At 38.4% G+C, this 72089-nt stretch overlaps 1 protein-coding gene and 2 pseudogenes across 3 annotated transcripts; 1 reads left to right on the top strand and 2 right to left on the bottom strand.

The window, feature by feature from the left end:
• Positions 1–16690: 16690 nt before the first annotated feature.
• Positions 16691–60386, bottom strand: EIF4E (eukaryotic translation initiation factor 4E; the record flags this gene model as incomplete). The annotated part of the gene is made up of 7 exons (XM_080697543.1): positions 16691–16805; positions 20262–20401; positions 22315–22428; positions 23077–23140; positions 26183–26278; positions 32430–32536; positions 60330–60386. The coding sequence occupies 7 exons, from the start codon at positions 60384–60386 to the stop codon at positions 16691–16693; spliced, it is 693 nt and encodes a 230-aa protein (XP_080553669.1).
• Positions 27892–30425, top strand: LOC308264491 (large ribosomal subunit protein eL6-like; annotated as a pseudogene). Its single transcript has 2 exons — positions 27892–27971; positions 29714–30425. The product of its transcript is annotated as a large ribosomal subunit protein eL6-like (transcript).
• LOC308264206 (small ribosomal subunit protein uS15-like) lies at positions 52693–53273 on the bottom strand (annotated as a pseudogene). Its single transcript has one exon. The product of its transcript is annotated as a small ribosomal subunit protein uS15-like (transcript).
• Positions 60387–72089: the final 11703 nt, after the last annotated feature.

The following is a 72089-nucleotide window of genomic DNA, read 5'->3' as shown; positions in this document are numbered from 1 at the left end:
TCAGTGAGACCCTGTTTCCAAATAAAATATAAAATGGATCTGGGAGTATAGCCCAGAGGTGGAAAACCTCTGGGTTCCACCCCCAATACCACCAAAAACAAACAAACAAACAAATAAATAATTTAAAAAATAGCACTAGTGGTGTAGCTTGAAGGTAGAATGCCCCTGGGTTCCACTCCCAGTACTAAAAAAAAAAAAAAAAAAAAAAAAAAAAGAGTATGGCTAAGTAGAATGTGGAACATCCACAGGATGGATTATGCAGGCTTAAAGAACTGAAGTTAGACCCCTGCCTGTTGGCTTAGAAGGATCCCCCCTGTATTTTAAACAAGATAAAATCCAGATACATGATGAGCATTTAGTTTTATCTTTTTGAGATACGTTTATAATGTGAGACCATGTCATAAAACAGTGACAAACTCTATACAAACTTTATACATAGTAGCCCAGTGAAAGGTGAGGTACCAGTGGGCTAGGGGCATGGTAAGGAAAAATTGTTTTTTAAAATGCCCACATCAAAAGTAGCACAAAAGATATCAAAAGATATTGACCTCATTGTGTATAATTGTACACGTGTGGCAGATCCTGTGGGATGTCCATCCAGTAGCCATTGCCCACCCTTCTCCCTGCTCTCAAAGTCCACCACTCAGTTTAAAAGCAGGAAATGCCAGAAGCACCCCTTCCCACTTCCCTGGCAGGGCAGCATGACTGTCACCCAATCAGTGGAGGCAAAATTCCTCCAGGGTCTCTGGGAAATTTGCTTTTCTCCTTGGGAGGAGAAACACAGAAGCAGCAGCTCATTCCCTTGCTTTTGGTTTGAACAAAGTTACCGGAGGAGGTCATGGCTGGAGCTGTGACTCTAACAGGAGACCCAAGAAAAGCAAGAGGAGCTAAGGTAAAGCCTGACTGTCCCAAGTTACTGTGAATCCTACAACTGTGCTCTCAGCCGTATTATATCTGTATCTGCTTAAGACATTTCTGTTGTTAAAATTACTTCAGTCAAGTATGGGGGTTAGTTGCAACCAAATACCTCAACTTTGTGTTTATGTTTTATAAATGTGTAGAAATTTAATCACCAAAAAAAAATTTTTTTTTTTTTGGTGGTACTGGGGTTCCAGGAAGCCCTTCTACCTCCGGGCTACACTCCCAGACCTATTTTTACATTTTTATTTGGAAACAGGGTCTCCTAAAGCTTCGAACCTGCGCGATCCTCCTGTCTCTGTCTCCCAAGCGCGGGGATTACAAGCATGCGCCACCATGCCCGGCTAACCACCAAAATTTAGCAGTTTGTTTTGGGTTAGGAAGGTGTGAGAAAATTCTAGATAACTTTTCACCAATCCGCATACTTTTATAGATTATCGGGATGCTTAATGAGCAAGTATTCTTTATATAGTGAAATCAAAATAATAACGTTGAGAGCCGGATGCAGTGGCCCACACCTGTAATTCCAGTATTTGGGAGGCTGAGACAGAAGGATCACAGGTTCCAAGCCTGCCTCAGCAATTTAGTGAGGTTCTCAGCAACTTGGTGAGACCCTGTCTCCAAATAAATAAAATGGGTTGGTAGTATAGCTTTGAGATAGAATGTCCCCGGACTCAATCCTCATCACTACAAAAGTAAATAAATAAATAAATAAATAATAAAACTTATTTTATTATTTTTTAAAAATGTGACATCAAGGTCAGGCAGCAAATATAAAAAATAGAGGTAAATTTAAATGCTGTGAATGTGATTATAAACATGGTAAAATCCTTAAGAGTAACTATCCAATGAGGAAACAAATGATGTAAAAAATGTTTTAAACTGGGTATGGTGGTATACACTTGTAATCCCAGTACTTGGGAGATAGGAGCTCATAGGTTCAAGGCCAGCCTTAGCAATTTAGCAAGGCCCTCAGCAATATAGTAAATCCCTGTTTCAAAACAAAATAGGGCTGGGGGGTGTAGCTCAGAAGTAGAATGTCCCTGGACTCAATCCCTAGTACCATATGAGTGTACACACACACACACACACACACACACACACACACACACACACACTTAAAAAACAATGCCATTTAGCCGGGCGTTATTGGCACACGATTGCAATCCCTGTGCTTGAGAGGCTGAGACAGGAGGATCACGCAGGTTCGAAGCCAGTCTCAGCTGGCTTAAGACCCTGTTTCCAAATAAAAAGTGTATATATAATAGGTCTGGAAATAGAAGGCCCCAGGGTTCCATCCCCATTACCAAAAAAAAAAAAAAAAAAAAAAAAAAAAGGAATTTAAAAAGACCATAGAGTGTGAAGGTTGAAGCATTTGCTTAAATAAAGGCTAAATAAAAATATTACATATCATGTCATGGTCGACACAAAAAATACAGGTTAAATAATACTTTTAAAGACTTAAAATATCCACTAAAATAATAAAAACAAAATACATCTTTTAGAAAGACAAAAGCAAATGAAATAGCCTCAAGCAAAAACTGAGAAAAGAAGGAGCAATAAAGCATTTAAAATGTTAGTACTTGGCAGGCTGAGACAGGAGGTTCATAGTTTGCATCCAGCCTTAGCAACAACTTAGCAAAACCCTCCACAACTTAGGGAGATCCCATTTCACAAAAAAAAAAAATTAAATAGGGCTGGGGTTGCAATGCCCCTGGGTTTCAATCCCCAATATCTCCCTCTTTCACACACACACACACACACACACACACACACACACACACACACACTCCTAAAATGCTGGCACCTGAGAATATAGCTTGGAGGTAAAGAACTTGCCTAGCATGACTGAGGACTTAGGTTCAATCCCCAGTACTGCTGAAGAAAATAAACTGAACAAGATAAATGGATTGCAAAATAATGGGATTTATACACAATAGAATTCTACTCAGTAATAAAGAACAAAATTATGTCATTTGCAGGAAAAGAGATGGACCTGGAGAACATTGTGTTAAGTGATGTCAATAAAGTATTTTTTAAAATAATGAAAGTATATATTTTTTTTAAAAAGCTGGGTTAGGAATATAGCTCTGGGGCAGAGTACATGCTTAATTATGCCAAAGGCCTGAGTTACAAAGAATTACTTTATAATGGAGAGACTGTAGAAAGCATTTTCTCAAGTGATCAAATTAGCATCAGCGATAAATGATATGTGTTCCCAAGTATGATGCCCTGGGAAAAACACCGGGATTCTGCTGCATCCCGGATTAAGTGCATAACCTGACCTGATTCACAAAGAAACATTGTTTAAATTCCACTTGAGGAATGCTGCACAAATTAACTGAGGTACTCTTCAAAATGTTGACATCATTAAACTCAAAGAACTGATGGCCTGTTTCAGATTAAAGGAGGTTAAAGAAGCTGGGCATGTGGCATACACCAGTAATGATAGCTACCTAGGAGCCCAAGGCAGGATTGCAAGTTCCAAGCCAGCTTCAGCCAACTTAGCAAGAATTTGTCTCAAAATAAAAGTAAAATACAAAAATGCCACCAGGCATGGTGGCGCACGCTTGTAATCCCAGGATTCAGGAGGCTGAGACCAGAGGATCATGGTTCATGGACAGCCTCAGCTACTTAGTGAAGCCCTCTACAACTCAGTGAGACCCGGTTTCAAAATAAATAATAAAAGGGCAGGGAGTGTCGCTCAGAGGTAGAATACCCTTGGGTTCCATCTCCAGACCGGCAAAAAAAAAAAAAAAAAAAGGCATGTGGCTCAGTAATAAAGTGTCAATGGGTTCAATCACCAGTACCACTCAGAGCTGGGAGAAGAGACCAAAGGAATGCAATATATGAGAGAATATATGAGAAGTGAATGCAATATATAAACTAGTTATTTCCTATCAAGGTTTTCATTTGCTATCAAGGAAAGTTATGTATGGAACAGGTGGTAAAGTCTGAGTAAGGCTTATAAATCATGCTAGCAGATTAATACTAATTCTATGATTTTGACATTGTCCTATAGTTGTGTTAGAAAAGTCCTTGCTTTTAAAAATGTACAGATTAGCTGGGCGTGGTGGCGCACTCTTGTAATCCCAGCATTTGGGAGATTTGGGAGGCTAAAAACAGAGGATCATGGTTTGCGGACAGCCTCAGCTACTTAGGTTCTTTGCAACTTAATGAGACCCTGTTTCAAAATAAAGAAAAAATAGGGCTGGGGATATAGCTTGGAGGTATAATGCCCCTGGGTTCCATCCCTAGTACTGCTAAATAACTAAATAAATGTAAAATAAAAAAGTAAAGATTTTTAGGCCTGGCGTGGTGGCACACATTTGCAATCCCAGCATTTGGGAGGTTGAGATAGGAGGATCGCAGTTTGCAAAGAGCACCCGCTACTTAGTGAGGCCCTTTGCAACTCAGTGAGATCCCATTTCAAAAATACAATAAGCCTGGCACAGTGAAGCACACTTGTAATCCTAGTACTTGGGAGGCTGAGACAGGAGGATTGTACTCCAAGCCAGCCCCAGCTATTTAGTGAGGCTCTCAAAGACTTAGTGAGACCCTGTTCCCAAATAAAATATAAAATAGGTCTGAGAGTATACCCTGGAGGTAGAAAGGCCCTGGGTTCCATCCCCAGTACAACAAAAAATAAAAGAAAATAAAAAATAAAAAATAGGGCTAGGGGTATAGCTTGGAGGTAAAATGCCCCTGGGTTCCACCCCTAATACTGCAAAATAAATAAATAAATATTTTAAAATGTAAAGATTTTAGGAAACATACTGAAATATTTAGGGCTAAGAAATATTATGTCAGCTTAACTCTCAACAGTTCAGAAAATAATTCAGAATAAGAAATTGAACATGGTAAAATGCTAACATATGATCAGTGTAGGTGAAGTATGTAAGAAAATTTCTTGTATTATTATTATAATTATTCTTAAACTGAAATTATGTCAAAATGAAAAGTTAAAATATTTATCTATATCAGAAATGTTGGCAAATGCCTGTAATTCCAGTACCTGGGAGTGGGAGGTGAGACAGGAGGACCACAGTTCAAGATCAGCCTCAGAAACTTAGCAAGACTCTCTGCAACCTAGTGAGACCCTGTTTCAAAATAAAAATATTTTAAAAAGGCCAGGAGTAAAGCTCAGAGGTAGAATACCTTTGGGATCAATACGATTGTCACGTGTGTGTGTGTGTGTGTGTGTGTGTATGTGTGTGTGTGTGTGTGTGTGTGTGAGTGTATGTGTGTCTGGATTTTACACATAAAGCATTCTACTTACTGGTCTGAAGTAAAAGCTGCACTAAGCCATATGGACTTAACGGGGTTAAGTGGAGCAATAGTTTCAAGCAGGAAGGAATTCAGGACAGATAATACTAGTTCGATCTACTGCAATGGAGAAATATTAAAACATTTCTCTGTACAATAAAACATGTAATTTATAATGAAAATTATCTTTAAGCACCAAATAACTTTACATTGAATTGTATAAGAAAAAAAACTCATGGAAATACTAGGAGAAAATGAGCACACCTACAAATCCAACAGGATTAACACTTGATATTTTTGTTTTGTTATTGTTCACCAGTACATAAGAGTGCTGGCATGTAGAAATCACTTAATAAATTAATGACATTTTGACCCATTACATAAATATGGCTTAATCCCCAGTTTAAAAAAAAAAAAAAACACCTCTCTTTCTCCTTTAGGTAATTATTTTTCCTTTAAAAAAAAAAAGTACGTGAGCAAGCTGTATTATCCCTGAATTTTTCTTTAAGATAATAACTTGCTGTATTTGTTTTTACATATGAGGTGCCAGATCTGCCAGATTTAAAATTCACTATTTTAAGTCAGGTGTGGTGGCACATGTCTATGTTTGTAATCCCAGTACTTGAAAGACTGAAACAGGAGAATCTCAGGATTGAAGTGAGACTGAGCAATTTAGCAAAACCCTGTTTCAAAAAAATGGGGAAGCCGGGAGTGGTGGCACACGCTTGTAATCCCCACACTTGGGAGGCTGAGACAGGAGGATCACACAGGTTCAAAGCCAGCCTCAGCTACTTAGTGAGGCTCTCAGCAACTCACTGAGACCCTGTTTCCAAATAAAATATAAAATAGGTCTGGGAGTATAGCCTGGAGGTAGAAAGCCCCTGGGTTCCACCCTCAGTACCACCAAAAACAAACAAAATAAATGGGGGGGGGCTCTGGGGGGTATAGCTCAGAGGTAGAAAGCCCATGGATTCAACTTCCAATACCAAAAAATTAAATAAACCCAAGCATGATGGCCACTCCTGTAATCCCAGTGTTTGGAAGGCTGAGACAGGAGGATTTCAAGTTCAAGGACAGCCTCAGCAATTTGTGAGACTCTCAAAAACTTAGTGAGATCCTATCTCAAAATAAAATATAAAAAGGGCTGGGGATGTAGCTCAGAGGTAGAATGCCCCTGGGTTCAATCCTCAGTACCACAAATAAATAATAGTCGAGTAGTGTCTCACACCCTGTAGCCCTGTATTTGAGAGGCTAAGACAAGCTGATCATAGGCTTGAGGCCAGCTTCAGCAATTTTGCAAGATCCCTCAGCAACTTGACAAGGCTGTTGCAAGAATAAAAAGCCAGGCGTGGTGGCACATGCCAGTAATCACAGTATTGAGGAGGCTAAAACAGATTTGAAGACAGCCTCAGTAATTTAGTGAGCCCCCCCCCCTTTTTTGTGGTACTGGGGTTCCTGGAAGCCCTTCTACCTCCGGGCTACACTCCCAGACCTATATATATATATATATATATATATATATATATATATATATATATATATATATATATATATATATATATATGGGAATTCCGCCTCCCAAGCACAGGGATTACAATGAAAGCCAGCCTCAGCTACTTAGTGAGGCCCTTTGCAACTTAGTGAGACCCTATTTCAAAATAAAGTATAAAAACTAGGCCTGGGGATGTAGCTTGGAGATAGAATGCCCCTGGGTTCCATCCCCAGTACCGCAAAGTAAATAAACCAACTAATAAAAATAAAACAGGGCTGGAGGTGTAATCTGAGGTTGAACTCCCCTGGGTTCAATCCCCAGTACCAATAAATGAATGAATGAATGAATGAATGAGCAAACAAATAAATACTACAAATCACTGTTTTAAAGATTTATGCTCCCAATGCTATCCCTGTCTATCAGTAAGCCTTAACTTGAGAATATAAAGTCTCTCAGCTTTAGTAACCCATTCATGGAATGCCTTCAGATCTATAGTACTAAATAAAATACATAATTTGATTCACATGTTGAATTATCAATCATCAAACAGGGTGTAGTCATCTTTGAAGGAATATTACTTCATAAAAAAAAATTAGATTAAGACCTACATACCACCAAACTGTATAAATCGGGCTACAGGATTATAAACTTGAACCTCAAAATGTGGTCAATTCCCCATCCTATTGCATTCTAATTTTGTATCATTTAAGCCTACACAGACCACTTTTAAGAAAACAATCGCAAAAAAGTTAATGTTGTTACTTACATAAGTGTTCTCTTATAGAAATTTAAACTCATTAAACACACTTGCTATAAACATTGTTATGCTCTGCACACACACAGGAAACTGGTTTGAGTCTCACAATTGCACCCAATACAGACATCATTCCTTGTTTTGTAGATGAGGAAACTGGCAGAAAGCTCATCTATCTTTATTAAGTTTGTACAGCTAACAGATAACAACTAGATTGGGGGTGGTACTCTGGGTTGAATTGAAGAGAATTCAACCTCCAAACTACACCCTCAGCTCCCTCCTAAATTATTTTTTGAAACAGGGTCTAAGTTGCTGAAGCTGACCTTGAACCTCCGAATTCTCCTGTCTCAGCCTCCCAAGTAACGGGGTTACAGGCCTATACCACTACGCCTGGCTTTAGAACTAGTACTTAAGCTTTTGGCTATCTGCCTCCAAAGCATATGGACAAATTTCTGGAGCAAAGAGGCTGCTTTTTCTTTAATTTTACTGTGAATTACCTGCTGGGTCCTGAGTTTCTCAGGCAGAGCCTGCAAGCTTAAGGCAAAAATGTGTCCTACAAATAGCAGTTGCCCAAGTATGACATTAGCGTCTTTTAATTACTTCACTATAGTGGCTTTATGGAACACAATTTGGACGCTAACCTCAATTTTGTCATAAACCCAATTCATTTCAGTTTCTGCAAAAAGGCATTTCTAGAGTAGCACCATGTGCTACTCTAGAAAATGCATCAAAAAGGTCTACAAAGTGAATACAGCTTTTCTATATTTAGAAACCACGTGGAATTCCTATTAAAAATATCAACTACAGCTGGGTGTGGTAGCGCATGCTTATAATCCCCATGCTTGGGAGGCAGAGACAGGAGGACCGCACAGGTTCGAAGCCAGCCTCGCTTGCTTAAGAGACCGTTTCCAAATAAAAATATAAAATAGGTCTGGGAGTGTAGCCTGGAGAAGGGTTCCATCCCCAGTACGACCAAAAAAAAAAAAAAAAAAAAAAAAAAACTGCAGCTGAGCATGCTGGCATATGCCTGTAATCTCAGTACTTGGGAACCTGAGACAGGAGGATTGCAAATTCAAAACCAGCCTCAGCAATTTAGTAAGACCCTGTACCAAAATTAAAAACTTAAGCTGGGTGTGATGGCCTGCTTGTAAGCCCACCATTTGGAAGGCGTGGTTCGAGGACAACCTCAGCTACTACTTAGTGAGGCCCTTTGCAACTCAGTTAGACTCTGTTTCAATATAAAGAATAAAAACTAAGGCTGGGGGGTGTAACTCAGAGGTAGGATAACCCTGGGTTCCATCCCCAGTACTGCCAAATATATATATATATATATTAAAAACTTAAAAATGGCTGGGAGTGTAGCATGGAGTTAGAATGCCCTTGAGTTCCAGCCCCAGTACCAAAACAAAACAAAATCCCACCAATTATTACCTCTAATTATAAGTGTTAATATTTTCTTCTTTGAGAGAATTCTTAGAAACCTTGGCTGCTACTTTCTAAGGGCAGAAAAAGAACACCTAACAGGCAGATAAATGATGAAAATATTTGAAAGCATAGGTTAAAAAAAAAGAGAGATCAGGTGGGATACCAGTTAGGATAAGCCAGAGACAACAGCAGGATCATCTGATAAACCATCTTCAAGTGTACTTGGAGCCAAGATGTGAAGAAGCAGATAAGGATACAACTCAAACTCAGCTGACAGTTCTGATAATGCTTTTATAAGGTTGGAATGGGATTACGAGTTTGCTAGAAAAATAGAGGGTAGGATATTTTTAGGGCTCCCCACTGAGCTATACCCCAGCCCTGAAAATCTGTTTTGCCAAGAACACAATCATTAGTAAATATAAGTATTAACACACTTTTTCTATAAAGAGCTATGATAGTAAATGTCTTAGGCTTGATGGCCAGTTTTTCACCAATTAGCTCATTCTGCCACTCTGTCAAAAAAAAAAAAAAAAACAGCTATGGCAAATGGGTAGTCACATTTCGATAAAACTTTATTTACAAAACAGACATGGGCACTGGCTGTAGTTGGTAGACTCCTGAAACAGAGACCCAAAAGGCAAGAAGAATCAGACCTTTGGACAGGAGGAAAGTGAAGATTAAGGACAGAGTTTGAAAATCCCTGGCACACATAAAGTGTCAGGATGGATAAACAAAGGAAGGTAGAGAAAGAAAATATAAACATTTGAAGAACCTTTATAAAAGCAACACATTAAAAATCACAGAGAGCCGGGCGTGGTGGCGCACGCTTGTAATCCCCGCGCTTGGCAGGCAGAGACAGGAGGATCGCGCAGGTTCGAAGCCAGCCGCGAGCGCTGGCTTAGGAGACCCTGTTTCCAAATAAAAATGTAAAAATAGGTTTGGGAGTGTAGCCCGGAGGTAGACGGGCTTCCAGGAACCCCAGTACCACCAAAAAAAAAAAATAAATAAATAATAAATAAATAACAGAGAGCCAGGCATGGTGGTACACGCTTGTAATCCCAGCATTCAGGAGGCTAAGACTGGAGGATCGCGGCTCGCAGACAGCCTCAGCTACTTAGGCCCTCTGCAACTCGGTGAGACCTGGTTTCAAAATAAAGAATAAAAAATAGGGCAGGGGGTGTAACTCGGAGGTTGAATGCCCCTGGGTTCCATCCCCAGACCCGCATAAATAAATAAATAAATGAATAAATAAAAAATAAAAATCATAAAGAGGTAAATAATCAATGGTTTTCTGAAAGAAAAGGTATATGAAATAACTTATGACTCCCCTAAATATTATTTTGGCTCAATTACAAAACTCTTTTGATTGGAGAAGTATAGAACACTGCAATATTTAACTACAGTTATTATCTCAAAGGTGCAAAACACAGAAAGAGGCCCACAAATGTAAGTAATATGCTTAATTCTAACACTGTCATAAAAAGAATGCAAAGAACAGTCATGTTAGGACAGATAATCTGACTCCCATTTCCTATGGAGTATCCTACACCCAAAATACAGTTATCAGGCATCATGCATAAATAAATCACCCAAAACTGAGTCAAAAGGTAAAGAAGAAAAATAAAGCAAAAAAACCAATATTCTCAAAAAACAAAGCAAGCCGGGCATGGTGGCGCATGCTTGTAATCCCCGCGCTTGGGAGGCGGAGACAGGAGAATCACACAGGTTCAAAGCCAGCCTCAGCTACTTAGTGACTTAGTGAGACCCTGTTTCCAAATAGAATATAAAATAGGTCTGGGAGTATGGTCTAGAGGTAGAAAGCCTCTGGGTTCCACCCATAGTACCCCCCCATACACACACAACCAAGCCCCCCCCAACAAACAAAAAAAAAGCAAACTGGTTACAATAAGGTGTGTTTGAGAAATGCTCTCATTTCCTAAATTGTGAAGGGTTAATTCATTATAAGGGTAAAAAAAAATGAAACTAGGTCTATCTAATATCACTGTATTTGGTTCAAGCTTTTCCACATTTACAGATATAAAAAAGCAGATATTAGCTCATTGCCTGTCTTTGAGAAAAAGTAGAATCTAGCAAAAACAAAAACTCTTACTTGTACTCATAACAATGTTGGCTCATTAGAAGAAATTAAAAACCAACCAGAAAAATATCACAAAAGTACAAAATTTACAAAGCTGCTTTGTAGAACACAATGACAAAACAGATGACTGTCTGTGTATGTGGACCAGATTGTCTGGGTGTCAAATGTACAGAGAATAAGTGATAGTGCATCTGAAGAGAAACAAATTGTCTTCCTTACACTTGGATACAAAGATATAACTACAACCTAAGGGGGTCCTTGAAGGCAAAATAGTTGAAAGAAAGGAAGGCAGGCCTGGCTTGGTGTCCCACACAAGCTTGTAATCCCAGCACTTGGGAGGCTGAGACAGGATACAAAGCCAGCTTCAGCTACTGAGAGAGGCTCTCAGCAACTTAGTGAGACCCTGTTTCCAAATAAAGTATGAAATAGGTCTGGGAATACATAGCCCGGAAGTAGAAAAGCTCCTGGGTTCCACCCCCAGCACCACACACACACACACACACACACACACACACACACACACACACACACACAGCAGGCAAGAAGGCCGCCAGTGTAAGGTATATCCATATAATGGAAAATGAGAACAAGTAATAAAATGCATTCCACATGCACTATAAATGTACAAAGCTATTAAATGACAAAACAATGCTACTAAAATGACTGTGTCCAAAAAATAATAAAACCTACACATTTGCATATACATCTGATGTATGCAGAGAAAATTCTAGACATTTACAAAAAATTTATGTTGTACCTTGAAAAAGAGTGGGATTGAAGGAGACAAGAATTTTTCACCTTCTACCCTTCTATAGGAAAGAAAATTAAATCAAACCTGTTACACTTAGTTAAAACATTAAAGAAGGCCGAGCATGGTGGCGCACGCTTGTAATCCCCGCGTTTGGGAGGCGGAGACAGGAGGATTGCACAGGTTCCAAGCCAGTTTTGCTGGCTTAAGAGAGCCTGTTTCCAAATTAAAAAAATTTTTTTTTAATTTATATATATATCTGGGAGTGTAGCCTGGAGGTAGAAGGGCTTCCAGGAACCCCAGAACCACCAAGAAAGAAAGAAAGAAAGAAAGAAAGAAAGAAAGAAAGAAAGAAAGAAAGAAAGAAAGGAGGGAGGGAGGGAGGGAGGGAGGGAGGGAGGGAGGGAGGGAGGGAGGGAGGGAGGGAGGGAGGGAAAATTCACATCAGTATTTTGGGAAGTGGCTGGAGAAATGATTGCTCTCTAAAACTACACCAATGCAGACACAATTACACTAAAAGATACTGCAATATACTAAAAAATAATCAAATAGCAAAATTCTAAACTGCTATCACAGATAATCTAAATAAAACCAGAAAGATTTACTATCAAGAGCTCAATGCCAAATAGAAACTGGATCCTAAAGAAGCTGTAATTTGCACGTACAGGTCTGCTGGGGTCCTATAGTAGGAATAGAAATTCTAGTTCTACTTTAGTAACAAAAGCTTTCTGTAGAACTTTATGGAGACTTAAGGTTTTTTTTTATCTTCGGTACTGGGGATTAAACCTATGGGCATTCTACCTCTGGGCTACACCCCTAGCCCTATTGTTTTAAATTGTGAAACAGTATAAGTTGTGGAGGACATCATTAAGTTGCTGAGACTGGCCTTGAACCTGCAATCCTTCTGTCTCAGCCTCCCAAGTACTGGGATTACAAGCATGTACCACAATTGGCAACGTCAGCTTTTGAAATTTCTTTGGAATAGGGGCCCGTCTATTTTATTCTATCCATATGTTCAGTATCAAGATCATAGTAAAGTACAAAGACCACTCTCCTTAGCCAGAAAGAAGGCAGGGAAATAAATGACTTCTGTGCAGAACTATGAGGAATTACAAAGTCTGAGTAAAAGGGGATAAAATATCCATTAAAGTATCTCCTCCTAATTTAATGTGATTACATGCCTACAGTTTCAGTTTTGCTTCTAATAGTAGAAGAAATAAACTCAGGAATACAGAAGTCTAAAACTTCCTAAAGTCACAGGTAGGTTGTCGTATGTCTACTTTGTATGTAACTCACAGTAAGCAGGACATGACAGTGTTAAGATGATATAGAATATGACCCAAATCCAGATACCAAATGGTGTAGATATAAGTAGATATAACAGACCTACTTGTTTAACGGAATAGTCAAATGAGTTTGCCTGGGATTCTAGGGAAAGGTACCTAGGAATAGTGGCTCTCAAACTCTTTGTGATGAGGGACCAGTCTTAACACCCACATTTTCATATTTTGTAGATTATATATATATTTAATTACTAGAATAATTATGACATACTTTATATTTTCTTCTTTTGCAGTACTGAAGATTGAACCCAGGGCCTCCTAAATGCTAAAGAAGTGATTTACCACTGAGCTACATCACCATCCTATTTTAAGATGGAGTCTAGCTAAATTGCCCTGATTGGCCTTGAATATTCAATCCTCCTGTGTATCTGGGATTATAGGCATGTGCCCTCGGGCTCAGCAGGACACATACTTTATTAATGCAGCAATATAAAATCAATATAGACAATGTCAACCTGGCCTAAAATCTTGAATCTATATAGAGGGTCTGAGAGTAATTGAGAAAATTCAGAATTAAAAAAAAAACTACTTAATAATAAACAAACAGTCTGGAAGAACAATTAGAGATGAAAGGTAATATGGATGCTTGTCTTTAATTTCTTTTAATTATAAAATGTAAAAATCTCTCACTGTTCCTTATTAAATTTATCATTTTGAATGAAACGTAAGCATTTAAGAATCTCAACTCCTATCAATATGAACAGTTTGCTGTATTTTGTTGTTTATCTTAGAGGCTAACTTAGGATGCACTCAAAACCATATATGAAAATATCCATTATGATATACTGCTGTAACTTTGCCTCGCATGTTTTCAACTCCCCAACTAACTACTTTATCTGGTTGGTAACAGCATGTGAGTCTAGAAAAAATTTCCATTTGTTTTTAGTTTCATTAAATGAAACTAATGTTTATATGGCCAAACTACAACTACAATTTGATGCAATTTCCTATGAACTATTAAAATAGATAGTAAGTCTTAACCTACTGAGAAAATACAATGTTTGGGGTCCCTGGAACCAAATTTCCAAGATTCAAATTTACTGTGTACCTGATAAAAGCTAGAAAGAGAAAATAATCTCAGTGCTTCTGTTTCTTCATTTGTAAAATGGGAGATAACAGCAGTTACTGTGCAGCTTAGTGTGCATATAAAGCCAAATGAAACACTGCCTGGCACATAATTAGTACTATATAACTGTTGTAATTGCTTTCTTACATATTATACACAAAATCCTTCTGCAGAATTAGTATAATATTAAATTCATTAAGTGAAATGTTATACCTATAATGAGCTATTTATCCACTAAAAATTATTTTGTTATGAAAATATATCTTAATTTATAGTATCTTGTTGGGCAGAGAGGAAAGAGGAAGGTAGTAAAGTTACAAAAAACTGCAAATCATTGATACTTAAGTTGGCAAATGCCAAGTGACTCAGAGTAATTTATCATCCCCCTCTACTCCTGGGGCAAATATGTAATGATAATCAAATGTTAAAAACTGTATCTTAATTTAGAACTGTATATATTTGCTGTATTATTCTTCCTCTGCCCCTTAAACTGGATTACATTTTAGGATTAAGGAAATAGGAGCAGTAATTCCTGACAGACTGCTCCAATCCCACTTCCTGCCAACACAACACCATCACTTTTAAGCAAAGCTCTTGAAATGCTCACAGCCATACTAGTTAACACAAATAATAAATCAACTGAACCAATGACCCAAGCTTAAACTGCAGACATTAGGAACATATGTTGAGCTTATAAATGCAAAAGATTTAGTACTTCCACAAAACCAAATAAGAATTTGTAGCATTTCAAGTACTCAAGATGGTAATCTGTGGTACTCTTCAAAAACTTTAAATTCTACAATGAAACCCATGCTATTCATTTCATGTTTATTTATAAGGATCTTTGTCAAAATTACCAGTTTGAAAACACTCAATTCATAATCACCACTTAAAGACAAATTTTTCTCTCAACTAATAATTTCCATTCTGCTACGTATAGTTGAGCTTGCCCTTTGTTCTATGACAGCCACACCTCATTTCATGGGATCGGAATTATACAGTTATGTACTATAGACAAAATATTTTATAGTTTGCTTTCATATGATACCTACAAAGAACAGATGAAGTTACCAAGTTTACAGAAAACCATACTACAATTGGCCAATATAAATGTCTTAATACTTGTTTATTCTGTTCTATTTATAACAACACTAATAAAATTCTTAATGCATATGCCCCACCTGTAGTTTTCCCTGTGCTATCATTCTGACACATAAGAACATTTCAACTCAGCAACCAAGATTTACAACCACTGTTCCTATTAATCAAATGGTGATGCACCAAAATTCCAATTCTCATGAATGTTAACATATTCAAAGTACATTATTTACCTAGGACTGAAGAACTGTGCCTTTATTAAAATAAAAAAACAAAGATAGCCAAATCAGTTTAATTCCATATATATGATACTACCTATTCAATTTATTAAAAATTGTAATAAACATAATAATCAAACTAGTGCTCCAAACTTATGCTGTTCATGTGGAAGACACTACAAAAGAAGACACATTAGAGACTGCCTTGCAATACGAAGTACAAATTCCTTCTATAGATGGAGAAATAAAAGGACAAATCTAGTTGTCTAAAAGACAATTCACTGTACACATTTTTATTTACAGTTTTGTACACTGTCTTAATATGAATGGGACCGCTTTTCTACTTGAGCCATTTTTAACCAAAGCAAAATAACCTAAGTAATACAATGTGTTAAAATACAGCATAAGATACAAAAACAGACATACTAATTCTAGTTAGGAATGTAATTATGATGTTACATTGTTTTATAATCCACAATTATGTTTAGGAAATCACATAAACATAGATCACTGATTTGAATGAAATGCATAAATTTGTAGCAAAGCTTTGTAGTTACAAAAAAACAAAAAAATTACCAAAGAATGCACAAAATTGATGTTTATTCCACCTTTGTGTCATATTCCTGGATCCTTCACCAATGTTACATAAGGAAAAAACAAAAGCAAAACAAATGAAAAACTGAAATCAGAATCACTAATGTTATCAAGTAGGGAAACAAATAAATTAAAATCTAGCAGCCATCAGCAAGAATACAGCAAAGACAGTGCTGTAAAAAAGAAACAAAGAAAATTGCTAGAAAACTGTATGCATCATACTCTTTCAAACCAGCAAAATATGCTCCTGCATACAATGGAACATACATTTTTTTTCCTGTTAAGATAGAAATGCAAGTTCTTTTTCTGAATATTGTGGATGGATAAATGTGTTGGTAATGGTAATTCTACTAAGCTATTACAAAGTGGGCCAGGAACACACTTACGGATTCGGGGGATGATGTGTACTGTAATTCTTTGATTGGGACAGTGGACACTCTAGCAAAAAAAAAAAAAAAAAAGAAAAAACAAAGAAAAAAAAAAGAAAAAGAAAAAAAAAGAAGAAAAAGTACAAGACAAAGGCGAATGAGACTTCTCTTATATCTTAGCAATGTTTAGATGGAATCAAATTTAAATGCAGTCCAATCTGCTTTTGAAGAGGCTTTGGTTCAGCTCCCAAATCTCGATTGCTTGACGCAGTCTCCTATGAGAATATTCAGAAGGTGTCTTCTTAAACAACAAACCTATTTTTAGTGGTGGAGCCGCTCTTAGTAGCTGTGTCTGCGTGGGACTGATAACCAATCACTATCTTTGGAGGAAGTCCTAACCTTTCCTTGTATACTCTCCTAAAAGACAAAAAAGAAAGTAGTATTAATTTTTATTCACAAAAAATAAATTTTTAAAACTACTTTAAGTCTATATAAAAAAGGAAATAGCACACCCCTTTCCTTTTGGCATAATGTATTCTTTACTTCCACAACAATCTTAATTACTTAACAAATATATGAGAGCCAATCAGGTATGTATCAGGTATTTTATTTTATTTTTTATTTTTTTATTTATTTTTGGTGGCACTGGGGGTGGAACCCAGAGGCTTTCTACTACCTCCAGGCTATACTCCCAGCCCTATTTTTATATTTTATTTGGAAACAGGGTCTCACTAAGTTGCTGAAAGCCTCACTAAGTAGCTGAGGCTGGCTTCGAACCTGCGATCCTCCTGTCTCAGCCTCCCAAGCACAGGGATTGCAAGCGTGCGCCACCACGCCCGGCTGTATCAGGTATTTTAATAATTGTTACTAAATCAATAGTGAGCAAAAGCAGGATCAGTTTTTGAGCTCATGAAATTTAAGTGCAGTAAGAAAAACACAATCATAAAATTATAGTGATTATTCAATCGCATATATATATATATGATGGAAGTATTACCACATATATACCTAGCTTACATAAAAACATGCAAGCTGAGCATGGTGGTGCATGCTTGTAATCCCAGTACGTGGGAGGCCGAGACAGGAGGATTGAAGGTTTGCGGCCAGCCTCAGCTACTTAGTGAGGCCCTCCATAACTTAGTGAGATATCTTTTCAACGTAAAGAATAAAAAAAAAAGCTGGAGGTGTAGCTCAAAGGTAGAATGTCCCTGTGTTCAATCTCCAGTACCACACACACAACAAAAAGTACATGTCTATTTTCAGTCCTTCACCTAAAATATTGTAATTATATATTACATATGAACCTTACCAAATACTATAATTACTACACAATTACATTTACCATGTCTATTATTTGCAATGTCACAAACCCAAAAACTAAACACTTAAGAGGGAGATTTACAGTATTCCCAGGATAATTAAGAACATCCATAATTTCTGTCTTGTACACTCTCTTCCTTATTTGCAAATAAAATGTGACTATTGAACATGAATATAACAGCTGTGATACTATACAAATCTGCAACACTAGAAAAATCTCCCCTGTAAGTAATGAGGTCAAAAGCATACTATTAAGAGAATGCAGCACCATCTGAAGGCTTCTCAGCCTTCAAATCAAAAACTACAAAAATTTTACAATTACAAAAAAATGAAAAACAAAAACTAGGCTGCATTTCTGTGGATTTTAAGTGAAAATGAGACATGGCTAACAACATTCTAGGAAAATATCAAAGTGAGCCTTATATACCACCTCAGAAATCTGTCTCTTTATTCTCAGAATAGAAAAAATTTAAAAATAAGCATTAAGTCAAGTAAAAATAAAGGAATATACATTTTCATTAAGTCATCCAAGTTGATAATAAGAATAGTTTTATTTATACTCTATCCTACAAATTTTACTAACTTTCTGCAAAGAGTGTATCTAAAAACTAAATTTTAGCCAGGCCTGGTGGTAATCCTAATACTTAGGATTACCTAATACCTAACCTCAGCTACTTAGTAAGGCTCTCCCAAACTTAGTGAGACCCTGATTCATAATAAAAAAATAAAATAGGGTTAGGGGTACATCTTGGAGGTAGAACGTCCCTGGGTTCAATTCCAAGTACCATAAAAATAAATTAAAAATTATATTTTTGTAATAAAGTGATAGCTGTTATATTTATAATTATATACCATTCATTCCCTTTAAACATACTTTATTCACTATTATAAATGACAAAATGCAGGCAGGCACTGTGGTGCATGCCTACAATCCTGGTACTTGGGGAGGCCAAGACAACAGGATTGTAGGCTTGGGGCCAGATTCAGCAGTTTAGCAAGACTGTTTCAAAATAAAATTAAAATGGGCTGGGAGTGTGGAGGTAGAGTGTCCCTGAGTTCAATTCCGAGTACTAATAAATAAATAAAGTAAGAGCACTGAGCCATACAAACTGGAAGGGTTAAAAAAAATCTTTCCTTGAAAAACTGTTGTCAAAATGTTTTAGAGAAATTTGAAAAACATCTAATACTAATGAAAATAAAACTTTCATTAGTATATCCATACTTTCTTAAACTTATTTTCAAAGAAAATAAAATTCAATTAAGTTTTTGATGCTGAAAGATTATGAATATGATGACAAATCAACAATCACTTCTGGTTTTTTTTTTGGTACTAGGGATTGAACCCATGGGAAGTAGGAGACCCCCAGCCCTTTTTTCATTATCTTGTTTTGAAACAGGGTCTCCCTAGGTTACTGGGGGTCTCACTACTTGCTGAGGCTGTCCTCTAAACAGTGATCCTCCTTTCTCAGCCTCCTAAGTATTGGGATTACAGGCGTGAACCACCACGCCCCACCACGTCAATTCTTAAAGACCTCACAGAATGAAAATCTCTATACCTCTTGATCTGGAAAAGAAATATGTTTATAAAAAATTTGAAGTTTGAGCCACATGTTGTGGCACACACTTGTAACCCCAGTACTCAGGAGGCTGAGAGAGGAGGATTGCTGGTTCAAGGCCAGCCTCAGCTATTTGGGTGAGACTTTCCACAACTTAGTGAGACCTTGTTTCAAAATAAAGAATAAAAATAAGGCTGGGATGTAGCTCAGAGGCAGAATGCCCCTGGCATTCTGTATCATACCAAAAAAACAAAAAACAACAAACAAAAAAAACCCCAGAACTTATATTTTGAAAAATTGTGAAGGGGCAAATCAAATATTATGTAATCTATAACTGACCAGTACTTATCAGCATAAAATTAAACACCAGATTTTACTAATTTAATAAATTTCCTAATACAATAAAAAATACTACCTAATACTGATATGTAAAAAAGGTCATATTTTTACAAAAAATAAAAATTTTATCAAAAAGGACAAAAACCTACACAAATGTAGGACTTAAATATGAACAAAAAGCAAGATTTACTTAAATGTAATGAGCCAGGATTGGTGGTGCGGACCTACAATCGCAGTACTTGGGAAGCTGAGACGGGAGGATCCCAAGTTTGTAGCCAGCCTCAGTAACTTTAGCAAGACCCTGTTTTAAAATAAAAAACAGCCAGGCATGGTGGCGCACACTTGTAATCCAGCATTTGAAATGCTGAGACATGAGGATTGCAGGTTCACGGTCAGCCTCAGCTACTGAGTGAGGCCCTCTGTAACTTAGTGAGACCCTGTTTCAAAATAAAGAATAAAAAATAGGGGGTATATAGCTCAGATGTCAAATGACCCTGGGTTCCATCCCCAGACCAAAAAAAAAAAAGAAAGAAAGAAAGAAAATAGAAGGAATATAATGGTTTATAAACACAAGTATTTCTAAAGCATAAGTAAAAGAATATCAGGTTTAAATTATCTTGACATTGTCAAAGAAGTAGGCAAAGAGCTAAAAACTTACCCTATATGTGTAACAGCTTCTCTGTTTTCACATTCAGTAGTCCATATTGCTATCTTATCACCTTTAGCTCTAACATTAACAACAGCTCCACATACATCATCACTGTAGTCATCAAAAGATTCTCCAATAAGGCACAGCAGCTTCAAATACAAAAATCCAAAATGACTATTAATACATTATAAACTACTTGTTAGATAGCAAATGTCTCTTCTATATTTGTATATATACAAAATTAAAATCAACTGTTGTGTGTATGGACTGAGAATTAATCCAAGGACACTCTCGCTCTGAGCTACATCTCCAGCTTTTTATTCTTTCAATATCGAAACAAGGTTTTACCAAGTTGATGAGGCTAGCCTTAAATCTGCAATCCTCCTATCTCAGCCTACCAAGTACTAGGATTACAAGCATGTGTCAACACTCAAGGCTAAAAATAACTTTTAAATTAAGAAGTGGCTAACAGCCAGGCATGGTGACTCACACTTGTTATCCTAGCATTTGGGAGGCTGAAACAGGAGGATCACGGTTCAAGGACAGCCTCAGCTACTAATTAGTGAGGCTCTTTGCAACTCAGTGAGACCCTGTTTCAAAATAAAGAATAAAAAATAGGGCTGGGGGTGTTGCTCAAAGGTAGAATGCCCCTGAGGTTCCACCCCCAATGCCACACACACAAAAAAAAAATTGGCCTTTTATTTTTTCTTGTGGTACTAGGGATTGAAGCCAGGGGCACTGTGAGCTATACCCCCAGCCCATTTTATTTATTTTGAAACAGAATTTAGCTAAGTTTCTGAGGTTAGCCTTGAACCTGTGATCTTCCTGTATCAGCCTTCCAAGTAATGGAATTACAGGCAGGCACCAACATGCCTACCTTCAGGATTTGCTTTTTAAAATGTCTAAAAGTTTCCTTATGTATATAGTTATCTGCCTAGACTTAAAAAAAAAAACCTCAGTTTTGCTGGGCATGGTGGCACACAACTATAATCCTAGTACTTAAGAGATTAAAGACAAGAAAATCACAGGTTCAAAGTTAGCCTCAGCAAGTTAGTGAGGTTCTCAGCAATTTAACAAGACCCTGTTTCCAAATTAAAAAAACAAAATAGGCTTGGGGGGTATAGCCTGGAGATAGAAGGACCCTGGGTTCCATCCAAGTATCACATACACACACACGCGCACGCGCAAAAACCCCTCAGATTTAAATGTTTTCCAGCAAATTAGGCAATTGATAACAGCAAACATGTGGTTGAATTATTTTAATAATATCCATTTGCGCTACTGCTGCCTATACTTGTTAAAGCAAACAAATATTAATGAGATAAGGAAAAGAGCTATTCATGACAATACTGCCATGTTCTTATTTTTCATGAAAACTTGTTCTTTTTTTCATGGTAAATTAAAACTTAACAATTTAACCATTTAAAATAAACAGTTCAGCTGGGCATGGTGGCACATATGTATTATCCCAATACTTGGAATATCTGGGAGGCTAAGACAGAAAGTTCACAGGTTCGATGACAGCCTCTGCAAGCAGTGAGACTCTCATCAACCTAGGGAGACCTTGTTTCAAAATAAAAATTTTAAAAATAGGCCTGGGAGTATAGCTCAGAGACAGAATGCTGCTTGGGTTCCATACCCAGCTAAATAAATAAATAAATAAATAAATAAATAAATAAATAAATAAGAGTCTATAATTCTTAAGTTAATGAAATATCCAGGGCGAGCTTATTACATACGGTAGGAGTTAAATGCCAATCACTTTATAAGACTTATAGTAGAATGTATGGCTATACTAACATGTAATATACAGGAATCAATAGGATAAAACAATATTCCTAATTGAGATTTTTTAGTGTGAACATCTCTATTTCCTCTTAAATTAAGGAAACTAAAGTAATATGTAATGTAATCTAAGTATCAATATTCTAAAAATGTTTTATAATTTTGATTTTTTAGTGTGAACATCTCTATTTCCTCTTAAATTAAGGAAACTAAAGTAATATGTAATGTAATCTAAGTATCAATATTCTAAAAATGTTTTATAATTTTGAAACCTTACTGTCTCTAGCCAAAAGCGATCGAGGTCACTTCGTCTCTGCTGTTTGTTCAATGTAATTAGCCATCGTCCTCCCCGTTTGTTTTTCTCATCTTCCCACATAGGCTCAATACCATCCTGCAGGGGAAGAATACTCTATTAGACAGTATTGTAACCTTGACTTAAAGAAGATAATCTTTAGAATGAGCAAGCAACATCACCATCAACTTTTACTTTATTTCTCATAAATTGCCACTGGCATAGTTTATTAAAGCATAAAAGACTTAAAAAACCAGGAACACGAGACTGCAGAATTTGAGTTCTGATTTTGTCACTCATTAGCTTGAGTTTCATTTAATATGGAAGTTCTTAAACTTTCTGAGTAGCAGACACCTTTTGGAAGTAACTACATACACATCTATACCTAGAAAACACATGCAAAAATTATGTAACTTCAGTTACCATCTGAGAAAATCCATTTATAAATATCTCAAGGATGACCCTTTCACCCCAGGTTAAGAATGCCTGACAAACTCAGTCTACTCAAATACACAGAGAGACTGGACTGGATAATCAAAGCTTTCATTAAACTCAATCTCAATATGTACCCAGAAAGTAATATTCTTGATTTCTTTTATTCATACCAGAAAAAACTATATTGATGTTAAAAGCCTAGTAAAGCCAATTATTAGCCTGCACATCATGGTTATGTGGTAATATTTCATAATGAATATCTGAATGGTCCAGTCCTATAATAAAACGCAAGGAATCAACAATTAGGCATACCTTAAAAAGTGAGTAGTCACAGCCAGGCATTAAATTACTAGACAACTGGATATGGTTGTATAGACTAGGTAAAAGAAAAGGACAATTAAAAAAAACATACTAAGTCTAGGTGCTTACAAACGAACACTCAAAATATGACGAAAAATAAGCAGATAAAAATTCACATATATTTGTTTTTCTATGGAGTCAGTTTTTGAGATGACTACAAACTATTTTCAAGAACATGTGTATGTTTGTGTGTATGAGTGAAAGGGGGGGGGAGAAAATGGGGATTGAACCCAGAGACAATCTACCTCTGAGCTACACCTCCAACCCTATTTAACTTTTTAATTTTGAAACATGGTCTCACTAAGTTACAGAGGACCTCACTAAACTGCTAAAGCTGGCCACGAACCTGCAATCTTCTTGTCTCGGTCTCAATACCGGATTATAGGTGTACACCACCTCACCTAGCTCAAGAACTATTTCTAATGATTTTATTCTGACAGATACATTTTGATACATTGGTTAAAATATGTTGCAATACATTGATTAACTAATACACATATATGCATATATAAGAAACTAAAAGCATGTGAGGTTGCCTTAAGTAAATAAATTTATAAGGCTAATAAACAGTTGTTTGTTCACAAACATGCAGAAAAACACACCAAGAAAAAAGATGAACTATGTGGCCATCAGTACTGTGTGACTGAAAGTCAATATTTTTATCCTTGCAGGTATTCAAGAGTAGAAGAGATTAACTGTTCCTAACACTACATACTGCTACTAGTTAGTGGGCAAAATAATTACTTGAAGAACTTACGAAAATATTATATATGGTAAAATCTATATTCCTAAACTATTTCTGAAATACAAAATAGCAGAATAACATTTGAGATGACTTAGATATTTATTTGTCTGAAGATAGATTGCTTTGATAATTTGATCTCCTATAGTCTCTTACAGCAAAATTATTTTTAAAAATGGTGACACTACTAAATAATAATTCTTACACATACCTAAAGTGCAGCAATGTTACTACTAATTTCATATAATAAAAGGATAGTGTTGGAGTGACTTTTTTCAGTGGCATTCAAGATAGACTAATGCTTCATTTTACTGTTTCTTTTCTCCTTCACAGTTCTCTAAGGTCTCTAAAGTTTAAAATAAGAATTTATAATGCTACAACAGAATAAAAAGAATACACAAATAAAAAGGACTCAATATGGTTGTGTTTATACTAAATCAGTTAGGAAAAAAGTGAGAAGTTAAAAAATAACTTGGATATTTATAAAATACTGAGCTCTCTAAATTATGGGATAAGAATCCACTGCAAAATGACATTGTTCACATATAACTAAAGTGTGAGGGAGGCAATGTTGTAATTAAAGGATGAGTTAGAAATACAATTATATAGGGAAAGCCAAACTAGATAAATGAAAATCTAATTGAGAAGAGAAGGGTTAAGACTCTTCCTTGTCCTCTGCAGGAGACTGGAGAGATTTATTTGTGAAAAAGACTGGAAAGTTATTTAATGGTGAATAAAATTAATTTTTAACAAATCATTTGATGTCTTGAAGGGCAAAGCAGAACAAACACAATATTCCTAGACAACCAGATCTATGAATTATTAGGGCGTAAGTATAGTTCTATTATTTTGTTTTGTTTTGTGATACATGATAGAACCCAGGGGCCTTCTGGGCTACACCCCTGACCTGTTTTATATTTGGAAACAGGATCTAAGTTGCTGGATGTTGTGGTACTGGGGTGTAGAACCCAGGGGCTTTTCTATCTCCGGGACACCTCACAGCCCCAGCCCTATTTCTTTTTTTAAATAATTTATTTGGAAACAAGTTGCTGAGAGCCTAAGTAGCCAAGGCTGGCTTCGAACCTGTGCGATCCTCCTGTCTAAGCCTCCCAAGTGCTGGGATTACAACATGCCTCACCATGCCCCGCTTAGATCTATTATTTTTTTTTAAAAGTTAATTCTTTTAACAAATAACAACAAAAAAACACTACCACTTTTGTTTTTTGGTGGTACTAGGGGTGGAAGCCAGGGGCTTCTAACCACTGGGCTATATTCTCAGATCTATTTAATACTTTATTTGAAAACAGAGGCTCACTAAGTTGCTGAGAGGCTCACTAAGTAGCTGAGGTTGGCCTCGAACTTATGTGATCCTCCTGCCTCAACCTCCCAAGCTCTGGGATTACAAGTGTGCGCCCCAATGCCCAGCTTAAAACACACACACACACACACACACACACACACACACACACACACACACACAACTACCACTCTTAACATGGTTAACTCCGAATTTATAGTTTACTGTAACTGTTCTATGCTTTGCTTTTTTCAGTGGTGCCATGGCATACTAAATATCTGTTATAGGCCAAGCACTGGAAATAGAGTACTGTTTTGCCCTTTACAAAGTATATACATATGAATTTTATGACCATGACTGATTCTTCTGTGTGGATACAATACATTCAAGGGATTACATTAAAACATAAGAGTAGCATCACTAATTTATCACTTTTATAATCTAAAATACAGATGTATAAAGAGTATTTAGAAAATTGCTGGGTAACTCAAAGCTCTTAAACATGTTTTTAATAGGTTTTATCTTTCATGTCCTCAAATAGTATTTCCCTGTTCTTTCTCAAAGTGAATTAAGACATTGTAAATTAACTTTGTAGGTGCTGGGGATGTAGCTCAGGGAGAGAATACTTGCCTTGTATGTGTAATGTCCTGGTTTCAATACCAAAAAAAGAACTTTAGAGAATGAGTATCAAAACTTCTTGTAAAAAAGAGTTTTACAATCTAAACAATCAGAAAGGCAAGTAATTTCCAACTTATCAAAAAAGTCTAGGACAAGAAAAGATTCTCGAGTGAAGAATAAGGAATGGGAATATTCAGACCTAAAAGATGGAAGTTTCTAAAACCGATGAGGCATAATCAATTACCAATTTAAACATTTGTAAGGACATGAACAAACAAAAGTTCTACAGGTCAATATTCAAAAACTTCACCTCACCCTTCATTTTGTGAATTTGACTTAAGTTTAAGTAAAAAACTACACAATTAAAGACCACAAATATCCTAAAACAAATGAGTACTTACGCCCAAAAGTCTTCAACAGTATCAAACTTAGAGATCAGTCGAAGGTTTGCTTGCCAAGTTTTACTTTTATCATTTTTAAAAAACCAGAGTGCCCATCTAAAATAAAAGATAAGTGTCAAAAAATGGTAGTAGTATGCCCATGTTCAAAGTAGAATTATTCACAAATAATCAAAAAGTGGAAGCAACCCAAACTCCCATCAACAGATGAATGGATAAATAATGTGTATTAATATACAGTGGAACATTAATCAGCTTTAAAGAGGAAGGAAATTCAGACATTTGATATAATGTGGATAAAGTCCAATGACTTGATGCTAAATGAGAGAAGTCACAAGAAGGCAAAAGTTGTATGATTTCACTTACATGAATTTGCAATTGTAGTTGTTACAGTGGCAAATGAACAGTTTTCTTTATTTTTTATTCATTTAAAAAATAGAATTTCAGGTAGAGATACAGCTCAGTGGTAGAATGCTAATCTAGTACATGTGAGTTACAGGGTTCAATACTGAGCACTACAATTAATAAATAAATACTTTATACCTATAATATAACAGATTCCCTGCTATACTGAGAGACCCTTGGGGAAGTTTAAAGAAATGTAGCAGAGCGACAATTATAATATGCTATTACTACAACAGAGACAAGCAGGCACAGTTATTTAAGAAAAAGAAAGCAGAAGAACTTAATCATAAAGGAATGTGAAGAACAAGAAGGCTCAATTTTGAGAAGAAGGATTAGCTATTAGCCAAAAAGATAGGGAAGCGCTAAGAAGAAACTCTTAAATGTGGTTCTACATTTATTCAAACACACAACTGGGAAAATAAAAAGACTGAGTACTGTTGCAAAGATATGTTCTCAAATAATGCATAGCTTCCTCTATATATCTGTACTTACTTTTTTGAGGGGGTGGTACTGGGGAATGAACCCAGAGGCATTCTACCTCTGAACTAAACCCCAGGCCCAATTTTATTTCTTATTTGGAAACAGAGTCTCACTAAGTCACAGAGGGCCTGAGGGTTTCAAATCTGCAATACTTCTATCTCAGCCTCCCAAGTACTAGGATTACAAGCATGCACCACCACTGAGAGGCTGAGACAGGAGGATTCCAAGTTCAAGGATAGCCTCAGCAGCCTGGCAAGACTCTCAGTAATCTTAGCAAGACTGTTGCAAAAAAAAAAAAAAAAAAAAAAAAAACCTAATAGTTTCATGCATCTTGCTAATTGCTAAGGATCTCACTAACTTGCTTAGGCTGGCTTCATTTCAAACTTCAATTCTCTTGTCTCAGGCTTCCAAGCATTGGGATTACAGATACTTGCCATCACATCTGGCAGCTAAAATAGTTCTATTACTAAATACATAATAGCATATATAAACTTGATGTTACATGTTGCATTTCTATAAGTTGACCAAAAAAACTCATGTAACATTATTAAACTCTAATGTTATTATCCCCAAATAATTCACCTTTAGAAGAAGTAAGTTTAATATTCTCTAAAATATAATAGAGTAAATCCTTAGTATCTCTGTAGGTTTCATAACCTTAGGTTCCACAACCTCAGATGGAAAATTCGGGTGGAGGTGGGGGGGGGGCTCTTATTATTACTCCCTATATACAATATGACAACTCTTTACATTGTAGTCAGTATTATAAGCAATGTAGAACTGATATAGACATACAAGAGAATAGGCAAAGGTTACATGAAAATACCATGCTATTTTATATAAGGGACTTCAGCATCAAGGGGACTGAGTCTGATACCAGTCCACCAGATGACTGTAACAAAGGTAAGTAAAAGGGAAATTTCACTTTTTTTTTTTTTTTTTTTTTAGGTTCTAGGGATGAAACCCAGGGGATTCTACCTCCAAGCCATACCCCAGCTCTATTTTTTATTTTTGAAACAGGGCCTCACTAAGTAGTTTCTGGCCACAAACCCAGATCCTCCTGTCTCAACCTCCCAAATGCTGAGATTACAAGCATGTGCCACCATACCCAGCTGAAATTTCAATTTTTTAAAAATCAATAAAAACATTATTTGAAGCCAGGAGTGGTGGGGCACGCTTGTAATCCCAACATTCGGGAGGCTGAGACCAGAGGATCATGGTTTGCAGACAGCCTCAGCTACTTAGTGAGGCCCTCCGCAACTTGGTGAGACTTTCAAAATAAATAATAAGCCGGGTGTGGTGGCACAACATTCGGGAGGCTGAGACCAGAGGATCATGGTTTGCGGACAGCCTCAGCTACTTAGTGAGGCCCTCCGCAATTTGGTAAGACTCTTTCAAAATAAATAATAAGCCGGGTGTGGTGGCACACGCTTGTAATCCCTGCACTTGGGAGGCTGAGACAGGAGGATCGCGCAGGTTCGAAGCCAGCCTGAGCTGGCTTAAAGAGACCCTGTTTCCCAAAAATATATAAAATAGGTCTAGGAGTGTAGCCCGGAGGTAGAAGGCCCCTGGGTTCCATCTCCAGTACCACCAAAAAGAAAAAAATAATAATAAGTTTAAAAAATAGGACAGGGGGATGCAAATTAGGTAATCTGTCCACATTTGTCAACCTTATAGAGGGTGGGGGGGAGAAAGGGCAGAAAAACTTAAAAACCCAAAAGATCAAATATCATACTGTGGATTTTTTAAATAATTTTTTTTTTTTGGTACTGGTTTTTTTTTTTTTTGGGGGGGGGGGGTTGTAGTGGGGTTCCTGGAAGCTCTTCTACCTCCGGGCTACACTTCCAGACTTATTTTACACTTTTTATTTGCAAGCAAGGTCTCTTAAGCCAGTGCGGCTGACTTCAAACCTACATGATCCTCCTGTCTCTGCCTACCAAGCACGGGGATCACAAGCGTGCACCACCATGCCCTGCTAAAATAATTTAGTATTTTAAAGAAAATTTTATTCAGCCATTAAACATATATAAAATTTTATGTTAAGAAAATAATGTAACTAGACAAAAATATTTGAACTAAAATATTTTCAATTTTGGGGAAACTGGAAACATCCTAAAGTATCTAACAACATGCAACTAAACTAGTTTTGAAAGTACAGCTTGCAGAACCAAGGGACCCCAAGACTCTTTTGCATATATAATGCTAAGATACTTTTTATCTTTTAGTGTTGAGATCTGCACAATGGTACAAAAACCATGAAGGATAAATCTACTGATGCCTTAGCAAAAATGGAAGACAGAGGTATCAAACTATATTAGTTGCCACTGTATCCTTTTTATCATGAACTGTCATAGTAACAATTATGTCAGTTTCAGCATGGTGGCACAAGCCTGTAATTCCAGTACCTGGAGGCTAACACAGGAAAATCACAAGTTCAAGGCCAGTCTCAGCAACTTAGCAAGACCCTCAGCAATTTGGTGAGACTGTTTCAAGATAAAAAGGGCAAGAGGTATAGATTAGAGGTAGAAAGCCCCCTGGGTCTCAATCCCCAGTACCAAAAAGGGGTAAAGGGTAAATCCGAAGACTAAGAAGCCAGAGAAAGGGAAACTCCATTGTAGTTGGAACCCAATCCTGATTAAGAACTGGCAGATACTCTCAATCTGCTAAATATTCCAGAAAGCCCATATACAAGAGGAAGCGTTCGGCTGCTAAATCCAAGGTTGAGAAGAAAAAAGGTTCTTATACTGTAACAAAACTAGTTGGTGGTGACCAAAAGGATGGTACCTGGGTGGTTAAGCTTTGCAAAATGCTTATATACTATCCTACTGAAGATGTGTCACAAAACCTGTTGAGGCAGTCTCCATACCCAATAAAAAAAAAAAGAAAAGAAAAGAAAAGAAAACTTTGGTCAGCATGTGAGAAAACTCCAAGCTAGCATTACTTCTGTGACCATCCTGATCATCCTCACTGGGCACCACTCAGGCAATAGAGTGTTTTCCCAAAACAGCTGAGTAGAGGCTTGCTTCTTGTAATTGGACCGTCTTCCTTCAATCAAGATCCTCTGCATAAAACACCCCAGATATTTGTCATCATCACCTCCACAAACACTGATAATCAGCAACATCAAAAATCTCCACACAACTTGCTGATGCTTACTTCAAGAAGCAGCAGCTACAGAAGCCTGAACAACAGCAAAGTGAGATCTTTATCATGGAGAAAAATATGAGATAACAGAGCAGTACAGGCTGATCAAAAACCATGGACTCAAATTTTACCAAAAATCAAAGCAAAGATCCAAGGCTACATGCAATTCATTTTTGCTCTAACAAATGGAATTTATACTCACATATTAGTGCTCTAAGTTTCTTACCAAGAACCTAATTAAATAACTGATTAATTTTGTGTTCTTTTATTTATGTACTGTCTTTAAAACAAATTCTTACCCTTCTGGAGGAAGAGGATTTAAACCTACTAGGACAATGGAATTTTTGCTTCTGCTCTAAAGAGTGGGATTGGAGGACACATTTACCAGTGGCACCTGATTCTCCTCAGCTTTGTATTGGCATTCTTGGCTTCAGGTTTATTCTTGGTGTCTAGCTTCCCAGCTGTTTCACCAAGCCTCACTGGTATATTTTATAAAATATAAACATAAATAGTGGTTTATTTTCTCAATCATCCCTGGCCAAGTGGATGCTAAAACACACATGGGCAAGAAACAACTAAGGGCTCCTCCAACCACTGTCCTCCACTTCAGTTACTGAACACCCATTTCTCCATCTGCTCAATTCTCAGCCTCTCTTCTATAATCACAGCCATAAGTTCTTGTGTATTTACAATCTAAACATAAACAGTAAATGGTTATAACTGATTACCCCCTTTTCTTAGCCAAAAGAGAACATACTATACATACAGTTAACAGATAATATATTTTGATCAGTCTAGAAAAATCATCCATCTCTTGCTACCCAGTGCAGTATTTTGTCCTGAGTATTTGGTTTTGTAAATTATATACAATACTGCTGTAAGGAATCTTAAGTATGCATACAGATAGGCAAGTATCTTTAGAATAAATTCCCTGGTAATTGTTTTTTACTGAGTCAAAAAATTTATTTAGGGAGGAGGTGATGCTGGAGATTTAATCCAGGGGAGTTCTACTACTGAGCTGTACCTCTAGCCCTTTTGATTTTAAAACAATCTACCTAAGGTACTGTGTGCTAGCCTTCAATCTGCAATCCTACTATCCCAGCCTCACTAAGTAGTTGAGGTTGTCAACAAACCACAATTCTTCTCAGCATCCCGAATTCTGGGATTACAAGTGTGCACCACTATGCCCAGCTTAATACTATATTTTTAGATAGGTTAAACTATAAACAGGTATGTGGACTCCTTCTGGTAAAGAGAGTAAAAGATCTGCACAGAAAAAAGTTTCAAAAGACAACAAAATGAATTGAAATATGTTAAGATCCTCAGAAGTTAATCCCAATTAACTTTTCTCCAGGATCTTACAATATTTCTGAGTTGCTGTTGTTTTCTTCCCACCATCAGCTTTCTGTAAAGTCAATGTTCACTATGTAATCCAAAAAAACAGTAAGTAAAAGCAAAAATATATTGGAAAGGAGTGGGTGATATTAGGAGAAACCATGTAATGAACTATTACTCAACTTCCTACTATATTGTTAACTAGGAAAACAATTTCTTCCCTTTTCTCCCATTTTGTCCCTTAAATACTGTCAACTAACCTCTAGCCTACACATCTCCTACCTCTTTTCTCACTCCAACTTCAAATTACCTATTTTTGTTCTATAGATATGTATAGGTGTTATTCACTCCTCAAACTGCCCTATTTTCTTATTCTACCTTCTATACTGAAGAACTTCCCTGTAAGTTTACAGGAACTTCATTTTGTCCAACCCAATGGGTATTTTAAGACCTTGCTTTTTTGGACTTTTGGGGCACATATGCTGTTCACTATCCTATCCTTAGAATAAACTATTCCTGGTTTCCATAACTCCTTCACTCTACCATCATCTTTATAGGCATCCTACATCCTTGATAAGCATTCTACCTCAACAAACTCCTCTATGTTCTGATATTCCAGGTGTTTGTCATGAATCAAGTTCTTAAGAGAACTAATTTACTACCACTGGCTTGAATCATCACCAACACATTGATGATTTACAAACCAACCTTTCACCTAGTTCTTTCTGAGCTTAACATTCACACATAAAACTGCCTGTAGATCATTGGTTAGTAAATGAAAACAAACCCCTCAACCTGAGCATATCAAAAACCATTCTTATCTGATTTTCCCTTTAAAACTGCCCTGTTCACCATTCTGCCCTATTACCTAAGTCAGAAAGCTTACCTGTTCTGTAGAGGATGTTTAATATAGTGTTCTGGGTTAGCAACCTCCTGATTAGATTCTGTTTTCTCCTCTTCTGTAGGCGGGGGATTAGGAGTAGGGGTGGTTTCCTAGTAGAAAATAATATAAAACAATATTTTAAATTTCTTAACATACCTATATCAGTGATATTTGAAATAAATTTGAGACAATGATGCTAATTTATTTATTTATTTATTTATTTATTTATTTATTTATTGTGGTACTGGCGACTGAACCCAGAGGCATTCTACCTCCAACCCTATTTTTTATTCTTTATTTTGTAACAGGGTCTAAGTTGTGGAGGGCCTTGCTAAGTAGCTGAGAGTGAGCCACCATGCCCGGCTAATCTTTTGTCTGTCTGTCTGTCTGTCTGTCTGTCTGTCTTTCTTTCTTTCTTTCTTTCTTTCTTTCTTTCTTTCTTTCTTTCTTTCTTTCTTTCTTTCTTTCTTTCTGTGGTACTGGGGTTCCTGGAAACCCTTCTACCTCCGGGCTACACTCCCAGACCTATTTTAAATAAATAAATAAATAAATAAATAAATAAATAAATAAATAAATATGGGGGGGCAGGGTCTCTTAAGCCAGCAAGGCTGGCTTCAAACCTGCACGATCCTCCTGTCTCTGCCTCCCAAGCGCAGGGATGACGAGAAGTACGCCACTACGCCCCGCTGCTAATATCTTTTTTTTTTTTTTTTAGGAAGAAGTATTTGGAGCAAATCACTTCATTAAAAAAAAAAAAAAATCTCCTTAAGAAAGGAACCAGACTCAGTATTCTATTATCTCTTCATTATGTTTCTCAAATTTAAAAATATAATTTTTAAGCCAGGTGTTGTGGTGCACCCTTGTAATACCAGCATTCAGGAGGCTGAGATTAGAGGATCACAATTTGCAGAAAGCCTCAGCTACTTAGCAAGGCCCTTCACAACTCAGACCCTGTTTCAAAATAAAAAATAAAAAATAGGGCTGAGGATGTAGCTCAGAGGTATGATGCCCCTAGGTTCGATTCCCAGTACCACAAAATTATATATATATATATATATATATATATATATAATTTTTATAAAATGTGCAGTCACCATCCTACTTGCCCTTTTATTTTTTGTGGTACTAGGAATTAAACCCAGGGGTATTCTACCACCGAGCTACACCTCCAACCCCATTTATTTTTATTCTTTATTTTGAAAACAGGGTCGTGCTAAGTTGGAAAGGGCCTCACTAAGTAGCTGAGACTGGCTCTGAATCTGTGATCCTCTTGTCTCAGCTTCCCAAGTACTAAGATTACAAACATATACCACTACACCCGGCCTGCTTGCCCATTTTAACTCTCAAGATTGTAATAAGCCAAACTGGTGGCATAATTTCAATAATTGGGATGCTGAGACAGGAAAATGGCAGGTTAGAGACCAGCCTCAGCAAACTTAGCAAGACTCTGTTTCAAAAACAACAACTAAATAAATTTTATAAAAAAGGGGCTTAGGGTGTAGTTGAGAGGTAGATTGGCCTGGGTTAAATCATCAGTACCCAAAGACTCTAATAGATTATACACCAGATCTGGGAAAGCCAACTCTTTTTCTTAACACGTTATCATATTAAAGTACTGTATATATTGTGGGGGAATTAGAAAAAGATTCAAACTATAAAGTTAAAATAGCATAACAACTATATTGCAAGGACAAAAAAATAAATGAAAAACTTTGTAAAGTTATCAAGCCAATGATACAAAAGTTCCTTGCTTTCATGTCCATTTTCAATAGGCCCTAAGTAAAGATGGTAAATATTGGCTTAAACATAATTCTTCTTTGGTCCTGGGCATAATATTGTCACTTAAACATAAAAGAAAAGGAACTTAGGGATACTTTTAGACAGGTGTTCACCACATTCCTTCCTACAGCTCTTCGCCTTATTATATATTTGTTATTAACAAAACATAGCCAAGGAAAGGCACCAGAAGCTGAAAAAAAGCTGACACAACAAAAAAGGGCAGTGTCTGGGTATCAGGGTTCTGTCTTTTAGGGATTTTTGCATTACTGTGGAACTGAAACCACAGCCTTGTGTATGCTAAGCAAGCACTCTAACCAAGGGAATCAGATTTAAAGTAGACCAGCAAAACAACAGCCAGGGATGTATGTTAAGATAACAAAATATGCCAATTAGACATACATGTTCTAAAAGATTTCAAACCAGATAGATACTAAGGTACTCATTTTACACAATGTATTTTTTTCTTATCAACTTAACTTATTCTACTGGCATATAAAATAACTTAGAGCTATGCCTTGATTTTGCTCACAACTGTACTGCCAAAAAATGACCACAGTACTTAACCCAACAGAAACTTATGGAATTAATAACTGAATAAATTTAAATGTTTAGATAGAATAGTTAAGGCCCTAAAATTTATATACAATATCAATGTCTTAAAAATCAAGTATCTTGCCAGGAGTGGTGGCGCACGCTTGTAATCCCAACATTTGGGAGGCTGAGACAGGAAGATCGTGATTTGTGGATAGCCTCAGCAATTAGTGAGGTCCTTTGCAATTCGGTGAGACCATTTCAAAATAAAGAATAAAAAGTAGGGCTGGGGATATAGCTCAGAGATAAAATGCCCCTGGGTTCCATAACCAGTGCGTGCGCGCACACACACACACACACACACACACACACACACACACACACACAAATCAAGTATCTTAAATGCCATAATCTTGGTATTTGGGAGGCCACTGAGAATCTCAAGTTTGAGGCCAACCTCAGGAACTTTTAGGAAAATCTTGTTTCAAAATTAGAAAAATATGCCGGGCGTGGTGGCGAACACTTGTAATCCCCGCGCTTGGGAGGCAGAGACAGGAGGATCACCCAGGTTTGAAGCCAGCCGCACTGGCTTAAGAGACCCTGTTTCCAAATAAAAATATAAAAAAATAGGTGTCTGGGAGTGTAGCCCGGAGGTAGAAGGGTTTCCAGGAACCCCAGTACCACCACCCCCCCCAAAAAAAAGAAAAGAGAAAAAAAAGAAAATATAAAGGGGGGGGGACAGAGCTTGGAGGTAGAATGTACCTGGGTTTAGTCCTTGATACTAAAATGAAAAGGGACAAGGGTGTAGCTCTAAAGTATAACGCCCATGGGCTTAATCACCCATAAAGCCCCTAAAAAAAATTTACCACCATTTGCTCATCAGTTAATTTAAATCCTATCAATAAGGCAAAACTAAACTACACTTAAAAACCATAAAAACAAACCTTCAGCTGAGCATGGTGGCGCGCACTTGTAACCCCAGCATTTAGGAGGCTGAAACAGGAGGATCATGGTTCATGAACAGCCTCAGCTACTTAGTGAGGTCCTTTGCAACTCAGTGAGATCCTGTTTCAAAACAAACACCCTTCAAAGTATCAAGGTAATCCACCTGTAAATTAACTGCCTCCAAACCCAAACTGTACTGTTCCAAAGATGATAACTTACTGAGACCCAAAGATAATATTGAATCTCCATAAATATTTACTACAATATGTAGCAATCAAGCAGATATTACTAGGTATGCAAAGAACTTTTAGAAAGTGACCAATGGTCAAGAGATTAAATTGTCCCTGAAAAAAAAAGACACCCAAAGATCATTCAGATTCGAGTTTTGCAAACAAAGACCTGGTAACTATAATTATTAAGTAAAATAGAAGATGGGGAACAGGATGAAGATGGAGTAGTTTTTAAAGTCTAAATTTATTTTTAGAAAGAATCAAATGGATACTCTGGAACTGTCAACTATAATATTTGTAATTAAGTGTTCAATGAATGTGTAACAATACAATAAGCTTAGCAGAATAAAGACTTGCAAACTTAAAGGCATATCCAAAAAAGTAAAAATGCAAACTGAAAGAGAAAAGGGAAAAAGTAAATTGTAAGATATATGAGGAACATGGTTAAAAGACTGAAAAATAAAGAGAGAAAATGGGACAGAAGTAATACATAAAAAGAAAAAATTATCAAATCTGATCAGAAGTCAGATTCAAGTCACTCAGGAAAGTAAAAGCAGTTAAATGTAAACAAAACTACACACGGTTACATCAGATATAGTCAGAAAACACACACATAAAAAGTTTTCACAGAAACAACAATGGCTAACTTCTCAACAGAAACTAAGACAACAGAATGACATCTTATTGCTGAAAGATCTTAGAATTTGATGTCTAGGAAAAATATCCCTCAGTTTCAGCCAGAAAGACAATCAAGACATACCTCCACACCCACACAGTCATAATTCCCCCACAGAGGATTCAAAGTAAGAGGAAAATCAAAGGAACGTCTTCAGTTTGTAGAAGTTTGATCCCAGATGGGAGTCTGAAGATGCAAAAAAGAATGACAATGATCAGAGCCCAGTGCGGTGTGGTACATAACTGTAATCCCAATACTTGGGAGGCTGAGACAGGAAGATTGCAGGTTTGAAGCCAACTTCAACACCTCTGCAAGATTCTGCTTCAAAAGAAAAGATAAAAGGGACTTGGATATTTAGCTTGGAGGTAGAATGTCTCTGGGTTTAATCATAGCACAAAGACAATACACACACTCCAAAACCACAAAATAACAAGAATGACAAACATCAGAACAGCAAGCATTCGGCTAAACATAAAAAAGATTACTAACAATTTAAAGGAGCAATAATACAATTTTACAGTGTTTAAAAGTAATGATAATTCTATGGAAGGGTTTATGTGGATGTATGTGGGTTTGTGAAGTTGGGTATGCCTGTAAAATAAAGCAGTTAAGTAGAGGTTGAGTATCCCTTAACCAAAATGCTTAGGAGTAGAAATGTTTCCGATTTCCAAATTTTTGGGATTTTGCAATATATGTACATATATAATGAGATCCTGGGATTGGGACTCAAGTCTAAACACGAAATTCATTTGTTTCAAATATAGTCTATTTTTTAAAAGCCTGAAGGTGGCAGGGTGTGGTGGCGCACGCTTGTAATCCCCGCACTTAGGAGGCTGAGACAGGAGGATCGCACAGGTTCGAAGCCAGCCTCAGCTACGTAGTGAGGCTCTCAGCAACTTAGTGAGACCCTGTTTCCAAGTAAAATATTAAAAAATGGGTCTGGGAGTATAGCCGGGAAGTACAAAGCCTCTGGGTTCCACCCCCAGTACCACCAAAAAAAAAAAAAAAGGCCTGAAAGTAACTTTAAACAATATTTTTAGAAGTTCTGTGCATTAAAGTTCATAATGAAGCTGAAGGGGCTGGGAAGAATTTCTCCCCTTGGGGATAATGAAGAAACTGTGCTGTGCTCCAGTGACAGCAATCTGCCACATAAGGTCAGGTGTGGAATATTCTACTTGTTGGGGTCATGAGTAACTAAAGCTTTTCAAGTTTCATATGCTCAACCTATAGTGCTATAAATTCTCTCAAATTTCTTATTAAGCTCAGAATCCTCATTATAAACCATACTTTCAAAAGATTTAACCAGTTGTGGTTGCGCAGTTGTAATCCCTGTGCTTGAGAGGCGGAGACAGGAGGATTGCGCAGGTTCGAAGCCAGCAGCGTGCGCTGGCTTAAGAGACCCTGTTTCCAAATAAAAAGTATAAAATAGGTCTGGGAGTGTAGCCCAGAGGTAGAAGGGTTTCCAGGAACCCCAGTACCACCAAAAATAAAAAATAAATAAATAAATAAATAATTTAAACCTATTACCTCAGCACCATATTTAAAAAAGGAATAAATATGAATAATCACAAGTTTCATTGTGTCCAGTATGTCATCCTCTAACTCAATACTTTCCCACTACTTTTCTATTATTCTATCCTTTTAACCATTAGAATGATGTGAATACATGGGCACTAAAAGTGGGCAATTACTCAGGAGAAGCCTAGAATAATTTTCATATTTTTATTGGTGCATTCTAGTCTCAATCATAATGCAGTTCATACTGATAGTGAAAGACATGCACAAAGCACTGCACGGCAGTTACTAGAATTTAAAAGTGCTCCTTTGAATTAGAAGTCCTACTTTAAGTAGGTGATAAATTTGTACTTCTAATACATACTATAATTAGCTACTCATTTTTACATAAACGTGTATCAGTAATTATACTACTTTTAAATATTTTTATTATCTGTGTGTATTCATGTGTGATATACTACGGATTTAACCCAGGGGAACTCTACCCACAAGCTATACCCCCAGCCCTCTTTAAAATAGGGTCCTGATAAGTTGCCGAAGGCATTGCTAAGTTGCTGAGGCCGACCTGGAACCTGTGGTCCTCCTGTCGCATACAGGCGTGCACCATCACACATGGCTTTTTTTTTCCCCCTCCGGGTACTGGGGATGGAACCCAGGAGCATTCTACCTCTGAGTTACACCCCTAGTCCTATTTTTTACTTTTTATGGTTTTTTTTTTTTATGTTTTTGGTGGTACTGGGGGTGGAACCCAGAGGTTTTCTACTTCCGGGCTATACTCCCAGACCTATTTTTTTTTATATTTTATTTGGAAACAGGGTCTCACTAAATTGCTGAGAGCCTAAGTAGCTGAGGCTGGCTTCGAACCTGTGCAATCCTCCTGTCTCAGCCTCCCAAGCCCAAGCGTGGGGATTACAAGCGTGAGCCACCACGCCCAGCCTATTTTTTATTTTGAAACAAGGTCTCACTGAGTTGCAAAGGGTCTCACTAAGTAGTAGCTGAGGCTGTCCGCGAACCGTGATCCTCCTGTCTCAGTCTCCCAAATGCTGGGATTACAAGCATGCGTCACCACACCCAGCTTATTTTCCTTTTTGAAACAGTCTATGTTGCTTAGAATCTCACTACATTGCTAAAGCTGTCCTTGAACCTACAAAAACTTTTACATGTAAGATTATAGAATATCACATAGTAAATGTTCTGAAACACCATAAAAATGTTTATTGGCCCCAGGCAACCACCTTCAGTACATATTTGAAAAAAATTTTAAACTTAAGCTTGTATGGAAGCCTCTATCTTTTTAAGATACTATCTATATTTTAATAGTCTCTTGTTCAAATTTTTAAACTTACGTGAACTTTCCAAGTTTTCTTAATAAAGTAAAATAACTTTAATAGGTAGTTATTTCCAAGATGAAACACAAAACATATTCACTATATCAAAATACTTTCTCAAATAGTACTGACCAAATCTAACAATAAGATCTAGAATTTACTTAATGATGAAAATCACTAATGAAAGCATTTAATATTAAAACCATATATAAAAGGAGATATTTTCTCAGCACAAATTTCTCACTTAACGTACATTTTGCAATAACCATTTTCTACTTAACATTACATTCCTAGCAGTAATTTAAACTAAAAAGCTCAGTATCAACCATTCATTAACATTCTTGGTCTTGCAATTAAGAGTATCATAAATTATTGCAAATTGGAAAATTCTGACTGTTGAGTGAGACATCCCTTATTATAAAATGCTTTTCTAGCCAGGCATAGTGGCACACACTTGTAATCCCAGTACTTGTGTGGCGGTACTAGGAAACATCTTTCATACTAATTTTAAAATCTATGGACTTCAAATGCTTTGGCATTAATTTTAAAATAATCAGTGGGTGCAGGTGGGCACTCAGACAGGGGAGGAACCCTGCGGAGTTCCCCTCACCAAGGGTGATTAGCAAGAAAATAGAGGTAGCTGAGGGTCTTTGCATTTTAAAGACAAGTAACTTCTAACAGGCTTGGATGTGGGAGGATCCCACATCCAAGAGACCTCTGACTTCAATAATCAAGGATTATCAAGGTAATACATTTTGGGGTCTTAAAAGATTTGAGCTTACACCTATAGGAAGAAGACTTTTGATCAAACAGGATGTAAGATCTCCATATCAAAAGACTCACCTCAGAGAAGGGGCGGATCTACTCAGGTCAGGATGATGATTGGTTAAGCAAAGATACAGGATAAAATTCTTTATAAAAACTGTTCTATATCCAAAACTTCGGTAACTTATTTTCAAGTTACTTCACTACACGTACCTCCCTTTGGGCGTAGTACTTTAATCTAATTTGTTACTTCTTTCTGCCTTTGTAATAATAAAATTACTTAAGCTTACAGCAAAAAAAAAAAAAGAGTTCTGGCTATTCTTTTCCAAGATAACTAAGAACAAGAACTCACAGTTACATCTCACACTGGCACAGTTTTGTAGTAACACCATAACACCTGGGAGGCAGAGATGGGAGAACAGGTTCATGGCCAGCCTCAGGTACTTACTTAGGCCCTCTGCAACTCAGTGAGACCCTGTTTCAAAATATGAAATAAAGCTCAGCATTTGGGAGGCTGAGAAAAGGAAGACTGCAGTTTGCAGACAGCCTCAGCTACTTAATGAGGCCCTCTGTAACTTAGTGAGACCCTGTTTCAAAATAAAGAAAAAGAAAAATAGGGCAGTGAATGTAGCGTGGAGGTCAAATGCCCCTGGGTTCCATCCCCAGACCCGCAATAAACAAACAAACAAACAAACAAACAAACATAGGGCTGGGGGGGAGGTGTAGCTCAGAGGTAGAATTCCCCTGGGTTCAATCCCCAGTTCTGGGAAAACAAAACAAAACAACAACAACAAAAAAAACTCTTCACTGCAATGCCACACCATATGCCTCTCTGTATTCTGTCATTCTGGTGGTCTCCCAGCTCAAATGTTACTGAAAATAACACTTTAAATGTCAATATTTTACAAGTATTTCTAGGTTTACTAATCACCTGGACAACAAAGCAAAGGCTAATAGATTATTGCTAAAGTAATCCAACACATTTTTAATCTAAAAGACAACCTAATCTGCCCGTGAAAACTCACGACATAACACAACTCAGGTAAGTAGAATAGGGAGGGAAAGCCATGAGACCGTGCTATGCTTATGTAGAAGACAATAACCACTATACTGAAAGACAGGTTCGCAAAACTAAACACAGGCCTAAGGTCATGCTAAAAGAGTACTTTTCATTTTGTGAGCAGTGGAAGCCATTAACTAGCAGGTCAAAGAAATTAAATATGGAAATATAGATGGCAAGAGAACACAAAGAAGATAATTAATTTAATACTGTGAAGTATTAAACCTGGTTTTAGGTTTGCTGAGTGTTATGATGTTCCAAAAATAATGGTCAGTGATCCTGGGGCTCAGTAGACTGTTAATAGCAACAGAAGGAAAAAAAGCCAAGCAAGAGTTACACAAATTTAACAACCAGCTACAAACAATATCAGGTAGCTTTTGCCACATTCTGCAAAAATTAGCACACATTATCAGACCTGCCAGACACTCCAAATATTGTAAAGCTAAATGTTCCCCAGATTTAGCATTATTGGTGCTTTCCCTAATAAATCTGAATAAATTTTAAATTATCATCATGTTCAAATCTATTTTGCAACAATTCTAAAACAAAGTTCCTTTTCCAGAACATTCAAATTTCTTACCAACACTCAATCCAAACATATATATAAATAATCTCTTCTAGAAATACTGATTAGCCACCCCTCTCAGATTACCCATTTGTGTCCTCCATTACCTTCATACAACAAATATTTACTCTAAGAGACTTCCAGGATTGGTCCCCCAGAAAGAGACATCACTAACCCTTAATTAGAAGTCATAAAAGTCAACAGTTTGTTAAGTCAACAGTTCCCTTGGCACTAATATTGATCTGAAACTAACTCAAAGTGTGTTCCATTACTGGTCCATAAATGGTTAGTCTTCAGAAAAGCTAAAGCATAAAATGGAAGGCGAATATTTAGAAAAGTTTATAGCAATTTGGCAGTAATTATATATCTGGTGAAACTTAATTACATTTTGTGTACACTTTTCATATTTATCATTTTAGAAAGGCAATAGCTTGGTAGTTTACTTTTGAAAAATAAAAAGTGTGTGTTAATTTCACTAGTGAGGAGAGGCAGAGGCAGAAGAATGACAAGTTCAAGGCAGCCTGGGCAATTTAGCAAGACTCTAGCTCAAAAAATAAAAAGGACTGGGGAAATAGCTCCGTAGTAGAGTGCTTGCCTAAAATGTACAAGGCCCTAGGCTCAATCTTCAGTACCACAAAACACAAAATTTTTTTTCACCATGATTTGATACGCTGGGGTCAGACCACACACTACTGAGCATAAAATCCCAAAGTCAGTGATACTAACCCTAAACCCACTCAGAAGGGGAGTATGTTAGAGCAAACCAGCCTCAGGTACCATTTAGACAACATTAATAAAAATAAGGGGGAGGGGCAGAAGTACCCAGGGAGAGCTGAGTAATTTTTTTCCTGAAAAGGTTGATGGTAATCCAATAAATCTGGGAACCTATGCTCTAGAGGCATTTTATCCAGGTTGGAATCCTGTGCATCAGTTTCCTTATCTTAAAGGGGTACAGTACTTTCAGGATTACTGCCAGGAACAAATTAATCAATAAATGAAAAGCATTTAAATGTTCTGATACAAAATAAATTTATGCATAAGCAGCAACCTGAAAGCATTTTTGTTCTGAGTCTTTTAATAATAAAATACACTTTGTGTTTGGGTTTGGTATAGCATTCCATAATAATACATTTTTACTTACGAAGAGTACCTAAAAATTTTAACTGTATGGTTGCTTGACTTGCCTAATATTTATTCAAGGCATAGTGTGTGGCTAGAGATTGCTAAGTATGCTATTTGATTCATTTCAGAAAGAAAAAAGCCAGGCGTGGTGGCGCATGCTTGTAATCCCAATATTTGGGAGGCTGAGACAGGAGGATCGCAATTCTTGGACAGCTGCAGCTACTTAGTGAGGTCCTCTACAACTCAATGAGACCCTGCTTCAAAATAAAGAATAAAAAATAGGGCAGGGGGATCTAGCTCAGAGGTAGAATGCCCCTGGGTTCAATTCCCAGACTCGCCAAAAAAAAAAAAAGAAAGAAAGAAAGAAAGAAAGAAAGAAAGAAAGAAAGAAAGAAAGAAAGAAAGAAAGAAAGGTGATCTACACATGTATATCACATATAAAATTTTCCTCTATTGCCTATATTATTTCTTATGCTTAACCTTACCCTTCACAGAACAATAGTGATCTATGAGAATATAAAGCCATCTTAAACACTGAAAGGAAGAAGTCAACTTCCTGGACTTTGAAAAGTTAGATACTATTATTTACTACTTTATGTACTGAAGGTATCATACCTTTGACCCACATTTCCTATATTCCTGGTCTTCAGTAAATTAATATAGCAGTGAGATGAACTACTTTTTTACCAAGGAATGGTGTAAAGGACACTGAAATCAAGAACCAAAATAAAGCAGATCAAAGGAGCTAAAGAAGTAAGTTATAAACTATATAATGATATGTGGGTGAATGTGGCTCATTTACCCACACATCATACTCCATTGTTCCAAATGCTCCAACTGACAGTTCTTTGTATACTAGGGCTTTCACTTTACTACTACAGTTTTCTTTCAGCAAATACAATCCTAAATTTACCAAGTATGGATACAGGAAGAAAAAGAACTGGTGACTAGCTCTGAGTAACTAGCCACATGATTATCACATTTAAATGATCTAATATCAACAACTCCCTTCCTAATGATACAAAATTAATGTGAAAGCTCAATGGTACTGCACCAAACCAAATATCAGGCAACAGCATGACTGGTAAAATAGTGCCACTTGATTATACACTGTCCCCACATTTCATTGATTTAGTTGAATTGGAAAGATTATCCATAGCCATATTAAAAATGTAAATGTTATTCGGGCGTGGTGGCACAGGCTTGTAATCCGCGCACTTGGGAGGTGGAGACAGGAGGATCATGCAGCCTCACTGGCTTAAGAGACCCTGTTTCCAAATAAAAAAGTATAAAATAGGCCAGGGAGTGTAGCCCGGAGGTAGAAGGGTTTCCAGGAACCCCAGTACCACCAAAAAACAAAAACAAAACAAAAAAAAACTAGCTTTTATTTGACAGATATTTACTAAGTAGCTACTATCAGGCATTGCGATATTTATATATACATTATCTCAATATATTCCATCTTCACAATACTGTGAAACCACTAATTCTCTTCACTCTTTAGACAAACTCAAGCCCTGGAAAGTTAAAATGTCCTGTGTTCTACATTAAGATCCAGGACCATCAAGGATTTTCAATTAAGAATGCCATATGCCGAGCCAGGGTGGTGGCACATGCTTGTAATCCCTGCGCTTGGGAGGCTGAGACAGGAGGATCGCCACAGGTTCAAAGCCGGTCTCAGCTACTTAGTGAGGCTCTCAGCAACTTAGTGAGACCCCGTTTCCAAAGAAAATATAAAATATGTCTGGGAGTATAGCCTGGAGGTAGAAAGCCTCTGGGTTCCACCCCCAGCACCACCAAAAAAAAAAAAAAAAAGAACGCCATATGTCCTAATTTTACCTATCTAGAATTTCACTCACTTTCACACATGACATGATTGGATAATAACTTCTATGGTTACCAGGGTACTCTGTCCAGGCAACACAACTCTACAGTATATATTATATTCTGCTTCACAGTATCAGGTTGAACACCTTGGCTCACCCTACCAGTGCATATCACTGCCAACAAATTACTAAAAAAAAAAAAAAAAAAAAAAAGTAAGAAATGGTGCATACACACTTCTTCCTACACACAGAAATTCCACTAGTAGAGAAAAAAATAAGTAAATGCCAGGAACTATAATCAATATACATCATTATACAAGACAGCAAGCTAAGTGCCTACTGGTCAAATATCTCTCATACACAGGTTAAGTATAAACAAAAACAGCCAAGACAGGAGGATCACAGGTTCAAGGCCAACCCCAGAAACCGTTTCCAGACCTCCCCCCCCAAAAAAGAGTAGCGTTGGGGATGTCACTCAGGTAGAATGCCCCTGGGTTCAATCCCTAGCACTACAAAAAAAGAACAAAAAACTTTTACAGATACAAACAACTACCTTTAAGAAAAATTATTTAATATAAAATGCAAAGATTTTATGATACTTTATTCTTCCATCTAGGTTCAAATAGTCAGTTCTCAGCTATCTTTTAAGCAAATCATGTACTTCCCACACCATCTTCACATACACAAATGAATATAATTCACTAGTGTACTAAAACAAGTAGAGCCTTACTATTTGTCTTCTAAAAAATAAAAATCTTAGCCAGGTGTTGTAACACATACAAATCCCAATGCACGGGAGGCTGATTCAAGAGGATCACAGGTTTGTGGTCAGCCTCAGCAACTTAATGAGACCCTATTTCAAAATAAAAAACAAAGTAGGACTAGGTATGTATCTCAAGGGTAGAATGCCAGAGTTCAGTTCCTAGTACTGCAAAACAAAGAAAAGAATGAAAAGAAAAACTAGGCGAATATGCTAAAAAATTACCACAGATTACTAAATTTATCTTGCTTACTTTTCAAATATATGTGCATGTGTGTATACACATAATGAAAAATACCTAGTAATCCTACATCACTTAGGAAAGTAAGGCTATAGATTTTGCAAGACTTCTTCCTTGTCCATAAAGAATCAAGATGACTTCTGTACTTATATCCTAAACTACAAAGTAGAAAAGTACTTAGGAAAATTTAGCAAAGTATAAATCTTTCAAGGTTATATAGTATTGCTCACTTGCAGACTTTTTTTTTGTAATGTAAAGGACTCTGAGACCCTATATATCAATTCTGACATGAAAGATTAGCTGGGTGTGGTGGCACACACCCCCTACTCAGGAGGCTAAAGCAGGATTGCCTTGTCCAAGGTCAGCCTGGGTAACTTAACAGACTCAAAATGAAAAAATTAAAAGCGTTGGGAAGCTGGGCGTGGGGGTACACTTGTAATCCCATTACTTGGGAGGCTGAGATAGGAGGATCACAGGTTTGTAGCCAGCCTCAGCTACTACTCAGTAAGGCCCTCGGCAAATTAGTGAGACCCTGTTTCAAAATAAAGAATGAAAAGTAGGGCTAGTGGTATAGCTCAGAGGTAGAAAAGCCTGGGTTCAATCCCCAGTGCCGCAAAAAAAAAAAAGAGAGAGAGAAAAGAAAAAAATAGGGTTGGGGATGTAGCTCAGTAGTAAAGCACTTGTAATATGTGGGAGGCCCTGGATTTACTCTCCAGTACTACCCTGCCCAAAGACAATATTCCTTTCAATTAAAGAAAAAATGGTACTACAACAAAATAATGGAAGCTGGCGTGCTGTGGAGGAAGAACTGTGATGACAATGTGTTGCATCTAAAAATACTTCAGATATTCAATGGCTAGACAGGCTTGGTGGCATATACCTGAAATCCCAGTACTAAAACTTGGAAGGTTGAGACAGGAGGATCAAAGGTTCAAGGATAGCCACGGCAAGTAGCAAGACTCAGAACTAGCAAGATCCAAACAAAAAATGAAATTAGGCTGGGGGGTCAGGGGAGGGGTTGCTCAGAGGTAAAATGCTGCTAGGTTCAATCCCCAGTATATCTCACTCTCTCACACACACACACACACACACACACACACACACACGCACACACACACACACACACACACAAAGACTAGCAGACTTTGTGGGGATATGGCAAAAATCTCTATTTCTGGATAATCAGCAAGCTATGATGAATCACGTTTAAATAAAAGAAAAATTCCTACAGTCCACTTTAAGTTTTTGGCTTTCTAATAAACAATTTTAAAGCTTGGATACATTCTTAAATAGAAAGATATGTGAGCATTTTGTTACATTTTAAAATAAGTTAATTCTTAAGGGAGCAATATTATCTAATAACCAAATTACTCTGTATATCTCAGAGACCAAGACAAGGCTACAAATTCAGATGGGGGAGAGGATGTATTGACTGAAATAGAAATAAACAGATGTGTGATCTAGAATGATAAGGCTAACAATAAACATTAAATGTCACTACTATTTAAATCAAAGGTCACCAGAACATTCTTATTTTAAATACTTATAGGAAGACAGATGGGCTATATCAAATCTTGAATTAAAATACATCAATCATACCAAAATCACATGAGAACAGCATTTATACTGCAGAAAACCATACTGTTTGTAGTAACATGGTAGTCATTTTTGTAAAACCGTAATTGAATACAGTTTGAGGTATAGCTCCATGGTAGAGTGCTCAGCTAGCAAGTACAAGGACCTGGGTTTAATCAACACTGAGAAAGCAAAAGACCAACAACTCTTCATTATTAAAAATGAACAAACTACAGCCGAGCAAGGTGGCACTTGTTTATAATCCCAGCATTTGGGAGGCTGAGACAAAGGACTGCAGTTTGTGGACAGTCTCAGCTACTTAGTGAGGTCCTTTGCAACTCAGTGAGACTCTTTCAAAATAAAGAATAAAAAATAGGGCTAGGAATGTAGCTAGAAGGTAGAATGCCCCTGAGTTCCATTCCCAGTACGACACACACACAAAAAAAGTAAAAATCAAACCTTTTAAATAAGATTTTAAATCTTATGCTGTGCTGATTGAGCTTGTAACTATTAAAACTTTGAAAAGCATAAATAAAATTTAATAATACAGCCAGGCATGGTGGCGCACACTTGTAATCCCTGCGCTTGGGAGGCTGAGACAGGAGGATCGCATGGGTTCAAAGCCAGCCGCAGCTACTTAGTGAGGCTCTCAGCAACTTAGTGAGACCCTGTTTCCAAATAAAATATTAAAAAATAGGTCTGGGAGTATAGCCCAGAGGTAGAAAGCCCCTGAGTTCCACCCTCAGTACCACCAAAAAAAAAAAAAAAAAAAATTTAATAATACAAATTAAAAGTTTTTTTTTTTAAAAAAAAGATCTTTATATTCTACAATTTAAAAAATGAGCAGAGGAACACTAAATTCTCTGTGTGTGTACGTTTGGTGGTAATATTCTACCTCTGAACTATATACCCAGCCCTACTTTATTTTTTATTTGAAATAGGGTCTTACTAGGTTACTGAAAGTCTTGCTAAACTGCTGAGGCTGGCTTCAAGCCTGCAATCCTAACACAGTCTGCCAGGTCCTGGGGCTACAGACATGCACCACCACACCCAACTCTGTGTTCATTTTTAAAAAGTACAATAATAGTAAAAGTTAAAATATCAATATAAACTGTAGTTTAATAAGATAATTATTCATATACACCAAGGATCACCTTTCAAAAAATATTTTCAACTACGACATTTCTTTAAAAAAATTACAAAACAAGTATAGCCAAGTGTTTTATATGACCCTCAGGTTTAGAGTGGACTACATTCTTCTCTTATTAAGCTTAAGTTAGTGGGTTATCAAGCTTTCATATACAGAAAATCAGTATTATTTACACCAGTTATTAGACTTCTAAGGGATTTCAAGAAACTGCCAGAACAATGACAGTTTTATATATTTTAAAAAACAAGAAAAACTATGTATATACATATATTTATGAATAAATATAAAAGGTAAAGGTAAGAAATTAGTGTTTATAATTCAGGCAATAAGTAGGATGTTTTGAAAAATTATTTTAAACTACTAATATGCCAGACATGGTGGCAAATGCCTATAATCCCAGCTATCCAGGAAGCTGAGGCAGGAGGATCCCAGATTGAAGGCCAGACTGTGCAACTTAGTGAGAACCTGTCTCAAAATTATAAAGGGCTGGGATGTAGCTCAGTTGTAGGGCACTCCTGAGGTCAAATCCCAGTACTGAAGAGAAAAAAAAAAGATAATAAATGTGGTAAAAAGCAGAGTACAAAACCACATGAACAATGATCACTGTATTTTTTTAATTCTTCAGTTAAATTCTAAATCAACTATAGAACATCTAGACCTCAGAATATGAATCAGTATTAAAAAGAATTGAGTTTGCCAGGTGTGGTGGTACATGCCTATAATCCCAGTATTTGGGAGGCTGGGACAGGAGGATCAAAGGTTCCAGGACAGACTCAGCAAGTAATGATACTCTCATCAACCTAGCCTCTTTCAAAATAAAAATAGGGCTAAAGGTGTAGCTCAGAGGTAGAATGCCCCTGCGCTCAATCCCCAGCACAACACACAAACACATGCGTATTTAAAAGGAAAAAAAAAAAAGCCGGGTGTGGTTGCACACACACTTGTAAATCCCAGCATTTGGGAGGCTGAGACAGAAGGATCATAGTTCTAGGACAGCCTCAGCTAAGTAGTGAGGCCTTTTGCAATTCACGGAGACCCTGTTTCAAAATAAAAAATAGGGCTGGGGTTGAAGCTCAGAGGAAGAATGCCCCTGGGTTACACCCCCAGTACCACAAAAAAAAAAAAAAAAAAAAAGAGGAAAAAAGCAAAGAGAGATACAGCTTAAAAAAAATAAAAAGTCTACACAAGTAAACCAAACTATAGAACATCTAGTTTTGGGGATTACAAACTATTCTCTTCACAATGACCTAGATATTCCAAATTTATTATAACATTATTGTACTGAAGTCTAAATATACACCGGAGTCTACTTCTGGACTGCTCAGTTTGCTCGAATGATCTGCCAATCTCTTCCTGCACCAATATTTATTTTATTTTTTTGGACTAGCGGTTGAATCCAAGGGCATTCTACCTCCAAGCCACACTCCCAACCCTAATTTTTATTTATTTTGAAACAGGGTCTCCTAAATTGCTGAGGCTGGGCTCAAATCTGTGATTCTCCTGTCTCAATCTCCCAAGTATTGGGATTATAGACGTGTGCTAACATGCTTGGCCTATATTTTATTTTAAAAAGTTACCTTTATTCAATACTTTCCCCCCCCCCTGTTAAGGCAAGTTTCCCATTCCTCCTTTCACTTCCTTTTCCAGAATTTATTGACAATTCTCATTTGTTTAAACCTCCAAATAAACTGCCAAACTATTTTAAAAAAGCATCTGTTGGCCAACTTCCTATAAAAGGTCAGAGAGTAAATATTTTAAGATGGCAACCTATTACTTATTTTTCTTTTTTGGACCCTTTAGTAAGTAAAAACCATTCTAAGCAGGCCATTGTATGTAGAGCCAAGTATAAAATATCACATCCATCCCACCCTCTCTACAAGGATTTTGATATGATCAGTTTATACCAAGTTTAGATATTAAACTCAAAAATTAAAAACTTTCCAATATTAAATCTTTTCCAAAAACACACTATGGGTTTCTTCATTTATTCAAGTCCTCCTCAGTTGAGTAATAAAGGTTTTATTTATGAATCTTACAAATTGCTTATTAAGTTTATAATTCCTGGGCACTGTGAGGAAGGTACTTAAATTTAGCACATCATTAATGCTGCAAATTACTTGCTTAATTTACCATCCCTGGCATGTCTGCCAGATTACAGAAAAACTGTGATCATAAGAATGCAAAATTATTGTTATAAATTGGTTTTAGGTTATAAATGATCTTTACTCCTGTTGTTGGCAGTGCTGGGTTCAAGTCAGGGCACATGCTATGCAAGCTTTCTACCACTGAGCTAAATCCCTTGCACCTCCCCCCTTTTTAAATTTTGAAACAAGGTCTCCTTAAATTATCCAAGTTGGTCTCTTACTTAAAATTCTCCTACCCCCAGCCTCCTGAATCACAGCAGTAACAGATATATACCACCATGCCATTCAATTATAGTGTGTAATGAGGACCGAACCCAGGGGTGCTCCATTACTGAGCTATACCCTCAGGGTTTTTATTGTTGTTGTTGGTGGTGGTGGTGGTTTGTTTTTGGCATACTAGGGATGGAACCCAGGCCTGTTTTTTTTGTTTGTTTTTGTTTCGGTGGTGGTAGTGGGGATGGAACCCTTCTACCTCCAGGCTATATTCCCAGACCTATTTCATATTTTTTTATTTGGAAACAGGGTCTCTTAAGCCAGCAAGGCTGGCTTCGAACCTACGTGATCCTCATCCTATCTCAATCTCCCAAATGCTAGTATTACGAGATCACGCCTGGGAACTCAGGTATTTTTGAGACAGGGTTTCTCTAAATTGCTCAGGCTGGTCTCAAATTTGTGATCCTCCTATCCAAGTACATGGATTATAGGTGCACACCAATACACCTGGCTTCTTTCTTTTTTGGTACTGGGAATTGAACCCAAGGACATTCTACCTCTGATCCAGTCCTACTTTATTTTTTATTTTAAAACAGAGTCTAAGTTTCAGAGCAACTTGCTAAATTGCTGAGGCGAGTCACAAACTTACAATTCTCTTCTCTCAGCCTCCCAAGTACTGGGATTACATACATATGCCATAATACCTGGCTTCTTTATTCTTTAAAATGTACACATATTTTTAAATTTATTTTCTGTTCAGTAACTGAGTAACTTAAGGTCAAGAGAGTTAAGCATTGAAAGTGCCTGGAACATAAATGATACTAATGTTACTTCCTTCCAAAATGTGTAAAACAGATTAACTGTAAGACATTTAAGAAACTAAACACATGAACAGGCACACACACAAGACAAGAGCAGGAGAAAATAATGGAGGTGGAAGGCTAGAATGCAGATAGCTAAAGTGGTAACTGATCAGGGTATGCAACAAGAACCTTAAAGGAGGCCAAAGCCAGCAGCTTTCGAAGGAGGGTAAATTAAAGAGAATACAGTGAAAGCTCTTTAGGAAGCAGCTAGATCCCTCCATCCCCTCTGCTACTCTTAAGCTACTAGGATTGCTGCCATATGAGGTTAAAAAGAAAAAGAAAATAAGCAACCCAGAGGAAACAGGCAGGGAAAAGAAATGCTGCAAAAAACCAAATGTCTCTATATAACCTCAATGGCCTAAGTTATGATTTTTGCATGCATATTAGACAATTACAGGATGCTATAAAAAAGGGAACATTCAGAAAAAGACAAAAAAAGGCCAAGCACAATGGTACATGTCTGCAATCCCAGTACTTGGGAGATGGAGACAGAAAGATTGCAGGTTTGAGGCTAAGCTTGACATCAAACCAAATAAGAGGAAGACAATGGTCACAGCAAACAAGCATGCAACAGACAAGTGACAGGGAGCCCGGACGTGGTGGCTTGTAATCCCAGCGCTAGGGAGGCTGAGACAGGAGGATCACACAGATTTAAAGCCAGCCTCAGCTACTTAGTGAGGCTCTCAGCAACTTAATGAGACCCTGTTTCCAAATAAAGTATAAAATAGGTCTGGGAGTATAGCCCAGTACCAAAAAAAAAAAAAAGTGACAGGGAATCAGGAACACAGTAAAGAGACTAAGATGAATATTAAATATGGGGCACAACAGTCCAGACTGGTACAGTGTGATTCAGACAAATGTCAGTGTAGCTATGTGATATGATGGCTAATATAACCAAGATGCCTATTAGTCTACCTTTTCTTAAAAAAGAAAAAAAAAAAAGGCCTGAGCCAGGGATGGTGGCACATGACGGTAATCCTAGTTCTTGGGAAACTTAAGATAGGAGGACTGAAAAGTTCGAGCTTCAGCAACTTACACACCCTGTTTGTTTTTTGTTTTGTTTTATTTTTTTTAGTTAATGATTTTATTGCTTGAGTACATAGAGAAATCTATGCCACCAGGGCAGATGCTGTGGATGACTCATATTTCCAATTTGGAGGATGGACCCGTTTGGTCTTATAATAATGAGCCAATCGGTGAATTCTGCTATCAGAATCAGATGAAATTTAGCATCCTTTCCTGTTTCTCTCAAGATGCTTTCAAACAGCAACTGCTTTCTTAATTAAATGATAGAGATCCTCGGGAAGATCAGGAGCAAGTCCTTTGGACTTCAGGATTCTCAAGATTTTGTTGCCTGCCACAAAATGCACTTGTGCCACACCATGTGAGTCCCTCTGGATCATACCGATCTGTGAGGGAGTTAGGCACTTCTTGGCCAGTTTATAATAAATCTGCTCCTTTACATCATCAGATGTCAACTTCAGCCAGGTGGGGACACTGCAGCAATAGGGCAGGGCCAACTGGGACAGGCCCTTCCCGAGAGCATGCATGTGACCCATGATGGCGGAGGTCGGGCAGCTAAAAGAGCAGACCCTGTTTCAAAATAAAAAAATACCAGGCGTGGTAGCACACAGGATTACAGACAGTATTGCAGGTTTCCAGCCAGTCTCAGCTATTTAGTGAGGCCCTCTGCAACTTAGAGAGACCCTGTTTCAAAAGAAATAATAAAAAATAGGGATAGGGGGTTATATAGCTCAGATCCAGAATGCCCCTGGGTTCAGTCTTCAATACTGCAACAAAAAAAAAAAGTAAAAAATAAAATAGGGCTGGGGTATATAGCACTGAGATAGAGTGCCCCGGGGTTCAATCCCTAGAACTAAAACAAAAGAAAACAGTCTGGAGCTCCATGGTAGAGCACTTTCAAGTAAAAGTCTCAGGGTTGAGCCGGGCGTGGTGACGCACACTTGTAATCCCCTTGCTTGGGAGGCAGAGACAGGAGGATCGTGCAGGTTCGAAGCCAGCCGCGCTGGCTTAAGAGACCCTGTTTCCAATAATAAAATAGGTCTGGGAGTGTAGCCCAGAGACAGAAGGGCTTCCAGGAACCCCAGTACCAACCAAAAAAAAAAAAAAAAAAAAAAGTCCCAGGGTTGGATCCCCAGCACTACAAAAAAATGAATGAATAAAACAAACCAAAATGCCCTGGTGTCTGGATGAGGTATTAATCTATATGTAACTTGGTTCAACTATGTGTTAAAGAAGCTTCTTTTCTCTCTTGTCTAGCTCTATTTACAGTTCTTTGGCTGGTCCACAACTTGGTCCTACAATATATAACAACTATAAAATCCTATATTTTCCAAGACATGATCAATTTTGCTACTGGCTTCCTCAGGAGGAGCTTCAGTACAAATTCCAGAAGCTGAAACCAAACTATAATTCTGAAATTATACTCAAATTATCTTCTCTTAGAAAGTTTCATCCAAGGCCGGGCGTGGTGGCGCACGCTTGTAATCCCCGCGCTTGGGAGGCAGAGACAGGAGGATCGCGCAGGTTCGAAGCCAGCCCCGCGCGCTGGTTTAGGAGACCCTGTTTCAAAATAATAAAAAATAAATGTAAAAATAGGTCTGGGAGTGTAGCCCGGAGGTAGAAGGGCTTCCAGGAACCCCAGTACCACCAAAAACAACAACAACAAAAAAAAAAAGTTTCATCCAAGAGTGGCAATACTGTCTTTTTCTTACACATCATCTAGGCTTTCAGTTTTTCTTAAAACTGAACAACACATAGCTGAAAGGTACACACAATGGAGGTTACTATAAAAAAAAGGAAGTCAGGACAGTAGATGGGGGAGGCAAAGAAGTAATAAAATGCTGAGATACAGATGATGTCCTGGATGATGTACCTGAATCTCGTTTTTTTGTTTGTTTGTTTGCTTTTTTGCAGTACTGGAAATGGAACCCAGAGGCATTTTTACCTCCGAGCTAAACCTCCAGCCCTATTTTATATTCTTTATTTTGAAACAGGGTCTCACTGAGTTACAAAGGGCCGAAGTAGCTGAGGCTGTCCTTGAACCATGGTCCTCCTGTCTCAGCCTCCCAAATGCTGATATTATAAGCGTAGCCCCTGATCTCCAGTTTATTACTCTAAGACTTAGGTATACTTTATACTTTGTGTCCACATATAAACATTTCACTCTTTGAAAGGAGGGGCCTAAAAATAGTATATTCTGACAATTTGCACAACTATTTCACTTGACCAGTATAGATATTAACTTTTCTAATATCGAAATATCTACGCTAACCCTGGCATGGTGGTGCAAGCTTGTAATCCCAGCATTTGAGAGGCTGAGACAGGAGGATCACAGTTCGCAGACAGCCTTAGCTACTTAGTGAGGCCTTTTACAACTCAGTGAGACCCTGTTTCAAAATAAAGAATAAAAAATAGGGCTGGGGTGTAGCTTAGAGGTAGAATGCCCCTGGATTTCATCCCCAGTTCCACACAAAAAAGAAATATCTGAGCCGGGCGTGGTGGCGCATGCTTGTAATCCCAGCATTAGGGAGGCTGAGACCTGAGACCAGAGATCACGGTTTGCGGACAGCCTCAGCTACGTAGTGAAGCCCTCTGCAACTCAGTGAGACCCGGTGTTAAAATAAAGAATAAAAAAATAGGGCAAGGGGTGTAGCTCGGAGATCGAATGCCCCTGGGATCCACCCCCAGATGCCCCCCCAAAAAAGAAATATACTGTACAAATATACTACTTCATGTACAAGATGATTAACATCATCATTATAATGTTTGAAATAGCAAACACTTGGAAATACCCTATTTGTTCACCAATATAGAACCAATTATTTTAAAACCATATCATGTAGCCCAACATGGTAGCACACACTTATAATCCCAGGTGGGAGGAGGAAATAAGAGGATCACAGGTTGTAGGACAATCTCAGCAAGTAGTGAGACTCTGTCAACCTAGTAAGACTGTGCTTCAAAATAAAGAATAAAATAGGGCTGAAGGTGTAGCTCAGAGATAGACTGCCCCTGGGTTCAAACCCCAGTTACACACACACACACACACACACACACACAGTATCATAGTTTTGAGAGCACATATACTGCAAACTGGCAGCTTTAGTTTGAACTCCACCCCATCACTTATTAGTTGTGTGATCTTGGAGCAAATTAGTCATACAAAGTTAATTTCTGTGCCTTGGTTTCCTCTCTGTGAAATAAGAACACTTCATAGGCCTGCTGTAAGATTAAAAGAACATATATTTTATTAAATAGTGTAGTGTCAGACTTAGCAAATATTCAGAAATAATATTAAGAAATAAAGCTGTCTATATTAAAAAATGACTGCTCTAGAGTAGGGTGTGGTAAAACACACCTGTGCTCCCAGTAAGTATTTGGAAGGCTGAGACAGGAGCCATCTCAGGCCTCAGTAACTTAGAAAGACTTTCAGTAACTTAGCAAGATCCTGATCTTTTTTTTTCTTGCCTTACTGAAGATGAAGCCCAGAAGCATTCTACCTCTGAGCTATACCCCCAGCCCTAATTTTTATTCTTTATTTTGAAACAAGGTCTCACTAAATTACAGACAGCCTGCCACCACAGTGCACACATATAATCCTAGTACTTGGGAAGCTGAGACAAGAAATCACAGGCTCAAGGCCAGCCTCAGTAACTTAGCAAGACCCTGTTTTTTTGTTTGTTTGTTTTGTGTTTTTTAAAGGGGGATATTTCAGAACTATAATGCCGCTGGGTTCAATCTGTAGTACAAAAAAAAGTATCTGAGGGTCATGTGTCGTTGGCTTTGCATTTCTTGATAATGGCCAAGGATTAATGATCAAAAGGCTGGTAGAATTTCCTAGCAGAAAAAAAAGGTGTGTATGTATCACAATGAACTTTCATGCAACACACTGATGGGACTACTATCTAGTTCATCATAACTGAAAAAATATCATCTTTGAATACTACATTTACAAACAAAAACCATGCCGGGCATGGTGGCCCACACTTGTAATCCCTGCACTTGAGCTGAGATAGGAGGATAGCAAAGGTTCAAAGCCAGCCTTAGCTACTTAGTGAGGCTCTTGGCAACTTAGCGAGACCCTGTTTCCAAATAAAATATAAAATAGGCTGGGAGTATAGCCTGGAGGTAGAACGCCTCTGGCTTCCACCCCCAATATCCCCACCACACACACACAAACAAACACTTTTAAGACATTTAAAAAACAAACACCATGCCAGGAGTGGTGGTGCATGCTTGTAATCCCAGCATTTGGCAATTGGGAGACCCAGAGGGTGGCGGTTCACAGACAGCCTCAGCTACTTAGGTCCTTCACAACTCAGTGAGACCCTGTTTCACAAAATAAAAAGACTAAAAATAGGGCTGACGTGTAGCTTGGAGGCTCAGTGGCCCTGGGTTCCATCCCCTGTACTACAAAAAAAAAAAAAAAAAATTTAAGCCAGCCTTAGGAATTTCAATGATCCCAGTCACAGACATATGAAAATGAGAATATAACCTATGCTCATTTCTAGTTCTCAAGTCTCTGCCAGTGCAACTCACACATAAGATTTAAAAATTTTCCAATGGGAACAGGGAAGGATAAGTAGAGATTATCATTGTTAGAACAATTATTTCACACGTCCCTTATTAAGTCCAGGACTGTTGGTACTTCTATTATAGTCTTAACTTTATATAAATTAAACAGAATATTTTATATAAGTGTTATTTGCCAAAGATTTTCTGTTCAAACTGAATTAAGCTTACACACTTTTTTTTTTTTTTTGATACTGGACATTGAACCCAGGGGCATTCTACATCTGAGGTATGGCCCTATTTTATATTTTATTTTGAAACAGGATCTCACTAAATTCCTGTGGATCTCCCTATGTTGCAGATTCTGGCCTCAAACCTGCAATCCTGTCTCAACCTCCCAAGTACTAGGATTACAGGGGTGCACTGCCACACCTGGCTACATACATCATTTTACACAATTATCTTTAATTTCAGTGAATAAACTGTTTTATCTACACTGAATTTCTCTAAGTCAAATAACTATGTATAGTAAAATCATAGTATAAAATGAGATGAAATTTGAAACATAAATGCCAGAATCAAATTTTTTGGCTTATCATTGGATTCCTTCATTAAAGCAAAAGCACCAATACTGATCTGTAAAGTCTGTCAACAGTTTTCATACCTGGAAGGCTGAGACAGGAGGATCGCAGGTTCATGGTCAGCCTCAGCTACTTAGTGAGGCCCTTTACAAGTTAGTGAGATCCTGTTTCAAAATGAAGAATAGAAAATAGGGCTGAGGGTTTGTCTCAGAAGTAGAATGCCCTTGGATTCAATCCCACTACCGCAAAAAAAAAAAAAAAAAAAAAAAAAAATTAAATAAGTAAAATACTTCCCTTAATTTTCCCTTTCATGCTTCTCAACAGTTGTAAGCCATCCTAAAAGAACTAAACTTATAGGCTTATAGGCTATTTAAAATCATTACTGGAAACAAATGGCATTTTCTGTAACTTCTATAGATAAACTACCAAATGTCTATGAAAGGTGGAGAAGCAAGAAAACCTCACAGCCTTAAGTGATTCTGCACAGCAAAAAGCATTCAGAAAACTTACAAACTAGGTAAAGTAGGAATGAATAACTGATTTTCAGAATCTTCAGCAGGGGTACCTCAACTACAACCCAATACTAAGCAGTAGCTTTAAAATAAATTCAACTAAACTGGGCCCCATAGCAAATGCCTGTAATCCCATTATCTGGGAGAGTGAGACAGGATGGCCAGTTTAAATTAAAGGCAACCTCAGCAATTTAGCAAGGTCTTATTTCAAAATAAAAAATAAGCCAGGTGTGGTAGTGCATACTTATAATCGTAGTACTTCAGAGGCTAAGGCAGGAGGATTGCAGGTTCAGGAACAGCCTCAGCAATTTAATGAGACGCTCAGCAACCTAGTGAGACCCTGTTTCCAAATAAGAAATAATCGGCCTACGGATGTAGCTTGGAGGTAGAATGCCTCTGGGTTCAATTCCCAGTACCACAGAAAAATAAGATAAGGCTGGAGGTATATAGCTCAGAGGTACACTGTTCCTCAATTCAATCCCCAATACCTCCCTCCCAAAATTTATTTTTCAACTATTTAAAACTCTCAATGCTGGAAGTATTATAGCTCAGTAAGAGTGTTATGCTACCATGCAGGAGGCCTTAGGCTCACTCTTCAGCACCTTAAGTAAACAGAACTGTCAAAAAGAATTCTACACACACAACTGATTACAGTACATTAAAAGTAAAAACTTGCATTTCTCACTAAAAATGAGCTCTTGTTTTACATACATGCCTATAGTTTCAACCTAGGTTTTTACCTTTCCACATTTTAGGTTTCTGCATTTCTTATCTTCCTAAATTTAAACATACTATCCAAAACTCTCTGGGTCAGGACTAAAACAAATACTGTATCAGTGACCTCCACAACACGGAAATTAAGTTCCTTAAGAGTTTACAATGAACAAAATATATAATCACATTTTATATAACTTTGTATCTTAAAGAACACTTGATATACAACCCTAAACATATCAGGGACTATTACTATTTACTGACTCAAAATAGTCCTTCGCCATTTGTACTTCCTGTCTGTGTTGAAACAAAACTATTAACTCCAAAAAGTCCAAAGGACCTAAAAGTTACTGAAACTTCACAACATTTTTGTTAGAGATTAATTAGGCTGGTCTCCACTACCAGCTCTAATGCTTTTTCTGATATTCATACCGTAAATAGTAGATCCAGTCAAGCGAGGACATCAGAAACTGTCAAATGGGTTTTAAAACTGTACATATTTTAACCTTCGTGTTTGTTATGTAACATTTATTTTCTAAAGTCAATTAATTTTACTGGCAACTTAAGAGACAGTTTTGCAGTCAGCCTAATGCCCAAGAACATAAGGCAAGGAAGGTCTAGAACTGTTTCCTGAGTGTTAAAGGTTTTCTAGATACTACTATCCTCCAGTATACACCTGAGACGCTGTCACACAGGTGTGACATTCCTAAAACAGCAAGATGGGCCCATAAGTTTCAATGAGCCATTGCCGGCAAAGCCAAACTATGAAGAAAATATCCTCTACCTTAGGGGCAACTAACAACTTTCTGCCCTGAGGTCAACTTGCTTCAGGAAAGTTTAAAATGGTGTCTAAATTAAGACAAAAGTCTTTAGCATAGGTGAAACGTAGAAAAAAAAAAAAAAGTGGAAAAGCACTCTCAAAAGCTGCTTATGTTTTCAATGAACTGTGTCTTGGGAATCTTCCAAACGATAAAGGCATAGAAGATCAGACAGATCCAGACCGGTTCGCATTCTATGAAGCGCACTGAGCGGAAAAGATGAATGAATGGAAGTCAAGCGCGTGTGAAATGCAGCAGGTCCGGCCGGCATCCAGACCCGCAGCGGCAGATCACTAGGCCTCGCTCCTCCCCCTTCCCTCCTCCATGACAGCCCAGTCCCAAGCATGGAGGGGCGAGGACAATGTGATCCCCCCTCCTCGCCGCCACCCCACCACCCTGATCCTACTCGTGGGAGCTGAACTGCACGACCCGGAGGCTTCGCCCCCATCCCAAACCTCTCTCGCCTCCCCCGCCGCCAGCCCCGGCAACTCTCCGGCGCGCTGGAGTAACATGCGCTCGCCCCTCTCGCCTTCCCTCGCCGAGATCGCCGCCTCTCCGCGCGTGCCGGGGCTCCACTCCCGCCTCACCCACCCTCGGGCTCCGCGCGCCCACCGGCTCCCGGCCCACCGGTCTCCCGAGCACCGACCCGCGAGCGCCGGGCCCCCGAGCCCCGGGCGGGCGCGCAGGAGGACGGCGCGGGAGGGAGGGAAGCGCCCGGCTCCCCCGTCCATCTCCCGCCAGGCCGGCTCGCCGCCCACCCTCCCGGCGGAGCCCTGCCCGCTCCGAGCCGGCTCGGCGCCTCCAGCACGGAGCCAGCCCCCAGCCCGGAGCCGGCGCCCCGGCCCCGCCGCGCCAGGCCCGCCGCCCCTCCCCCACCGCGCCGCCCGGGCCCCCACCGCGGCGTGTGCGCTCCACGCCGCCGCCAGCCCGCCGGCGCCCCGCCGCCCGCCGCCCGCCGCGGCCCGCCCGAGGAGGGGGAGGGGGCCCGGGCCGGCGAGCGCGCCGGGAACGCCGTCCCGCGGGGTCCCCCCCGTCCGAAGGGAGCGGGGGCGCGGGGGCCCGTGGGGGTGGGGGCCAAAGGCAATACTCACCGGTTCCACAGTCGCCATCTTAGATCGATCTGATCGCACAACCGCTCCTGAAGGGGGGGGGGTGAGAGGAAAAAAATGAGATTCAAACCGGATTGGCCGGCTGTTGTCCACGTGACCGACGTGTCCGTTTGGCCCCGGCGGCGCCTGCGCAAGACTGCGGCTGCGTGGGCGCCGAGAGGCTTCTGGGAAGTGAAGTCTCTCGCTACTTTTCGAGGCAAAGACGTTTTTAAAAAAAAAAAAAAAAAAAAGGACCGGTCACGTGGTGGTTGGGTAGGGTGCGCGGTTTTCTGCCCTGCAGACCCTCGCGTGCTGCGGGGTGGTTCTCAGTCCTCTGCCCTTCCACCTGGACAGCTGTGGTCGCCCTTAGTGCCAGGCATGCCTCCTGTACCCTTTGTCGCCCCGTCCGCCCATCTTCCCCAGAAGGCTGGGAACTGCAGGCTCAGCACACGCAATAAAGCTCATTGGCTTAGTTGAGGTCCTGGGACAAGTTGCTTGTGTGTTTATTTCGTGTTCTTGTCACCTCCCACCATTTTCTCTTAGTCTGAAGAAGAGGCGGCGATGGAGAGTCGTCCCAGCCGCAGCCGCGCCCCGTTCGCTAGCGCTGGTCACTCGTGGCCATCGCTGCGAAGGGCCGGACGCCCGGGCAGGCGGAGCGACCCACCGCGCTCCCGGTCCAAATCCTGAGGTTAGGACCTCAGGGGTAAATCTTGCTGGAAGTAAAACTTATTTGGAAGTTCTGTCCAGTCGGTTGCAATATTCTGTTTTAACGTGAATGGAAGCAGCTTAAGCCCAGGTGCCAGCCAGGGAAGCCGCTCGGGGCTCGCTGACTAAGCCCTGGACTGACGGTCAGGAGTCGTTAAGCCGGTCGACTGGGACTCTTGACGTTGACTCATTCTCCTTAGGGAGTGACTTAATCATTCAGAGCCTGTTTTTTCATTTATGAACCAAAGGAGATAATACATTTACCTCACAAGGGTGTGCTGTGGTAATGACTGTAACCAGCTTTGAAGATGCCTTCATAACAAGCAACCATGTGCCTAAGGATCAGCTGTTTTCCCTGCTTTTTGAAAACAATGTTTAAATATTTTTCTTTTATTTATTTTGTTACATTATGATGTGCAGCAATGCAATTTTAAAGTTTCAGGAATTCGTTACTTCGGGAATTTTTAATTTCTTCATTTTTGTTTTCAAGAAGTAACCTAAAATTTTTCTGTAACACTAAATAAAATGCTAAACAGCTTTCAAAAAAGTTTCAAGACCATTTTTTTCTACTACAACTGTAGCTGACCTCCATAGAAGCTTTAATGTTCAGGAAATTATTCAGTACAATCACTGGCCATTAGAAATTTGTCCCCACACTGACAAAGAACATTTTCTTTGCTTCTAAGAGTACTGTCATTTCTCAGAACAGTGTTATTCTCAAGTCTGGTTATTAACATAACAAACAGAGATGAAGAGATCTAGCACAGTGCTACTAGAAGGTTCTAATGAGGAAGACACAACCTCATTGCTATGTCACCACGCTCCTCAAGAATGTTAACACCAGGAAAAGCAGTATAAACAGGCTGCCTATGCCTGCCTCCTTATGGTGTTGCTGATGTCCAGCGCTGTGTCATACCTATTATTGAGTACATAATGGATGCTTGGGTTGACTAACACATAATTGAGGCTGTATAAGAACTCAAAGCCATGACCTGTACCTATGTTTTGGTTTACTTGGATGGCAGAGGTGATTTATGAAAGCTCTTATCTAGTCAGCTTAGCTCCAGTAGGTTGTAGAGTAGATAGAATTCTAAAAAGAGAGAGAGAAAGCTATCTGCTTATAGAGACTGTCACATTATCCAAAGTAATTAAAGTTGATCTCATTAATATTTTTTGCTGATTAAAAGTGATGTTTGGTTAACTTCTTTGAAGAAAGCATCAATGTCCTATTTTCATGAACCTGCTAGATAACAGAAGAAAGAGTCACCAGATTGGCAAAGAAATGCCCATCTGGAACTGAAGGCCAGTAATGTTCTTGAAACTTTAAAAAGAAAGAAATAGCTTTCGTGTGTGTGTGTGTGTGTGTGTGTGTGTGTGTGTGTGTGTGTGGTACTAGGGTTGGAGCCCAGGGGCATTCTACCTCCGAGCTATACCCCCAGCCCGATTTTTTATTCTTAGCTTGAAACAGGGTCTCACTGAGTTAGAGAGGGCCTCACTAAGTAGCTGAGGCTGGCCATGGACCATGATCCTCCTGTCTCAGCCTCCCAAATGCTGGGATTACAAGCATGCACCACCACGCCCAGCTTAGCTTCCATTTTTATTGTTTCCACTTGATTAAAAATCCCCCACTCTTGTCAATCAAGACTCTAAAATACAATATGTATGTATGCCTGTATTTTCATTTTTCATATGCTGTTGCATGTATGTTATGGCATGTATATTTTGTCTGATGTTGAGACACTACTATGTCAAAGATTAGGTGATTTGGTTTTTGTACAGATTATATCTGAATGTGGCTTATTACCTTTATTTTTGCTAAGTGTGGCAGTGAGGGGGATCTCCCCAAATTTCCCAGAGGGTGCTCATACTTATAGGCCCAGACAATTCTCAAGCCTCAGCTTCTAAGAGAGCTGGGACTACAGATGTGTGCCACCACATCCAGCTCCGTGATAACTATATACAGTGACATCTTATATTTTATTTCTCTATTAATTCACAGAAATATATTTATTACCTTGCTATTTCATCTATGTTCATACTTGAGAAAATTTAATTAATAGATTTATAAAATGTGACAGGGTGCTGAAATGCTGTGGTCAAGTTATCTAGTTTACACATAACTGCTATGGCCCTGAATAGCCTCATCATAACTACTATTTATAAGCCTGGAATGATTAGATATCATTTAGCATCTGTAAATAACCATGATCTTTTCTCTCTACATAGCATATTGCTCAAGCTGGTATGTTACTAGTCTTTATATAATTAACTCATGCTAAAATATTTTAAATAATTTGATAGAACACATCAGTCTCTGTTATTATATACTTAGCTCTAGCATTGGAGTTTTATCTTGGTTTTCTAGATAACCAAAGTTATTGTTTTGCTGAACTTTTCAACTATGATTATAACTGATCATATCTGCTATTATCTATCCAAAATTATTACTGCTACCATCTATATTTTTGCTTTCATTTTGTTTTTTAAACATCTTTCAATTTTTAAACATTTCTTAGTAGAACTAAACAACCACTTTTCTTAAAAAGTAGGTTTTTAGACAGAAGATATAAAATTGCATAATCAAGTAAATGATCTTTAATATTTCAATGTTGGGTGGTAACTTTAGATATAATCTAAACCAACCTTAGTTAATATGAACATTTTTTAACTTTACTCACTCTTTTTAAACTTGGATATACTTGTGCCTTAATTTGTGCTTTTTGATTGTTATTGTCATTTTCTACAGTGATTTCCCTTTAGGAAAGACTTAAGATAATGGCTTGTAATAGGTAAGTTTTAAAAATTACAGGTATATGGTTTAGTATTCGAGAACATGAGCACTGGTGTCAAACTCTCATAATCCCAACTCTACTACTTAATGTGTAAACATAGATTATTTAGCTTCTTTGTGCTCATCTTTGTCATGAGTTAGATGGAGAAAATTGTTTGTTTTGTCTTATAAGGTTACGTTGACAGTTTTTAGAATACAATAAACACTCACTGTTTCCTGCCATTCCCATGATAAAATATTGTTATTGACTAAAGTTCTTTTTTCTTCCTTTCTTTCTTTTTGTTTGCCTTGTGGGGCAGGGGGAGGGAGATTGAACACAGGGGCACTCTACCTCTGAGCTACTATTTTTTTGTTTTGAAACAGGGTTTTGATAAGTTGCTGAGGCTTTCGCTAAATTGCTGAGACTGGCCTGGAACCTAACATCTTCCTATCTCATCCTCCTAAGTACTAGGATTACAAGCATGTGTATAAATTTCATTTCACTTTTTCTTTTTATCCCCTTTTTCTTTTATGTGTGTGTGTGTGTGTGTGTGTGTGTGTGTGTGTGTGTGTGTTGCTGGGTATTAAACACAGGGGCATTTTACCTCCAAGCTACACCCCCAACCCTATTTTATTTTTTATTTTCAAACAGGGTCTCACTAATTTGATGAGAGTATCACTACTTGCTGGGGCTGTCCTCTAACCTGCAATTCTCATATCTCAGCCTCCCAAGTACTGGGATTACAGATGTGGGCCACCACACCAGCTCTAAATTTATTTCTATTTTATTTTTCTATTTTTGGAGGCATTCTACCTCTAAGCTACACCCTCAGCCCTATTCTTTCTTTATTTATTTTTTTTGAAACAAGATCTCAGTAAGTTCCAGAGGGCCTCACTAAGTAGCTGAGGCTGGCCACAAACCTGTGATCCTTCTGTCTCTGCCTCCTAAGTACCAGGATTACAAGTGTGCACCACCACACACCCGGCTTATTTCTATTTTTTGTATAATTTAATATGCTTGAGAATGCTTTTACTCAGAGAACTAACCCTCGCCTTTCTTTGAGGATATTCCAAGCTTCTATATACTCAAAGTGTATCCTTTAATAGACCAAGTGTTTTTTTCATCTTGATTACTTCTTTTGACTTTTACACCAATTACATTAATTAACATTATTATCCCCACTTTATAGATTAGTTAGAAGACTCAGTAATGTTAAGAAAGGCACAGTAAGTGGTGAACTGGAATGCAAACCCAATTTTCGTAATTCCAAGATTCACCCTTCCATACCATAGCTGCCACCTTCCTATAACATCTTTCAATGCCTGTTTCTTTTCAAAGCACTTCTAATTCCAAATTCACTTACAGAACTGACCAGAAACCATCCAAGACGTACAAGTTAGTAATGGCACTCTGTAATCACTGAGGGATACTTATAGGACAGAGGAAGCATAGGCACTTCCTTCCTGGACTGTAAAATCTGGTTGGTATCCTAAGTCATAGGATTATAAATAGTCCAGTACCCATATAAAGAAGGTGACTAAGAACCAAAAGGGCACAGCTCACGAGCATCATGAGGAGCCCTCAGCCACATAATGAACGACACAGTCACACAGTCTCATTTCATTCTTCTCTCTTCCTGTGTCATCTCCTGAAGGAAGCCTTCCTTGACCACCCAGTCTAATCAGCCTCCCCATTTTCTAGTCCCTAACCCTGCTTTATTGTTTTCAATCTCCTTCATAGCTCTAAACTTGATATTATAGTAAGCTGCTATTTAATTAATTATTGATCATCTCTTCTACTGAAATATTAGTTCCTTGATGATTTGTAGGTGGGTTGCTAACAAATATTTGGAGTAACCTAAGTGAAATTAATTTTTTAAGTCTAGCCTCAGGACTAATAAGGTAACTAACAGGAAAATTACTACAGTAAATGCTAGATGCTCTGTTAAGTGATTTTAAGTACTTATAATATCTTATTTATCTTTAAAACAACATTTTGAAGTAGACACACCTGATTTTTCAGATAAGAAAGGCTTCTTGCCAGGTGTAGTGGCATATACCTATAATCCCAGCATTTGGGAGGCTGAGACAGGAGGATCACAGGTTCCCAGACAGCCTCAGCTACTTAGTGAGGCCCTCTAAAACTTAATGAGATGCTGTTTCAAAAAAAAGAGTTAAAATTGGGCTGGGGGTGTAACTTGGAGGTAGAATCCCCCTGGCTCAATTCACAGTAACACGCATGAACCAGACATGGTGGTGCATGCCTATAATTTCAATATTTGAGAAGCTGAGACAAAAGGATCACATATACAAAGCCATCCTAAGCAACTTAGTGAGACCTTATTTTAAAAAATAATAAAAAATAATAAGAGCACCGGGCGTCATGCCCCACGCTTGTAATTTGGGTGGCTGAGACAGAAGGATCACGGTTCAGACAGTCTCAACTATTACTTAGTGAGGCCCTTGCAACTCAGTGAGACCCTATTTCAAAATAAATTATAAAAAATAGGGCTGGGGGTGAAACTTGGAGGTAGAATGCCCCTGGGTTCCATCTCCAGTGCCGCAAAAAATAAAAGTAGAAAAAAATCACTCTGCAGGTATAACTTGGATGTAGAATGCTCCTAGGTTGAACCTTCCCCCCCACGTACCACTAAGAAAAAAGGAAAAAAAGGGAAAAAGAAAGAAAAAAGAAATGAGAAAGAAATTATCTCCAGCGGATATGTAAAAAATTCATATATGTGTTATGTTGGGCCAATAAGATACTTTTAAAAATAAACTTAATTGACCTTATAAGATTGAAATCTGGAAAAATTTATATGTATGGAATAAAGGTCAATAGTCTTTAGAAATATAATTGCAATCAAGGGATACAGTGTAATAATTTAAATTTCTTAATTTTAGAATTAATACATTTTTATTGATTGATTGATTTTTGTGGTACTAGGGGTGGAATCCAGGGGCTTTTCTACCTCCGGGTGATACTCCCAGACCTACTTTATACTTTATTTGTAAACAGGGTCTCACTAAATTGCTGAGAGCCTCACTAAGTAGCTGAAGCTGGCTTTGAGCCTGTGTGATCCTCCTATCTCAGCCTCCCAAGTATCGGGATTACAAGCGTGCGCCACCACGCCTGACTCAAACAACACCTGTACAAAACAGAATGAGAGTTCTGATGGGACAAGGAAAAGAGGTTGTTGGGGTTTTTTTTGTGTGTGTGGTACTGGGGATGGAACTCAGGGTCTTTTCTACCTCTGAGCTATACTCCCAGACCTTTTTTATACTTTATTTGGAAACAGGGTCTCACTAAGTTGCTGAGAGCCTCACTAATTAGCTGAGGCTGGGCTTCGAACCCATGGGATCCTCTCCCAAGCACTGGGATTACAAGCATGGACCACCACACCCAGCTAAGAGGTTGGTTTTTATAGACAGAGAAGGGCTGAAAAAAGCAAAAGCAAACAACCAGACGAGGTTCAAAGTTACTTTGCTCAGCCAGGCGTGGTGGTGCACACTTGTAATTCCAGTACTTGGGAAGCTGAGACAGAAGGATCCCAGATTCGAGGCCAGCCTCAGCAATTTAGTGAAGACCTATTTTAAAATAAAAAGGGCTGGAGTGTATTTTAGAGGTAGAGTGCCCCTGAGTTCAATCCCCGGTAGAAAAAAGAAAAGAAAAGAAAAGAAAAGAAAAGAAAAGAAAAGAAAAGAAAAGAAAAGAAAAGAAAAGAAAAGAAAAAGAAACTGGGCTCTTTGGTTTGTTTGCTCATTATATTAATCATCTATCCGCTTGACAGCTGCTGTAGACAGGTTTTTCTGTGTCCTAAGATCATCATAATTGTCTGAGGAGATGCAATCTGTGGCAACTGTCTGGGTGTCTAGTCATCCTTCCCTAGGATTTGCTATATTCTTTTCTTCTCCTCCTCTTTTCCATGGTGCTAGGGATTGAGTCCAAGGGCATTCTATCTCCAAGCTGCAACCCCAGCCCTATTTTGTTTATATTTTGAAATTGGGTCTAAGTTGCAGAGGGCCTTGCTAAGTTCCTGAGGCTGACTGTGAGCCTTCTGTCTCAGCCTCCCCAGTACTGGAATCACAAGTATACACCACCATGCCCAGGAATTTTAAATATTATCATTTAATGCAGTTTTTGTTTGTTTTGTTTTGTTTTTGTGGCACTGGGGAGTGAACCCAGGGACACTGTGCATCTGAGTGCACCACCAGCCCCATTTTATTATAATTTTTTTTAAGAAACAAGTTCAGCCAGGCATAGTGGTGCACACTTGTAAAACCAGTACTTGGGAGGCTGTAACAGGAGTATTGCAGGTTCACAGTCAGCCTCAGCAATTTAGTGAAGCCATCTGCAACTTAGTGAGACCCTGTTTTCAAATAAAAGAATAAAATTGGTCTGGGAGTATAGCTTGGAGGTAGTGGCCCTGGGTTCCATCCCCAGTACCACAAGAAGGAGGAAGAGGAGGAGGAGGAAGGAAGGGAGGGAGGAAGAAGGGCCTCGCTAGGTTGCTGAGAGTGCTGAGTCTCACTACTTGTTGATGCTGTCATGAAACCTGTGATCCTCCTGCCTCAGTCTTCCAAGTACTCGTGTGTGCCACCACACCTGGCTTCATTTACTTCATTTACTTTATTTATTTATTTTATTTATTTTATTTTATTTTATTTTTGGTGGTACTGGGGTTCTTGGAAGCCCTTCTACCTCCGTGCTACACTCCCAGACCTATTTTTCATATATTTTTATTTTGGAAACAAGGTCTCTTAAGCCAACACGGCTGGCTTCCAACCTGCGCGATCCTCCTGTCTCCGCCTCCCAAGCGCGGGGATTACAAGCGTGCGCCACCACGCCCAGCTTCATTTACTTTATTTTAATAGCTAATTTACAAGAGGACAACAGAAGACAGACACCATTAAATCTGACCTTTCCAGGTGTGGTGGTGTACATCTGTAATCTTAGTACGCGGGAGTCTGAGACAGGAGGATTGTAGGCTTGAGGCCAGTGCGTAGTCATTTAGTGAGAACTTGTTTCAAATTAAAAAGGACTTGGGGTGGAAGTATTACACACACACACACACACACACACACACACACACACACACACACACTGTCCTTCATGCAGGACAGCACACTTTAGAAAAGTGGTACGTATGGATGGACTCTGTCTATCAGATGATAAAAATGCTACAAGCACCAATTTGTCATCGGTAAGAAATTTGCTTATTTTTTTTAAAAGTCCCCATGCTAGCCTTGTCCAAAAAACTTAACAGATTTACTTGTAGTTGTTATAAAGTTGAACTGAGGTAGGTGGCTCTCAGCTGTGTCAGTATTGGAAAATTGTTTTGCTATTAATTTCCAAAATGTAAAAAAAGCAGTCAGAGCCTGGGTGCTGCACAGGCGCTCAGGCAGAAAGGAGTAAGGCTGTTACAATGCAGAGCTCCTCTCTCTCTCTTTGCCCTTTGTTCTAATGATTAACCTATAGTCAAAGCCTTAGAGACCATCGAAGTCTTTAGACCCAAAAATACACAGAGGTAATCAGTGCCTCTGTTTACCTCCTCTCCTTTGTGACCGGTCCTGGGTATAGGAAAGGTAAATTTCATGTGTTGTTTCAAAACATCTACAGCTGATGAGCAGCCAATACTGCCCAATACAGTAGAGGTGGAAGGCAGGTAGATTATTGACCCCGGCACTTAGTAAGTGCACTGCCCGGAGGCAAAGAGATACCACCTAGCTAAGAAGTAAGTTACTAGCCCATTGCCTTGGTAATGCTGATAAAAAGATACCAATAAAAAATCTATTTATTTATTTATTTATTTTATTTATTTGTGTGTGTGTGTGTGTGTGTGTGGTACTGGGGGTAGGACCCAGGAGCCTTCTACCTCTGGGCTACACTCTCAGACCTGTTTTATATTTTGTTTGGAAACAGGACCTCACTAAGTTGCTGAGAGCCTCATGCAGTAGCTGAGGCTGACTTCAAACCTGTGTGATCCTCCTGTCTCAGCCTCCCAAGCACGGGGATTACAAGCATGTGCCACCACACCTGGCTACAAAATCTATTTAAAGGCTAGAAATCCAAAGGGGGTCAGAATTCCATTTTCAGATTTTCAAGCTCTCCAGCATACATGCTAGCACACTGATTTTTCTTCTCTTTTTATTTCCTACTGATTTTGTAATAAGGAATTGTCAAATCTGAACCAAGCTGCCTATTAGGGGAAAACCCCTAGTTTTGCAGTACTGGGGATGGAACCCAGGGACATTGTACCTCCAAGCTACACTCCCAGCCCTAATTTTTTTAGTCTCTTTATTTTTGAAACAGGCTTTCACCGAGTTGTGAAGGGCCTTGGTAAGTAGCTGAGGCTGTCTGAGAACCACGATCCTCTGGTCTCTGCCTCCTGAATGCTAGGATTATAAACGTGTGCCACCACGCCTGGCCTTGCCTATTAGTTTTAATTTCTCTGTTCAATACACTTTATTTGAATAAAGGAAAAGAGCGTACAGCATCATTAACAACCGTAACATCAGGGAGAGAAAAAAAAAAAAAAAAAAAAAAGAGATTCCTACCTGGATATGGCGGCGCACGCTTGTAATCCCAGCACTTGGGAGGCTGAGACTGGAGGATCGCGGTTTGCAAACAGCCTCAGCTACTTAGCGAGGCCCTCCGCAACTTAGTGAGACCCTGTTTCAAATAAAGAATAAAAAATAGGGCGGGGTGTAGCTTAGAGGTAGAATGCCTCTGGGTCCATCCTCAGACCCACAGGAGAGAGAGGAGAGAGAGAGAGAGAGAGAGAGAGAGAGAGAGAGAGAGAGAGAGGATGAGAGAGAGATTCTTACTTGTAATCTCAGTGCTTGGTAGACTAAGAAAGGAGGATCACAGGTTCGAGGACAGCCTTAACAAATAAGTGAGACTTTGAGCTAGTCATGGTGGCACACGCTTGTAAACCCAGCATTCAGGAGGCTGAGACTGGAAGATCAAGGTTCACGCACAGCCTTAGCTATTTAGTGAGGCCCTTTGCAACTCAGTGAGACCCTGTTTCAAAATAAAGAATAAAAAATAGAAGCCGGGCATGGTGACGCACATTTGTAATCCCAGCATTCTGGAGGCTGAGACCAGAGGATTGCGGTTTGCAGTTCGCAGACGGCCTCAGCTACTTAGTGAGGCCCTCTGCAACTTAGTGAGACCCTGTTTCAAAATAAAGAATAAAAAATAGGGCAGGGGGTGTAGCTTGGAGGTCAAATGCCCCTGAGTTCCATCCCCAGACCTGCAATAAAAAAAAAAGAATAAAAAATAGGGCTGGCTGGGGGTGTAGCTCAGAGGTAGAATACTGCTAGGTTCCATCCCCAGTACCAAAATACACACACACACACACACACACACACACACACACACACACACCATTTTTTCTCAAGTACAGAGATTATAAGCATGTGCCACCATCCCCAGTGTGTGTGTGTGTGTGTGTGTGTGTGTGTGTGTGTGTGTGTGAAGGGTTGGAGGATAGCTCAAAGGCAGAACTCACCTGGGTTCAATCCCCAATAACACACTTACAAAATGAAACAATGTAACCTTATGTAGTCCAAGAAGCTAATGGAAAATTGTAGACATGGTTTTAAACTAAATAATAATATAATATTAACAATACTATAAGGGATCCTGTTAT

Source organism: Muscardinus avellanarius (assembly GCF_963383645.1).
Source record: "Muscardinus avellanarius genome assembly, chromosome: 6".
Classification (NCBI taxonomy): domain Eukaryota; kingdom Metazoa; phylum Chordata; class Mammalia; order Rodentia; family Gliridae; genus Muscardinus; species Muscardinus avellanarius.
Note: the sequence above shows the minus strand (reverse complement) of the source record. Positions and strands in the feature narration are given on the sequence as shown.